Genomic DNA, 72,089 nt, shown 5'->3' on the forward strand with positions numbered 1-72,089 from the left:
CCTCCCTGGCACGCCTCCTCCTGGCCGGCCGCCCCTCCCCCTTGCTCCTTTATATACGGGGGCAGGGGGCACCTCTAGACAGAACAATTGATCTTTGAGATCTATTAGCCATGTGCGGTGCCCTCCTCCACCATAATCCTCGATAATATTGTAGCGGTGCTTAGGCGAAGCCCTGCGACGGCAGAACATCAAGATCGTCACCACGCCGTCGTGCTGACGGAACTCTTCCCCGACATTCTACTGGATCGGAGTCCGGGGATTGTCATCGAGCTGAACGTGTGCTAGAACTCGGAGGTGCCGTAGTTTCGGTGCTTGATCGGTCGGGCCGTGAAGACGTACGACTACATCAACCGCGTTGTGCTAACGCTTCCGCTTCCGGTCTACGAGGGTACGTAGACAACACTCTCCCCTCTCGTTGCTATGCATCACCATGATCTTGCGTGTGCGTAGGAAAATTTTGAATTTACTACGTTCTCCAACAGCCACCACACGGAGGATGAAGCCACCTGGGAGCGAGAGGAAGAATTGCTGAAGGACCACCCTCACCTATTTTTAACCAACCCGAATCTCGAGGGCGAGATTCATCTTAAGGGGGGTAGGTTTGTAACATCCCAAATTTTCAATTTGGAATGTTATACATTAGATCATCATTGCATATCATATTTTATTGCTTTTTTGGTTGATCCTAGAAAATTCTACGCAACTCAAGGACCCTCAGAGAGAGTTGGGGATTTCGTTATTTTCGTATTTGAGTTTTTCTCAAATTTTGAAGATAGGATCATTTGATTTTATTTATTTTATCTTCAATTATTTCTATATTAAAAATATGAGAGAGGGAATAAAATGACTTTCCCAAAATAAAGAAATATTGATGATTTAATAAAAAATCAAATAAGATTTTATTTTGGTTTTACTTGCTATTTTATTCGAATTTAGGAAAAATTGCACGTTTTCAAAAATTGCATTTAGAGCCAAACAAATGTTCATCCTGTTCTAAATATGTTTTGGCATTTTTAGATTTTTATTTATTTTTCTAGAAATTTTTTTACGCGCAGCAAAATTGTTTAAAAAAAACCCGCGCCCGACTGGGCCAATGGCCCAGCCGAGCCAGGCTGGCCCAAGCCGCCGCTGCCTTCCCCGCCAGACTCGGAGAGGAGTCCGAGCCGGAGCCGCGCCGCCCGTCGCCCCCTCCCCCAAGTCAACTCCCCCCTCCCCCTCTTAAATAGCCGCCCCGCCGCCGCCCTCTCCTCACCCCGCCGCCGCCGCACGCCGCCGCCCCGCCGCCCTGCCGGAGCCCCGCCGGAGAGCCGCCGCCGCCGAGGTAGTCGCCGGCCGGTTTTTGGAAAAAAACCGATTTGGTTTTTTTTGAAAACCCTAGTTCCGTTTTTTAAATAAATAGATCGGTTTTTTCCGGTTTATTTATTTTGCGAGCGCCCATTCGTACGTTCATTTTAATGAACGTGTTTTACGTTTAGTTTCTGTTAATGAATGTTTGTTCGTTAACTAGTCATCGTTTTTCTTTTTCTCGGATTAAATCCGCGGTTTTTTTGATCGCGATCTCTGATCCGATGTTCGTTCTAGTTTAACTTTTCGCTCGTTTATCGGAATCAAGCGATTCAAGCGCCTAGAGTTTCGTCTCAAAATCCTCTTTCCGTTTAACCAACTCAAACAAGATTTTGCCACTGTAAAAATTGCCTTAGACCCAGAATAGTAAACGAAGCTTGTTTCTCTTGCCGTTTGTCTTTCGTTGCTTCGTTCGTTTTGATTCTTTTTGCCAACCGGAGTTCTTAAGTTGAACTTTCTGGTTAGTTCTCTTGTTCGAGTTTTACCTGTGCATTAGTTGAGTACTTATTGTATGTTTGTTTGTTTGCGATAGAGTACCCAGAGTGCGCCGCTTGCTACTTCGAATTGCTAGGTTTCCCGGATCATCAGCAAGGCAAGTAACACTTTGATCATACCTCCTACTACCCATTTTTATTGCATTAGATCAATCCTCACACATTGCATCATTAGGATCTAATTAAATTGTGGGTTTGGGGAGTAGTTGAGGTAGAACCTATTACCTGTTTATTATCAAACCTTTGGGAGTTACTCTACGTTTGCTTACTATTGCTATGCTATGATAGTAGACGTGGATTGGGTGAGTGTATCCATGATAGATGTGAGCTTTGTTAATTAATGGTTTATTTAAGGTGGCAACCTAAACACACATCTGGGTGGATTGAGGCACCTGGGTATTCCAGCGATTGCCTGTTTTCTTTTGGACCGCCACGCAGGCTCAAAGGGATCATGAGATTATTCATACTAGAAACTTCCGTTTGCAGCCACAAGCTACTATGGGCTCTAGCATACTTGACTAAGTCGTGCGAACTCTTACAGTGGTAGACTAGCAGATGTAGGGGATGTAGGTTGGTACGGTCTACCCGTTCGTAAGGTGCTAGCGCTTCCGAAAGGCTATGTCTCGGTCATCCGTTTCTCAAACACCATGTAGTGCGAGAAATCCAATGGAGGAGGTCGAGTCTTGTGGGGAAAAGTGCGCAAACCTCTGCAGAGTGTATAAACTAATCATGGTTAGCTGTGTCCCCGGTTATGGACATCCTGAGTATCTAGTACCTGGATTATCATGTGAATCTCATCGTGTTACTCTAAAGTTAATTGTTGGGTTTTAATGATGATGCTTAATTGGGATTGATAATGCTGTCAACCATTCTCAATGTTTAACAACTACCATGATAGTCAAATAAAATTTATTCCTTTGCAGTAGGGAAAATTTGGCTTTACGCAAAACTGTAACCATAGAGCTTTCCACCAACCATATATGCATATAGAATAGCCTATTTTATTCCACCACTCTCTATGTGTTACATTGCCAGCATATTCCATGTGCTGACCCGGTTCGGGCTGCAACGTTAATGTTGCAGACTTTTTAGACGACGATTAAGGTGCCTTTAGGTCGTGGTTCTATACTCAGTGATGCCGCTGGAGTTGATGGACTCACTTATCTTCCAAGCCTTCCGCTGTTATCGTTTTTAGATGGCCTTAAGTCATATTTATTGTAATAAGTTCTCTTTTGAGACACTCGATGTAATAAGTGTCTGATTGCTACTCTGTTATAAATCCTTCAAGTACTGTGTGGTGTCAGTATTATTGATCCAGGGATGATACCGGAGCACATAGATTGGACCGTTTGAGGTCTGGTCGCTACAACATACCCTCAGCCCCGAGGGTGAACTACTCCCTCCTCGTCATGGAGAGCGTCGGGATGATGAAGATGGCCACCGGAGAGGGATTCCCCCCTTCGGCAGGGTGCCGGAACGGATCTAGATTGGTTTTCGGTGGCTCCATAGGCTTGCGGCGACGGAACTCCCGATCTAGGTTTCTTTATGGAAGTTTGGGTATATATAAGAGGTGTTGGAGTCGGGAACAAGTCAGGAGGGTCCCCGAGGCGGCCACAAGGTAGGGGGCACGCCCAGGGGGTAGGGCGCCCCCCCACCCTCGTGGGTGCCTCGGGACTCTTCTGGCCCGTCTCCGGTACTCCGTGGGCTTCTTCTGGTCCAAAAATTATCTCTGTGAATTTTCAGGTCAATTGGACTCCGTTTGGTTTTCCTTTTCTGCAATACTGGCACTGGGCTCTAGGTTAATAGGTTAGTCCCAAAAATCATATAAAATAGCATATAAAACATCCTAGATGGATAATATAATAGCATGGAACAATAAAAAATTATAGATACGTTGGAGACGTATCAATCATTCCCAAGCTTAATTCCTGCTCGTCCTCGAGAGCAGGTAAATGATAAAAACATAATTTTTGATGTGGAATGCTTCCTAACATATTTATCCATATAATTCTCTTTATTGTGGCAAGAATATTCAGAGCCGAAAGATTCAAGACAAAAGTTTAATATTGACATAAAAATAATAATACTTCAAGCATACTAACAAAGTAATCATGTCTTCTCAAAATAACATGGCCAAAGAAAGCTATCCCTATAAAATCATATAGTCTGGCTATGCTCTATCTTCATCACACAAAATATTTAAATCATGCACAACCCCGATGACAAGCCAAGCAATTGTTTCATACTTTTTATGTTCTCAAAAATTTTCAATCTTCACGCAATACATGAGCGTGAGTCATGGACATAGCACTATAGGTGAAATAGAATGGTGGTTGTGGAGAAGACAAAAAGGAGAAGACAATCTCACATCAACTAGGCGTATCAACGGGCTATGGAGATGCCCATCAATAGATATCAATGTGAGTGAGTAGGGATTGCCATGTAACGGATGCACTAGAACTATAAGTGTATGAAAGCTCAAAAAGAAACTAAGTGGGTGTGCATCCAACTCGCTTGCTCACGAAGACCTAGGGCATTTTGAGGAAGCCCATCATTGGAATACACAAGCCAAGTTCTATAATGAAAGATTCCCACTAGTATGTGAAAGTGGCAACATAGGAGACTCTCTATCATGAAGATCATGGTGCTACTTTGAAGCACAAGTGTGATAAAAGGATAGTAGCATTGCCCGTTTTTGACCGAGAGTGATATTCGTTCATTCCCAATGTATTCTTTTTCTTTTCCTTTCTTTCACCGTTGGTTTTGTTCCCCTTTCCTTTGTTCTCGAATGCACATTTTTTGTGTGGGCTTTGCTTCCGTACACCCCATTAAAAGTTTACACGTATCTGAAAATAACTTTTTTGATCCTAAAAAAAACTTTTTAGGGTATTTTCTTACATTCACAATCAACTAATTCTAATCTCTATTCTCCCAATGCATCTAACAAAAGATCAGAACAATCTGATATTTTTTATTGAAGGTGTATCTTCTAATATCCATCTTTTATCTGCATTGATATTTGTAAACTTTTCTAGGTTGGTGTATGTGAACATTTTTTTGTGACCTGAGCTTTCAAAGCATAATATCCAGATATATAAACATATGTTTTTGTACAGTTTCTTAGAAAAATATAAAGGTTTGTAAAAATGCATGAATATGTATTTTCAACCGATGAATGTTTTTAAATGTGTGAACATTTCTTAAAAATAAAAAACTTATTTGAAATTGTAAATATTTTAACAATAAATGAAATTTATTTAAAATTCAGGACCATTTTTAAATTCATAAATTTGTTTTGCAACAATTCATTTTTGAATCTTTCAAAAACCAGTCTTTTTTCTAAGAACATGAGTTTGTCGGTTTTTACTCAGGAGCAAACAGCGTGTTCCCCGAGCCTCAAGACTTTCCCACAGTGCTCTGAACTTTCACACTCACACAACCATTCATATCTGGTCCATTCATACAGCTTTACTGAAAGTGCTACAAGCTAAGTACACGAGGCGTCACGAGCCATATTAGTATGCGTTTAATGTAAGGTTATGACGGCAACTTGAAGGAGACATGCACCGAGCAAGGGCGTCCAATCCCTCAATTGTTCAGGGAGGGGGTCCCCGAGCACGCACGGCAGCACGCAGGATTGTTAGGGTCTAGAGCGCCGTTGGTTGATCCTGGAGAGACAAAACGCAAGCAAGAACAACCATGCATTGTTAATTATTTCGTCAGAGCCACCAAATTCAGAGCTCCGGGCCGAGATCGATGCTACAATAAAAACCACATATGCCTCGAGATGGATGAAAGACAATTTGAAGAGCTTACCGATGACCAGAAAGAGGATGAAACGTACGAACAATCTTGCGAGCACTGAACAACCAACCACTGAGATTGTGAGCTCCATGGCAGACAGAGCCGCTCATGATCGCGCCGTAGACGATGAACGACAGGGCGATCTGGAGGAGCACCAGGAAGCGCGCAGCTCTGGCCAAGGACGCCGTCAGAGCATAGCTCCGTTTTGGCTGGCTTACTACCGTTGGATGAGCTAGTTTGAGCTATGTTTCGTCCTTCTTGTTGGAGGGCCATATTTATGGACATATACACCCGAGGCGGAGAGAAAAATGGACCATACTGGCCTCTCATTCTCCACATGCTTTTCCATACATTACTTTTCGTCTCGGGAGATGAAGCAAGCATGCATTTTCGTGTGGTGCACATGGCTGTAATGTTAGGTAGACGGTAGTATAGATATGGATTAATTGGACCTCAACAAAGATTTATTGAGTTTGGATCAAGAAAAGTAAGAGGAGATCCGAAGGAAATGGGGTTTATGTTCCAGGGAGGGGACAGCGGCGAGGGGCACGCAAGGAGACCCGGCCGCACCCGCACGCAAGGACTCCCGTCACTCCCATGTCATCTAACCAAAGGTGATGTCTGATCAATTTTATTTTCATGATGGATGATGCTAATTGATTTGATCATATGACAATTATTTCTCACGTGGCAATACACGGGCACATTTCCTTATTTTATTATTGCTTTAAGTGTACCGTAAAAGCCGTCCTAGAAATTTTTATATGGTTCTTCGTATCAGTGTGAAATATTCAGAGAGGATAACATCAAGTATAAAGGAAATTAGCCAATTATTGCTTGTACAGGAGCTAGATATACATTTATTTTAAGAGCACCATGTTGCTATCTCCAATAGCTAGTTGCCAAAAATTGATTCTATCGCCAGGAAACGGCTGCGTGGTGGCCATACAATCTAGGAGCTAGAATATTATCAAGAAATCTTGCTCCAACTTTTAGTATTCCATTCTACCTATGGTATTAAACATTAATTTTTATAAAGTAAAAGTTATAGTTATATTCCAATGGAAAGAAAAAACAATTTCCGGTAATGAGAGAAAAGAATCTTCCATACGTGCTGCGGTTGGTTGACTCTAAATTGTCTCTCCTTTTAGGCCATTCCTGAATAAAATTTAAAGGCAACAATTCATTTGATTTTTGGTTCACTAAATAGATAGGGGAAATGAAAAAAAAATGAGAAGAAGTTGTTAGTTTGTATTTTGAACGGAAGTTTATGAAATTAAAAAAAGTTTCAAAATATCCATAAATAATCCCCATGTATTTATAAAGAGATGTGTTGTACATGCATACAATTTTTACAAAACAATATACATTAATTGTAATCATAAAAAAGACAAATTTGTGGCTCCAAAAATCGAAAGGTTAATCTATTTTGATGGATATGTTTCCCCTTTTTATGTACATCACAAATGAAAAGATATATACTGAGAATTTTACGTACATACCACACATCAATATGTACAAATATAGTTTTGTTTTAGATTTTTGGAGATTAAAAAAACTGTCTTTTTTTATTTTCTTAAAAGAGATTACTGTAGCCTGGGCCCTATTCACATTCTATTTTTTTCTTCTTCTCAACCTTTCGTTCATGCCCTTCAAATTTGTACCCATTTTGTCTTAATTTGGGTTGCTGAAAAATGTTCAGCACTAGTGAACATTGTTCTGCTCTATTTACTCTATACTATATATTTCTTTGTGCCCAGTAGCAAAATATATATTTAGAATTTTTATTTTACTATTTTATAAAAAATGTGTATACAAATTGTTATTCGGGTATTTTTTAATTTCATAGTGTATTAGAAATACTACCATTTATTTGATAAAGATGTGAATAATATATTTACAAATGTTCACTGCATATTAAACATAATCAATATGAACTAAAAATATTCATCACGGTATTAACTTTATGTACAGGATAATTTAAAAGGCCGAAAGAATGAATGAAAACGAAAGGAAAATGTAATAAGAAAAGGGGAAAAGGAAAAGAAAAAAGAAAAAAGAACGAAACAGAAAAGAAAAAACAAAAGAAATGAGAAAAAATATTGGGACAAACATCCAGGGCAAGTCACACAAGGAAAAAGGGAAAACCCAACTCCACTTCAGGCGAGAACACGCGGGAAAGAAGGAAAAGAAGAATCGCATGGGCGGCAGCACGTGAGCAGGCCCGTATAGGTGAGTGTGATTACACCAAGTGGTCTGTCCGTTTGCCCGCCGGCTCATTGCATTTGCTACTTAGGAATGCTGCTGCATCCATATTTGTTTCTGGATTTCACATGTTCTAGGCTACCTCTATTTAGAAGTTTGTGTGTTGTAGGCAACGGTAATATATATACATGTATATAAGGAATATTATGATTAGACTTCTAAATGGAAGGGAATACTATGATTTATTACTCAAGGGAGACCTACCGACAGGTATAATCTAAGTACATCTACATTACTATAGCTAGCACTTCTAGGTAATCCATGTACGTACCTAGGCTCATCGGCAACTGGGGGACCATAAATTCGAAAAGCAATAGTAAAAAAAATCTGAATTTTTTGGAATTGAAGATACTCTAGTGCACTAGGTGCGTGGAAACTTTCATGGGTGAATGGACATTCGAGGAGCTCTCAGCAAGAAAGATAAAATCAACACTGAACAGTTCTTTTAAGTTTCTTTTAAATCCAAAACTTAAACCTCATAAACTCTTGTAGTCAATAGAATGGTTAGTCTTCCATGCAAATGACAGTGATAAGCTCGATCCACAATAAACAACTTTTTATTTGTTACATTGTATCATCATATTGAAACCATGAGAAGGAGTGATTTAGTAGGAGGCGGTGCGACCACCGAGCCACCGATCAGTGAAGGGCTTTAGCAAATGTGGCAGATAGGCATTTATGTCCTACATGTCCGATTGGCATTGTTGTAATTGGCCATGGTGGTATATTGATAAAAAAAATCTTATAACACTCGCTACATGCACTACATGGGTTGCCCCATGAACGAATTTTTTGTCTATTTTTTATTTTTTTTCTTCCAATTTTACATCGACCTTCAATTGGTTCTTTGTACACTGAACTTCTTAAGCAAATATATGAATGTTTTTAGTAAATATGACTTGTATAGGTACATAAACATTTTTGGAAAATGCACAAAAACAATTAAGTACATGAACATTTTTAACACAAGACGATTTTTTCCAAACCGACATAATTTTTCTGTAATAAATATATATTTAAGAAAAAATGAACAGGAAAATATCTAACTAGATTAAAAACCTTTTCCATATAAAAAAGTTATGAATCTATTGGCCAAGCCCATATAGCAGTCTTATGCATTATTGGGCCTGTCGTGGAATAGGAGATCCCATACCGACAGACATGTTAGAATATTGGCCCATTATTATATAATGCGACAGTTAAACACTTCTCTTACCCCCTAAAAAAAGCACTCCCACTGTAACAAAAAGTAAGACATTTTTATGCCCTATGCAAAATAAAAAGTGTCTTACATGTTGATACAAATGGTTGTTTGTCTTCTTTCCCTAAAAAAGTACAAGTTTCATTTCTTTCCCTAAAAAAGTAGAGTTTTCTTGCGGGAAGTGTTTACAGAGACTGACGTGGAGGCTTGCTGCAGAATCTTGGAAGAAAAAAAACCCAGAGATGTTAGTTAGTAGAGAACACGAGAAACATTCCATGTAGCATATGTAACTGTTTTTCTTTCCGCGAGAGAAATTTCCAATCTACTCATCGATCATGGCAGTAATGAGAAGACTAGATGTAATAAAAATTACAACCAGGTCCTTGGATCACCCAACAAGGACTACAAGCACTAGAGCGAGCTGAAGGCACGCCGTCGTCATCACCCCTCCCTCGCCGAAGCCGGGCAAACCTTATTGTAATAGACAGTTGGGAAGTCGCCGTGTGTAAGACCCATGTAGCGCCTGTAACTCAATGCATAGGGAAAAGAACGCCTATAGCATTAATGGCTTACTATGGACAATTTCACCTGGTCTATTTCCTTTTCTGATAAATTTTCACATGCTCTAAGTTAGCTCTACTTAGTACCCCTTTCGTTTCAAAATATAGTGCATAGAGATTTTTTTCCCTAGATGTTCTTTGTAAACTTTAATCAAGTTTGTGGAGAAATTTACTATATCAATCTACAATACAAAATAAATATCCTTAGATGCATCATAAAAATATGTTTGTGTAATTTTATTTATTTCATTAATACTTGCTATTTCTTACTTAATTTTGTCAAAGTTTACGAAGTTTGACTTCAGAAAAAATGCACTACGCTTTTCTCGAATGGAGGGAGTACTATACTTTTATTGCAGACAGTATAATGTATATTTACACAAGGAGTACTGCAATTTACACATGGGAGAAGGAGACCGACCGTCCTATATCATTTAATTTGTACTATAATGGCTAATATTGCCATAATAATTAGGTATACATATGAGCAAGCATCGGTCGACTCTTTCTTTTAGGGAGGATAACATCAGCAGACACATTAGTGAGAATAACATCTCTTAATAATATCATGTACTCTGTACTGTAATGGCTAATATTGCCAAATAATAATCAGGTATTCATATGAACATGCATCGGTTGTCTGCGATTTTTTTGTCAAGGCCCCTTTAATAGTATCTCTGTCATCAGTGATGGTTCCACAATTTCAGTGATTCCCCAATAAGGGTCCTTCTGAAGTGTATCTGATCAAGTCCTTTCCCCAAAACATCAGCTATTGAAGCATATATTATATAATCTAGGGCAATTTTGTTGAAGTGATTTGTCTCCCAACCCCCAATCTTCCCAAAATTTAACAATTTTCCCACTCCCCACGGAAAATTTGCATAGTGAGAAAAGGTGGGTTTTGAATTGAAGAAAACCGTTCCAAAATTCAGAATCACCTTGTCTGGATTTTTCAGTAAGGCATCTATTTCTTGGATATGTTTATTAAAATTTCTTGCCAAAGGCCCTCTGAATTGTAGATCTTCCACCACAACAAGATGGATATTTTTTCACATTAACATAATTTTTTTCACGATAAATATATATGTTTAACAAAAAGTAGAACATAAAATAGTTTAGGCAAAACCCCTTTCAATACAAAATTATGATTCTTTTGGGCCAGCCCATTTAGCAGTCTGGTGCTTTATTGGGCCTGTCGTGGAATAGGAGCTCCCCCATAGCGATATACATGTGAGATCAGCCACTCAGCAAATATCGTTGTCTTCCCTAAAAAAAGCAAATATCGTTGTCTCAAAAAAAAACTCAGCAAATATCGGCGCACTATTATACAATGCTACACATAAATACAACTTTCTTGCCTCTAAAAAATTAAATTTTCTTTTTTTCCCTAAAAGAAAGTACAGTTTGCTTAAGGGGAGTGTTTACAGACGTACGTGGAGGCCCCTTGTAGAATCCGAGGAGAAAATTTTAGGAGCAGTTATGGTTAGAAGAGAACGTGAGAAACAGACCATGTATTGTCAGTGCGTATAGTAGGGGGGAAATCCTATAACATTATTGGTTTGCGAGGGACAATTTATCCTGGTCTATTTCTATTTCCGATAGACTTCACGTGGTCTAAGTTAGCATTTAATACCCCTTTCAGTCCAAAATATGGAGCATATAGATTTTTCCATAGATGTCAAGCTTTGTAAAATTTAATCAAACTTCACCTGCAAAAAAAATCAAACTGACGGAGGAATTTACTGCATCTACAATACAAAAATAAATATCCTTAGATGCATCTTAAAAATATGTTTTGTAATTTTATTTATTTGATGTTATTGACGTTTGATAATTTTTATTTAATTCAGTCAAGTTTACGAAGATTGACATCAGAAGAAAAAATGCACTACACTTTTCGCATGGAGGGAGTACTGTATTTTGCTGTAGACGATATAATGTACATTTACATAAGGAATACTGCGAATTACACGCAGGAGCAGACCGTCATATAACATCTAATCTGTACTGTACTAGCTACTATTGTCAAATATAACAATTACGTATACATATGAACATGCATCGTCGACTCTTTCTTCCAGCTAGCAGCCTTGCATATACAGTTGCATGCACGCCATGACTTGCATGCATATCATATCATAGGATATCCCCATCCATGCTGGCCAGCACGCACATGCTTCATATCCATGTATATACCATCTATCTCGCTAGATCTTCAAGTGCTTCAGCCTGCATACATGAATTAGTTAACAACCTGAATTCATTCTCTCAAGAATCAATGTCATCAACAAGCTAGCTATTAATTTGATAAGCTAGCACGCCCAAAGAAGATGTCAAAGGAAGTACAAACCTGTCGGCCTCGTAGCCAACGTTGGGGCTGGGGCAGGGGGGACGGTAGGCGGGGAAGGGCACCTTGCCGGCCTCGATGTTGGCGACGTCGCGGACGAGCAGTTCGTAGTAGCGCCTCACGTCATCAGCCGACTTGCCGCCACCAACGGCGTGGGCAACGTTGTGCCAGCGGTCGGGCGTGTCCCTGTCGTGCACTGCCAGCGCTTGCTCGAACAGCTTGTTCTGTTTCGGTGTCCACCCCGCCCTCCCGGCCGCGCTCATGGACAGCGACGCCATTGATCGGTCGATCGGGAGAGCGCTAGTGTGAGCTATAGTTGGCTGCTGGTGAGATTGTTGAGGAATGAGGTAGAATGGTGTGAGTAGCGGTGCTACTTATAGGCGGTCAAAACTGAGGGAGATGGGAATAATATGCATATGGGAGCATAAGGTCAAAACTGATGGAGCTGGAGTGGAAAAAACAAGAGGAACAAGGGGGGGAATCATCAGCCGGCCACTACGAGAGGAGTGAGGAGGAACAAACATTTCTGTCCCCGGGAAGTGGAGGATCTAACTTTTTTATCTCTTTGGCCCAGTTGCATCGCATCGTGCTCGATCTTCTCCTGCTCGAAGATTCAAAGCATGCGAAATTGTAAATATTTATATGCGCATGTATATGCACCCTCATGATTAAGCATATTTACACCACAAAATGTGTCCAATGATGTCTTCTAAAGTTGTACTAAATCAGCGACAATTAATATATTGGAGGGAGTAACTCTTGTTGGTGTTTTGGTTAAACCAACTCTCCTCGCATGATGATCCTGGGTAAATTGCCGATATATTTGTTCGGCTTGCTATTGCTTTGAGTGTGCCATAAAACTCGTTCCCAAATTAAAGAACTTCGTATTCGTGTGAAATATTCAGAAAGTATAACATCGAGCAATACATAAATTAGCTAATTACTGCTTGTAAAGGAGCTAGTTATAAATTTATTTTAAGAGCATCATGTTGCTATCTTCAAATAGCTAGTTGCAGAGATTGGATTCTATCGTCAGAAAACGGGTGTGTGTTGGCCATACAATCCAGGAGCTAGAATATATATCTTGCTTTTTGGATGAGAGAATATTATTAAGAAATCTAGCTCCAACCTGTTTGTGTGACTCTACCTATGGCAAAATGTCTTTTTATATTCCGATGGAATTTTCCTTTTGTGTGTTGCGCTTGGTTGATTCTAAATTGTCCCACCTTTTAGGTAATTGATGAACGTTAAATAAAAACAAAGTATTCCAGTAGTTTGGGAAACAGTTTGTTCCAAAATAATTTTAGCTTGACCCCACGATAGAAATACTAGAATACAAATGTGACTATATGATACATGTGAGTTCTATTTTTTTAAGTGGAATTGTATACGCAAATTACAAAACAACTGCAACATGCTACTTGTTGTTATAGATGATTGTACAGAATCGAACTAGGTGATTACATATAAGAAATGTATGTAAATGGGGAATCACATTATAATGTGACACTACATATATTTTTTATTATGTAAATCTTTGTCCTTCCCAAAATATACGGCACACTTAAGTTTTGACATTTTTTAGTCTACGAGTTTCATTTATAGTATGTTTATAAAATTAGTATAAAGACACGACTTTTTTAAAGGAGTATGACCCCCCGCCTCTGCATCTGGGCGATGAATGTAGCCATTTTATTAATTATTCACAAAGAACTTACAAAGTAATACATCAGTAATTCTGAAGTCACCATCTTGACAACATTTGTCACTACTCCTATCCACTTGATGAAGGGTGCCGATTGTCCGAGCCGAATACCAAACAGACCTCGCACCAAAGTCTAACATCTAATGTCGGAGGACCCAACCAAACCGCTGCCGGGTTTGGGGCACACACTGGTCCGACGCACTTTCAGAGGCCGTGGCCGCCGTCTTCCACTAAGCCATCTTTCAAAGCAGGCGCATTGACCTTGTCGTCCCTGCCGTCAATGCCACCTCCCTACGCACATCCATCGGCGTACATCTGTCACCGAGGCCCTGCTGCGTCACGCCACCTAGACTCCACATCGTCGATGCGTGACATGAAACGCCGCTCCACTACAAAACCGTCCACTAGTCCCTCTAGCCAATGCACACCTCCTAGAATGACGCCCCCAAGGAGGGAACGACACAAGTGCACCGCCATCATCCGATCAATTGATCAAGGGTTTCCCCCGGAGGTAGCGGGTGAATTTGGGAGCTTCACCACGATGATGCCTTCATGAGGAAACGACACGAAGGGATTTCACCATCACCGGCTCCCGCCATCGGTTGAAGACCAGGTTTTCACCTGGATCTATCCCAAGAACATCCATCCGACAACCTTGCACCATCCAGACCTCCTTCAAAGCCCCAGATCTAGCCGCCCAGATCCGATGACCATCCGCAGCAGCACTGCCACCGTGGGAGCCCTGGCACACCGACCACTGCCTGTGTGTTCCACCACTGGAGCCTGGGAGTAGGGCTGCCACCCCACCTTGTCAAACCGCGAGAGCCACCAAGAGGAGTCCCGCGCGCTCATCACCGTCTCTGATCCGACCCAATCCTGAGCCAAAGCCACCAGATCACTGGCGCAGATCCGCCTTGGACAGTAACGGCGCCACGCCATGCTGCCGCAGGAAACCCGAGCTTCACCTGCCACCACCTTCCAGGGTTGCTGCCCTGGGATCCATGCCGGACGTCGCCGCCGCCACCGAGCATGTCCCGCCGCCGCCGAACTATGCTCGCGCGACGGCGCGAGGACGCAACCATCGTGAGCCTCTGCCTATATGCCTCCAAGGCCCGCGGGGGTGGGGGTTGACGCCGGTGCTCATATGCGATCTCTGTATGATGCTGCGTGCAAGACAAGTCTGGTAGATGCCAAATCCAAAAATGGGAGAGATTTTCACTTCTCGACCTCTGCACCAACTATGGATGCGTACAACCATTTTAGTATGAGTACCAACATAAACATGGTATTTAGATTTTTTTTAAATGAGTGTCAAGATATTTTTTGATGAGTGGTTTCACCACACACCAAGCTTGATCTCCAATAAATGGGGAAAAACCCTTTGCGTCACCTGTCAATTCTAGGAACCGAACTCGGGTCATTAGGCTGCATAACCGCATGTTAATCACTGAGCCAAGGGTCTCAACATAAAAGTATTTTGTAAGATAAATATGATCATACCATTCATATATGCCTAATCCATATATTTATTATATATTTGTGGTCTATGTTTGGCATCAAGAGTCTGAGGAAGTCAAATGCGCCTTACATTTCATAAATGAGGGAGTATTTCTATTTCACAGGGGTTATTTGTACTTTTGCTTCCAGACGGGATTCTTTTGTACTTCTTATAACCCACATGGTCAGATGGATTCAGCTCTTGTAGCTAGATCAATGAACGACAACATATATTTGGGGAAGTAAAGTGAAAATTTTAGCATGTAGTCATATACACATAAATGTTTAGAGATTCCCACTACTTGTTGTGGGTCAAAAGCCTTTATACCTGGAGCAAATGGACAGATGTGAGATCAATATGATTCGGTTCTCTTCCCCCTTTCCCTCTTTAACAGGAGATTATCTTGCAAGTTGCTATATAAATATGAATCCTCACACCCTATAATAAACATGAATATTTCTACCATATTCCATGCATTCAACAATAAACAATGAGCACAAATAATTTGACAATAAACAAGTCAAATAACTCAACAATTCAAATATGACCATCGACAAATTCAACAATTCAAATGTACCCGATAAATCGAATGAATCATAATTTTTTTAGTGCGTGCACTTTGTCATATGTATTGATGAGTCCAATATCGACCAATGTGATCGTTGAATCCTCGGTGATGCTTGTGAGCACAACTTGCTCGGTCTCGGTTATCGCTTTCTTTCCTTCAGCGCCCCCCCCCCCCCCCCCCCCCCGCCCTCTCAATCTCAATGTGCTCCTTTGGCATGATCTTTTTCAAGCTCAATTTTCTCCCACGCCTTTATCTTCTCCATCTCCACCCTCTCCCTCTCAAGTACCAACCTCTCCCTTAGCATATCTTTCTCCAAGTCCATCTCCTCCCTATGGACGTCAAGTAGAGTTTGTATCTTCCATCTTCTACTCCTCCTTAATGCCTTTTTTTTATTTCACGTCTTTGTTGGAGAGGAACCCTCCCCACAAGGCCGACATTGTGCTCACCTCCCCATTACGCACGTCCATACCTTTCTCCCAATTCTCCCTCCTCATCATTCTACTTCTTTTCGGCTAGGACGCTGATGCAGTTCCACCTCCACTTTGTCTCACCCTCTTCATCCAAACCAATAGATTTTTGGTGATCTTGAGCCATCACTATTTGAGAGGGGGGGGGGGGGGGTGGGGGGAGATCATCAAAGAAGTCTTTCCGCTTGGTTTTGCCATTGAACAACATCCGATACTGTGACAACGGAAGTGGTTCTTCTCATTTTGATGGTTCAATAGGGCAGCTAAGCTTAACTTTTAAAAACACATGCCATAATGTTGCAACAAATAAAGCAAGCAAAAAAAGATGATGATCAATGTGGACCTAGCAAAACTTACATGACTCCGGCTCCCACGATACTTTCATTCGTATTGACCACTTGCACATAATTACGCACCACAAAATTGTTTGCCGTTTCTCAGATGATATGTCATCGATGATTGAAAGATCTCGCATTGCGGTCACTTGTGATGGATGTAGTGTGACATAGATCTTGAATTCATGGAGGCACCCATGAATTTTGTCATAATATTTTGAACCCGTTTAGCTTAGTTTCACATATAGGATCCATGCTAGTATACAACCAAGCTTGGCACAACAAAGTATCTTCTTTTGTGGGATGCACTTTCCAGTAAGAGGATTAGAGAGGGAGAGAGGGGTAATGGGCGGAATCGTTGTTGTTGTATTGCCTAGTGTTGTGGGCGAATATATGATGGAGGGTTATATATATATATATATATATATATATATATATATATATATATATAGAGAGAGAGAGAGAGAGAGAGAGAGAGAGCACGGCTTTCCTACCATCACTAGCAGCAGAGGGTGCTATCGGACCCCTCCATTTGCATCAAGATCCGAACTTTTAGTTGGATAAGGTTTTGAATTATTGCATTATTGGAGTTCGCATTTACAGAAGAGGAAAGCATGTGGAGAAGCTTTACTGGGCTATGGACGAAAATGGCAAGCTATAGTCTGAAATGACAGATTTATAAGTGGAATGGGGGCAGTTGCTTTCCAGCATTGTTCAACTAGCATGCCCTATTTAGAGAAGGCCTATGCTGTAGGTTTTGCTGCTTAGCTAGCAGCGAAAGGTTCCATACATCTCGGTCTATTTTTAGTAAGTTTTACTCCCAAATGGCACCTTTTGCATTACATTAACGCATCAATCGTCGGATGTTTGCAAACGTTCCTTCTATTACAGGCAGTAAACTCTGCCATAATCTAGTTGTTCCTGAAAAAATCAAACACCCCAATCAAGTTGCTCGGACGCATACAGAAGGTGTGCTCACAGGGTCGGATGGTGCTGGACTCGGGGGCATCCAGGAGGAAGAGGCTCCCCACACCTTGCTTCTTCATCCGTCGTTGTCGAGGACGGGGATGAGGCATCAGCAGGAGCGAAACCACTGCCGAGTCCAATAGAGGCATGTGGAAGCAACCACCCCCGCGCTAGACCACGGGGAAGCAAGGCGCAACTCGGCGTAGCGTGTAGGTGCTGCATGTCCGACTTGAATCCTGCTCTCCCCGGCTGCCACCTCACAGCTCTCGATGGAGTTGGCAGGCGAGGACCACGTTGGCAAGGCGTGGAGACCACGACCGGGGGAAGATTCAGAGGCCTACACGCTACCCCGCGGATCCATCCCCGGCGTGCCACCTCTGTGATCCGCGGCCAACACCACCACTCGTCCACACCAGACCCTCGCAACCCCTCGCCACCACCGCGGACCAGCGATCCAAGCCCGCACCATGGACGCCGGTGAGCCATTCTCCTCGGACCTGGCTCAACGGCCAGGGCTGCCACCGGGAGCTCGCCTTACAGCCTTAGTGCTCCACCAGCGGGAATTTGCCGCACCCCGCACGAGGCACGAGGGACTGGAGGTTGATGACGATATCGACCGTGCCCCGTCGACCCGGATCTCGCTGGTATTTGTGCAGCAGATGGAGTCATGAGGGAGCCCTTTGGGGAGCACGACGACGCGGGTGGGAGAGGATTGGAGCGGGCTGCTCGCCGGGGAAGGGAAGGGAAGGGCAGAAGGCTGGGGCGGTAGGATCTGGATCGGAATGGAGAGCGACTAGTGATGGAAAACGACTAGCGAGGGGAGAGAGACGGGGTGGAAATAACCAAAGCCCACAACCTGAGCATAGCACAATGCCGGAGAAAAAAAATAGAAACTACAAAAAAGAAAGCACGAACCGTTCCTGGGGTAGGTACTTCATCAGTAGCTCGGAACCGTTCATGGGCCAAGAACCTTAGTCACGTGGGCCGAGGTCTGCGCCGCGCCAGAAATACCAGCCTACCACTGAGCCTACTAGCCTAACAGGGGAGACCGTGGCCCACTTTGCTCTATACGAGGAAATAAAAGTGAAGCACCTAAAATGCAAGAAATATAAAGAGGGAAAGAAGGTGGACCATATCCCAATGCAAACATGTGGCCTTGATTGCAATCTTCCTAAAGAAATACAATAGCTTTGTTTTTTCCTATATATATAGGACCGCTAAAGTGAGCCTGAGCGTAAACTCCTTATTCTACGCGCTGGTCCATCATTCAAGCACGCCCCGCTCCAAGTAAACCGGTTTGCCTAATCAATCCAGCCAGTACTTGGCGTGGTCGTAATGGGCTAACATAACATGGTAATGGGTCTAGTTCGCATCCCCCCGATGGTAACCAAGAGGAAGCTAGTAATGATCCCTCAAAATAAGAGGAAGCTAGTAATGAAGTGGTAATGGAACATGAATACGTTACTACATTTGCTATTCCTTTTTACCCTCCCATGATTAGTGAACTAAGCCACGTGATGGAGGTGGCCTGCATGGCAATGGTAATGGATAGTAAAACAATTACTATATTTTTAATTTTTTTACCCTCACATGATCAGGGAATGAGAGTCACGAGACGAGTGTGAGCGTGGGAGTCGTAACAAAAATTAAATCATTTACTATATTTCCTATATGGTTTTACCCTCACATGATTAGAGCAGAGCCACGGGACGGAGGTTGAGTGCATGGGAGTGGTAATGAAATTAAATCCATTACTATATTTGCTATTCTTTTTTACGTACCCACAGGTGATTAAAGATAGGTGGGAGTGCACAGGGCGACCGACGCGTAGAATTAGAGGTTTGCGCTCTCACTTAGAGCCGCAGTCAGAACCGTCGATGCGTCGCGGATGTTGTGACTGGACACACTACTAGGAAAAACCCTAGTAGCAGCATGGGATAAAGCCCTAGCAGTAGAGCGGGGGCCCACGCTACTGCTAGCGCGCTAGCTATAACTACCTTTTAGTAGTAGCGCGGGGTACAAACCCGCGCTACCGCTACTTAGTAGCACGGGTTTGTACCCCACGCTACTGCTAACTTTGGCTGTAGCGTGGGCCCAGACCCAGTGCTACTACTAAGCTTGTGTAGCAACAACGCAGTCCTGCGCTGCTGCTAGGTCCTTACCCCGTGTTGCTACTAGGGTTTCTGTAGTTTTTCTTTTGGCTTCACATACACAATATTTATACAGGTTTTAACGGTATACACATACGATGAAACTATGTGAGATAGTACTGATCATAGTGCTCCAACATAAGCATAAGCAAGTTGATCCATAGTTTAATTAGTTCTCAATTGAGCGTCTTTTAATGCATTACGTATGATCAACACCATGTGAGATAAGAGATATGTTGTGTACTTTTTGTCAGCTAAGATTTCTTCTGTAGCTTAATTGGTGCTAATTAACATAGAAACTTAAAAAATGTGTTGAATCGTTTGGTACTAATTGTTGTTCTCAATTGGTGCTAATCATCATTCTCATTTTTTGGTAATCGCCATTCTAACTTTCATAATTATACATGACCACCTTATATTTTAGGGCTGCTTCAATCATCAGGTAGGTGGAATTCCAGTGCTTAGGAATATCAATGTATTGAATACCCTTTTTCAGTTATACCTAAATTGGTAGCAAGCACATCGAATGGCTAGATACATGGTGGTGAAAAATCAATGTGCCTTATCATGCAATTTTTTTCCAGTTTATAACCACTAGCTACATATTATAGGCTAGTTCAGTCAAAAAGAGTCAAAATGATTGATGATAACATATTTATACTAGACATTGAATACCATTTTTATGTCTTACAACATTAACCCCATTTTGCAGTATGAGTTAAATTTTAACAATTATACAATTTAGAAGGATATTGATACAAAGTGCTAAAGTGAACTCTACTTCAGTGGAGATTGTGTCTTCTTTTTTACTGAAACATTTTTGGGCTCGAATTTTACGTAAATCTAAGCAAGTAAAAATTACATGAAAAAATCACTTCAATCTATGGAATAAATTACATGACTTAGATTATTTGACATGCTTATAATTATTTATGTTTTTTTGTGTTTAAGAGGTAAATACACTGACAATCTTAGAACTTGCACGCAATGGTCAGTTTGGTGCATAAACTTGTAAAATACGTGTTTCTGGTCCGTGAACTTGTATGAAGGTGCAATACGATCACTTTTTTCGTATGCGGGGTATCCAATGCATACTTGGCATACCAGCATGGTGAGGGCCCACAGTCAGTGGCAGGTAGCAGCAAATGCGCTGGGGCACATCTTTTTTTGCGGAAAACACCTTTGATCTTTATTTATTTACATAAATAATCCCTCATAAATGAAAAATGTTGGGACAAGTGAGATTCGAACCCACAATGACGGCTGCTACGTGCCCCGCATTGATGGCCACCAGACCACATGCGGCTTTTTAAACATTTTTTTACTATTTGGTTTTCCACGGCGGTTCCTTAGGGCATCTCCAGCCGCGCCCCCAAGACGGCCTCCGAAGCCTTTTTTTATCACCGGCGAGTAAAAGTCCTCCCAGCCGCAACCCCAGAGTCACGTTTTTCGCCGGATCAGATGAAAATCACGGCCGGCGCTCGCGATGGAAACTCAGGAAACCGGGATGCAGCTGGGGGCGCCGGCGCTATATTTTAGCCGCGAAAGGCCCACTGACAGTCTCTAATCTCTCTATCTCTCCTTTTTCTGGCTAGCCCCACCACGTGAGGCATGCAAAAAAAGACAACGCGGAGAAGCCGCAAGTGGCCGGCCCCGGCCGCTGGCCCCGCGCCGCGCCTCCCCGGAGCAGCTTCACGCCGCCGGCCCCGCGCCGCGCCTCCCCGGAGAAGCTTCACGCCGCCGGCCCGGTCGCCAGTAGCTAGCCCCCACAGGCCTCCGTGCGCTACCGAGCCCGTCACCGGAGCAGCTCTCTCCTCCACGGGCGGCCCCGGCACCGGGCGCGCTGGCCACAGGCGGCCCCGGCCCCAAGCATGGCGACCACGGCCGGCCCCGAGCGGCCCCGGCCCGGAGCCACGCACCGGCGGGCGCAACCCTGAGCCTCACACGGGCACGGCACGGCTGGCGGCGGCCAGCGGGGAGCCGGGGCGGGCGGGATGGGCGGACGGGGGCGGCGCGGCCATGCGGGGGCACGCCAAGTAGTTGTTGCAGGGCGCGTGCGTCGCGCTGGAGCGCATCCACCATGCGCCATACCACCGTCCAGTAGTTGGAGCACGGAGGCAAAGAAGACGCGGAGACGGTGGCGGGGCCATCCACACGGCCCCGCAGTGCGCCGGCGAGCAGCACCAGCGTCCCCTCTCGAAGGAGCTTGGCGATTCAAGCGCGGGGCGCGCGGCCACGACGCGGCGTAGGCCGAGCCCCGCGCCGCGGCCACGTCCTCCTCCTCCGGCAGGGCCGAGCCAACGCCCATCCGCAGGCTGGCTCTCGTGGTGATCTGCAACGTGGGGCGCCTACTCGGAGGGCCGGGCCTCGCTGATGGACGCGGGCGGTGCGCGAGCTCCTCCTGGCATCGCTGGCCGCGGCGTGGCACTGGGCATCGGTGCTCTTCCTCGCTGCGCGCCACGCGCTCGTGAACCTTCGAGCTGCCGCCACGCGTCCTGCTCGTCGAGGTGCAGAGATGCTTGGGGTGGAGATGGCTGGAAAAATTTGCCACCCAGGCTCAAAAAATCCGCCGGTGCCTCCCCATGAGGCCGAAAAAACACCTCCTGGGGGGCACAACGGCTGGAGATGCTCTTAGCTTTTGGACCCAACAAATTTTTGAAAAAAAAATTGCACAAAAAACGCGTTTTTTTTCTTCCGCGAGAGGCGCGGTTTTGCTTTCATGAGAGGCGCGGTTTTGCTTTCGCGAGAGGCATGGCCATGCCTCTCGAAAATGGAAAAAAGACACGTTTTTTTTTGGTTTTTTTCCTTCCGCGAGGGGCACGGTTTTGCTTCCGCGAGAGGCATGGTTGTGCTTTTCGTGAGAGGCACGACCGTGCCTCTTTCGAAAAGGGGAAAAACATGCTCCCGGTTCGGTTTTTGTGTCCAACTTTTTGTCCGGTTTTTTCGTGAATTTTTTTGTCAAAACCTATCAACATGGGATCTAGTTTTGAAAATCTCGACGCGAGAAATTCAATGATGAAAATAGTTCGAGATTTGAACGCACGGTTTAAGAGATAAAATTTTTTGAATAAAGGGATGAAAAAAAAGAAAAACTTCCAGGTTGCGATAAGTGACGCGCATAAAGTGCGCCACTTGTCGCAAACTAAGAAGATGGGAGTGATCTTTGGATAGAGTACTCCTTAATTAGTTATTTCGCGGGAATGTGCGTGCGTTAAGAAGGGAGCTTGGGTTGGGCTGTGTTGTGTGGGCTTAACTCCAGGCCAATATATAAATGTTGGTGGTTAATAGGAAGAAAGAAAAAATGCCATGCTTGGCCCTGCTTGCCTGGGGCCCAACTCCGCCCCTGCATATTCGTGATCTCCGCCACCTCTGCCGTATCAGATTTGTTTCAAGTGCACTGTATTTGTTCAGATTTGTTTTTAGTAGTATGTGTGTATAACATATCTGCATCATCATCAATTTCTTTTCTCTTTTGATTGGTATGGACATATTGTTACATGTGCAGACGATATAAATATTGTACATTAGAATACATACGAGATAAGTTAAACCCATGCAGCAAGGAGACAGGACGATCCCACCATAGACCACTTGCTACTGAAGTATTATGAACATGCATGCATCTGCATAGCCTTGCATGCGTACGTTGACATGGACACCATGCACGAGACTTATCTCATGCACATGCACATGCTTCCAGTTCCATCGATCTATGTGGTGTGTATCATTCATTGTCCATTGCCGCCTAGATCTTCAAGTGCTTCAACCTATTCATCAAAATTGCAAGATTAACCCCAGCTTTCAAGTCCACACATAATTTGATAGTAAGGAACACGGTAAAGCCGGTCGTACCTGTCGGCCTCGTAGCCGGCGTTGTGGCCGGGGCCTGGGCAGGGGGAACGGTAGGCGGGGAAGGCCACCTTGCCGGCCTCGATGCGGGCGATGTCGTGGACGAGCAGCTCGTAGTAGCGTTTGACATCGTCGGCCGACTTGCCGCCACCAACGGCACGAGCGACGTTGTGCCAGCGGTCGGGCGTGTCCCGGTCGTGCACTGCCAGTGCCTGCTCGAACAGCTTGTTCTGCTGCGGCGTCCATCCAGCTCTCCCGGCCGCGCTCATTGACAGCGACGCCATTGCTCGATCTACCTAGCTACGATTGGGCTTATGATGTTGGTACCGTGAACTCGTTGGTTGCACAGGGCTGCTTCTGAGATGGATGAGGAAGAAGGGTGTGAGAAGGGGTGCTACTTATAGCCGGCCAGACTAGACAATTCAGAGGAAGGATTCAGCTCTGTGGGGGCGGAGAAGATGGAGAATAATGGCCACCGCGAGAGGAGTGAGGAAGGGGGTCAGCTCGAGAAGGAACAAATTTTTCTGTCCCTTGGAAGTGGGGGATCTACCTTTCTATCTCCTCGGTGTAGTCCCGTCGCGAATCGGCTCGGCATCCTTCCTCGACCTCCTCCTGCTCAAAGATTCAAAGTAAAAAATGTAAATATATATATGTGTCTATATACAAGCATATACGTTCTCATAGTTTTAATTTAAGACATGTGCATATTCATATGCAATATGGAGAGGCCGAAACAGGATTCTCTTCTCTCATTTTGAAAAATGCAATCCATGGTTTACAGCTTGCATGTCTTGACTTCTTATCTACACCACAAAATATGGAAAAATGTTTTTTACTAGCATTCTGGTTCAACTAACTCCTTACGTGCGTGATGATCTTGGTTCTACCACCAACATATTTACTGGGGTTGCGTTGGGTTGTTACTCTCTTGAGTGTACCTTAAATGTTTCAGCTCTTTTTTTTCAATCTAAGTTCCCATTCTTTCTAACATTCACAGATAATAACATCGACTAAAAAAAATTAATCAATTATTTCTTTGTCAAGGAGCTAGCTATATAGTTAAGAGCATCTAATCGCTATCTACATATAGCTAGTTGCAAAGATTGGATTCCATCACCAAATTTCAGATGCTGTTGTCCATACGAACCAGGATATATCTTGCTTTTTGGATGGAAGAATCATACTATTTGGAAATCAAGCTCCAACTTCTTTGTGCATGATTCTTCTATGGCATTAAACATTGATTCGAAAAGAATTTTTTATTTTAGAGTCCAATGGAAAGAAAGAAACGCTTTCCGGTATTAAGTGACAAGAATTATCCACCATGTGTCGCGGCTCATCGATGTTAAATTGTCCTCTCCTTTAGACGATTCAGGAACGTTAAAGGGCAACCCTTCCTTGATACTAAGCTCAGTATATAGATAGGGGAAGGTAAATGTTAAGTTGACACCTAAATACATGTGTATTTATTATAAGTTTATAACTAAGACTAAATGGGCATATTTACCATTACAATAGTTACACTCCCTTAGCTTACTATGATAGCATACATTATTACCTTGTGATTTACAGTTGGAGGCTAAACATCAAAAATAGTATAGCCATGTACTTAGTTTCTAACAATATATGTGCATCATCAGGAATTGTACTAGCAAAAAATTCCTACAAATTAAGTCAGACAAACATGCTAAAAGCATCCATTTATGTGTGTTTTCAGTTAATTGTTCAAAATAGCAATATAGAGATTAGTAGTAGAAGAGCTAGTTACAAAATAAATTTAGCTTCGGCATTCACTTAAATATTATGTAACAACGGGCGATTCTACACGTATACATGCATTAACTTTGAGCCACATTTGGGATATTATATGTATAAATATGTAACCGCCAGTTGATTCAATTTATTGCAATTTTCTGCTATATTTCTCACATATTTATATTTCTTTCGCGCTAGAGTTGAATCAAACATATTTCTGAAAAACTATAGCAACAACTCGCAATAGATTGCCAAAGATGGTTAGCCGCAGGGAGCAGTGTAGTAGAGACCAAGGTGGACCTTTACCTGCCCAATGTTGTAGTTCTCTTGGTTGGAACTAACTTTGTAAGAAATATCTTCCTGCTTAAAGAAACATAAGGTTCTGTAAACCATTCATGTTTTTGTCCAACATATATATTGTATGCAGTCACATTATGGGCAGGTCAATCGTCGTTTAACCTATTAATATATTTATGTCCAAGTTACAACGCATGCAAAGACAACTATCTAGTGTAGAAAATATACGTAAGTGCGAGGATGTATAATTTGGCACTCTCTTCTGTCTTCTTTTGTACCTAACTTCAATATAATTTCAGATGGACCCTTTAGTATTGTGCTTATATTACTTTTGATTTGCAGGGTCTCGCCGGGTACCTGGCAAGATTTCGAACGATGGAATTTGCTATAGTTGATTATCCTGTATCTATATGCACAAATAATTTCGGAACTGAACCCAAATGTTAGCACGTATAGAGAAATTTATAGGGATTCCAATCTGCAACTGTTGTGGATCGAAAGCCTCGATCCCCGGAGCAAATAGACCTAATGTGATCGATGAGCCTGATTCGATTTACTTTTTTCTTTTATTTCTTTAGAGGAGATTCTCGCGCAAGTAGCAAGTAAATGTGAATCTTTAAAGGCAAGTTGGCGATCGATCCATGCGCGAGAAAAGTAAACAGTCGATGTATATTCCCGCAAAAAAAAAAACAATCGATGTATATACAAGTAACCCTCAATGTGTTTTGTACACACGCATAGTATACACATGCATCTCGTGAAGTGATTTATAACTAGCATTACACATGTGCATCCATATACATGTAGCTGTAGCAACAATATTAATTGATAGGCGCTAAACATCACACGCTTCAAGCTTTCAACGCAGTGATTCTACAACTAGCTTGCAGTGCTGGTCGATGGATCGACATGCAGCTACCACTACTGAAATTTTCACGTACGCCAGGTGTAATGCTCTTTGCCGAGTGCTAAAACACGGACACTCGGCAAAGCAAACTTTGCCCAGTGTCACTTTCGGTAATGACTATGAAACTGGAGCAGAATGCACCCTTTGTCTAGAGACCTCTTGGTAAATGTGTACCAACCAGTAGAACCTGACACCTTTACCGAGAGGTCTCTCGGTAAACGATAATAATTTGTGGTGCCCCTGACAATTTTACCGAGAGCCCTCTCGGTAAAGGGAAAAGAATTGCCGAGGGTGGCTCTCGGCAAAGTTGGCCCTCGGCCTGCTCTCGTGGTCTCACATGTCAGGAGGTGACATGTGTCAGCCTCCTACTGGTTCCCTTTGCCGAGAGTTGCTCTCGGCAAAGTTGGCCCTCGGCCTGTTGTCGTGGTCCCACATGTCAGGAGGTGACACATGCCAGCCTCCTACTGGTTCCCTTTGCCGAGAGTGGTTGTCGGCAAAGTTGGCCCTCGGCCTGTTGTCGTGGTCCCACATGTCAGGAGATGACACGTGTCAGCCTCCTACTGGTTCCCTTTGCCGAGAGTGGCTCTCGGCAAAGTTGGCCATCGGCCTGTTGTCGTGGTCCCACATGTCAGGAGGCGACACATGTCAGCCTCCTACTGGTTATCTTTGCCGAGAGTGGCTCTCGGCAAAGTTGGCCCTCGGCCTGTTGTTGTGGGCCCACATGTCAGGAGGCGACACGTGTCAGCCTCGTACTAGTTCTCTTTGCCGAGAGTGGCTCTCGGCAAAGTTGGCCCTCGGCCTATTGTCATGGGCCCACATGTCAGGAGGCAACATGTGTCAGCCTCGTACCGGTTCTCTTTGCCGAGAGTGGCTCTCGGCAAAGTTGGCCCTCGGCCTGTTGTCGTGGGCCCACATGTCAGAAGGTGACACGTGTCAGCCTCCTAATGGGTCTTTTTGCCGAGTGTTGCCCTCGGCAAAGTCGGACCTCGGGCTGTTGTCGTGGGCCCACATGTCAGGAGGCAACACGTGTCAGCCTCCTAGTCTTTCTCTTTGCCGAGAGTGGCTCTCGGCAAAGTTTACGTGGTCCCACATGTCTGAAGCTAACGGACTTATCCGTTAGCTGCTTTATTTTGCCGAGACGGGTTGTTTAGCTCTCGGCAAAGGCTTTGCCGAGTGCCCGTGTTCTGGCTCTCGGCAAATTCCTGTTTGCCGAAGAGGTGTACGCCGGGTGGCTTTTGCCGAAGGTGACACTCGGCAAAGGCATTGCCGGCGGTTTTTAGGCCTTTGCCGAGTGTCCGTTGCACTCGGCGTATAGGACGATTCCAGTAGTGTACATATGTAGTTTACTTAGGGCTTCTTTGATTCAAAGGAATTTTATAGGATTTCTGGAGGATTGAAATCCTTAGGATTTTTTCCTATATTGGTCCTTAGATTCATAGGATTGGATCCCATAGGAATTTTTCCTATGAAATCTTTTGTACTGCATTTCATAGAAAATTTAACATCCACTCCAACCTCTTTTTATAATTCCTTTGTTTTTCTCGTGGCATCAAACAATCATTACTAATTCTATAGGATTCAAATGGGTATGCCACTCCAACCCTACACTTTTCCTATTTCTACGTTTTCAAAATCCTACGAATCAAAGAGGCCCTAGTCTTGTACGTAGAATTCATCAGGAAGCTTTAGAATGTACTAGATCGATATGCAGACAGACAGAAACAGGGGCCCGGTGTCAGTGTCATTTCAGTAATCAATGTATAGGTAGCATATGCACTCATGCATGCACGTCAACAGCCATACACATGATAATGGCACACACCGCTTAACCCTAGCTCGATCGATCAGAGGAGCCGGTTGTGTACGTTTCGAACGGCTAATATTAAAGTTTATCACTATCTGTCTGACCCATGTGTGCATATCAATCAGGAATTCAGGATTAGATCTCATGTGGCACAGTGACATGCATGCACGCACCGGCAAGCCAAGCCGGCCGGCCGGCCACCGACGCAGCATGCATGTCCAATTGTCCATGCAACATGCACGCACGCACGCCGGCACGTCGGACCACGTGCATCCATACACTCACACTCACGTAAGCATGTCCCCATATCATTCGTAACCTCGCGTCGACGGCGTCCAAGGCAGCGGCGGAAGGGCGAAGATGGCGAGCTAGCCGGCGTAGCGCCCGGATGACTCGATCTGCACGACGTCGTGGACGAGGCGTTCGAAGTGGCGGCGCCCATGTAGCGGGCCACGTCGTGCCACCGGTGCGGCGTATCCCGGTCGTACACGGCCAGCGCGCACTCAAACTGCTTGTGCTGCCGCTGCGTCCACGCCGTCGTCGCTGAACCCTTGGAGCCGGCCACCGACGACATTGATGTATGGCAAGCTAGCTAGGTCTCGATGGTTATTATGGAATGGTTTCAGTGAACTGGGTCGACCTTGTATTTATAGGACACGATCGCCTGCTTCGTGCATGCATGCGGGGAACACTCTGATTAGCAAGTACGGTCGGAAGTCGCGACCAATCAGAAAGGTACTGATAGCCATGATATTGGCGGTTCTTCGATCGGGTTGGATTGCAGGGGTCTCGTTTGGAAGCTTGGCAAAAATCACATCTACCCCAAAAAATTCAAAACTCAACTCTCACTAGGCCAAAAAAAAAAAACATATGCCAACAGGCCTAAAACCGACACCTAATGGACAGCAGAAACGTAGAAAGCCGATGGCCTCCGGGAAGCAGCACTGCTGCCAAGGGGGCCTGAGAGATCGAGCTCCGGGAAGCGGAGGTACAATTGTGAGTGTGTGTGTGTGGGGAGGGGAACGTGGAGGGTCGACAGTATAACAAGTTGGATCCCCCGCGGCCCCATTGGAGATGACAGGATGGCGATGATGGTGGAGAAGGAATGGTGACGAAAGAGAGAAGAGAGGGACCAGCAACGATAGAGTAAGGTGATGAGATGGAGCCGTTGAAGGATGGGGTGGCCGTATTGGGTGAGGAAGAATCAGGAAAAGCAACATAGGCCGGATTGACGTATCTTTTAAGCTTGAAAACAAGAAGAATATGCCAATAACTAACCGGAAATGCCAACGGTGACTGAGCACCAGGGAGCTCATTTTCAAAATACAATTTTCTAAAGCATTAATTTTTTGATTTCTTTTTTGTGAACACTCATACACATGTATATTACGTGTGAACACTACACATTGTTTTGATTTTTTTTGCTTGTTTAAGAAAGTTTGGGATTTGAAAAAAAATAGAATTTCAAAAAATGTTCACTGATGCAAAAACTGTTCATAAATTCAAAAAATATTCACAATTTAAAAACATTTTTTGCATTTCAATGAACATTTTTGTATTTGAGGAACTAATTTTGAATTTAAAGAACATTATTCAGAAATTGGTGATCAAATTCTAAATTCAATGATTGTTTTTGAAATTTATGAAAAAAATGAATTCTATAACATGCTTTGAATTCGACAATTTTTTGTATATTACGAACAAATTTAAAAAATTCATGCACATTTTTTGGATTTGATGAAAAATTATTTTGATGATTTTTTTAATTCGATGAAGAAAGATTGGTTTTTTTAAAAAAATACCGATTTGTAAATTGTTCTAATTTCAAATAATGTTCACAAATTTGAAAAATATGTTCCCAGATTTCATAAAATGTTTGTGAATTTGAAAAAAGGAATATAAACAAAAAATTAAAGAGAAAGGAAAAGAAAAAGAGATAAAAACGAAAAGAAAAACAAGAAAAAAGAAAAGAAAATTATCTAGAACCTTCCCAAAACCGGAAACGGCTAGCTGGGCTGGCCCGAACCTACGCAGCGTGAAGGTGTGTGTGTGTGGGGGTGGGGGTGGGGGTGGGGGTGGGATGGGGGGTCGCTACGCAGCGTGCCGCGCACCAAATAGCAGCCGCGGTGATGATGGCAATTATCGGATTGCTTATGGGTCTGCCCACCTAGAGTGTATATATTTTTTTGCTTGTGTAGTTGAAATTATCTCTATATTGCAACCACTTTTATAAAACAAGTGAACCGAGGACATGTGTGCTAAAATACTCTATGCAGTGTGGAAGTCTAAGATCCACTCAAAGAGAACTAAGTATGGTTCTTAAAAAGGAATGATATGTTTCAGTCTTAAATCAAAATTATCACCCAACTTGGCCCTATCTCTGGTCCTCCTGCATGGTTGCCCCCCTCCAATCTCCTCGCCACTAGATTCTGACAGACACAACCAAGAACATATGCAAAAGCTATCCTATAGGATTGACAGATTCTGAATTTGGATTGGCAGCTCCAGTGCTCGATGGAATCATTATCACTTATGAGCACCAACGATCATTTCACGGTCGACACTCGACAACGGTATATCATATCAGTGCTACCTGAACTGAATTAATTTGCAACTAACCATATAAGCTAGGCTAATTTTACAAAGTCCACGCCCGCTGTTTCAAAAAAAAAACGGCCAAGCTAGCAGAAGTATTGCACACGTATGTTAGATCTTTAGACGGGAAGAGAAGCTGGTCAAAAGGCTCCACAATAATTGCATGCAGATGATTCTGTTGGCCGGCTCGGTCGGGCCACTGTACTAGACACTGGAACTTCTGAAGAGAACATCTTCTCACAAACGAACTTCTGAAGAATCCGTTGCCGAAAAGTAGCTCAACTTTTTGGTTCTCAGCAACTAGATAGATAAAGCTAGTGGATTTGGCGGTACGTGCTGTAGTAGTAGATGCTTGAAGAATGTAGCTTTTTTTAGCATAAATTCTATGGTGAAATCTGTGCGAGGATCGAGATGCTAGTGGGTGGCCGGCTACACGCCGTGCAACCTGGATGCTGGCTTTGCGAGGGGGTGCGATGAGCATCTCCTGCCGTGGCGGGAGATCTTTTGTATCCATCGGACGACCTTTTGGAGATAACAGATGCTGAAAACAATATGGAGATATTACTGTGTCATGGAAACAATAACTTAGGCTAGAGAAAATTATATTCCATGTGTCCACTGTTTAGCTTTCTTATCTTTTTATTATTTAGTATAAATAATAGAGAATATCTAGAGGAAATTTTCATATATATGCATATCAGATTTCGGAAACATAACACCCTGTAATAATTCTTTTCTCTTATTTTTAAGAAGGCCAACATGACGAGCTTTATAAACAAAATCGAGTAAGCCGGAGCCCAATCAGGTAAAACTCAATGTTTCTTTTCTTACACACTGTTTAGCTTTCTTATATTTTCTAAAAAAAAAGGTAAAACTCAATGTATATGGGGCTTTCTCATCCTAGCTTCCTTCTTTCACATGCTGTGTGCTGCGATGATGGCCAAGGCAACGATGTTGAAGTGTTTAAACAAGGAAGAGTGATTGTCATTAGTTGGTGATCTACGCCATAATAGTCCTCTGTGAATGGGCCGTAGGTGATACTACCTCCGTCCTGGTTTATTGGTTCCCCTAGAATTTAGTGTCAAATTTTGACCATCGATTTAACTAAGAAAATAATAATGCATGTCACTAAAAAATATATTGTTATATTCGTATTTGAACATAGTTTTCAATGACATTATTTTTGGTTACGTGCATTAACATCTATTAGTTAAATTTAAGATCAAATTTTGACACAAAATGCGAGGGGGACCAATAAATCAGGATGGAGGTAGTACTACCGACGGGTTTTCTGGGCTTGGAAGTGGTGATCTATCAGCAGACGTGTCCTATGGTGTAGTGATTATTAAAAGTATCAAAAAGCGTATGGTGCTCTTACTAGTTTCATCAGGGGTTAATCCGATTTAGTAAGAAAGTATACATGTTCAGGCCCAGGTTAATATGAAACACCGTGATGGCTATTTTTCGGCTTGCTTGGGACAACATGCACAATTGCGAAGAAGGTTAACTATACTCATTGTCCACGAACGGAACGGCTTGTGAGATATCTATTTTTTGTCTCAACATAATATCATTCAAAGCATGGATTAAAGAATCGTCAGTGCTGAGGGCACATCTGAAACTTCACAAACATAGGACCAACCCAGTTCACCGAGCTAAAACGATCTTAGTTAGGATAAGTTTGGTTGCTCAGATTTTAGCTCATTGGGTCGAACGACTCATACAACTCTTTTAGAAAAATACAATTGTATTTTTATATCGGTGAGCTCAGTTGACCGTGTACGTCTTAGTTTTGTTGATATGTTTCCTATTTAAGTTTTTAAGATAGGTCTGTTGTGAAAAGGGAAAAAAAACACTCAAATGTTTGTTCTTTTCTAAGAAATGCATGTGCTTGATAATTTTTCCACCACCCGAATTTTCATTTAACAAGGTCACACGCGCATACCGAAATACATAAACAGTTCTTTGATACCATGGGGTGTGGAAGTCTAAGATCCACTCAAAGAGCATAAATGGAATATTAAGTTGGTTCATTAAAATAAGTGATAAGCTTCCTTCTCAAATTAAATTACCGAATTACATAAATAGTTTTTTGTTATCATGGGGCGGGGAAGTCCAAGGTCCATTTCAAAAGCATAGATGGATTAATAAGTTTGTTTATAAAAAAGAAATGATACTCTTCTCGGGAAATACCAATGAAAAAAATAGCGTGCTATAGAAAATAGCGTCGTCCCTGAAAATATGCTATTAGCGTGCTATAATGCGCTATAGCGTGCTATTAGCGAGGCATTGTACAATGATTTATTTAGCGAGGCAATTCTCTACATGCTATAGTGTGCTATTAGCGGCGCTATAGCGTGCTATTTTTTTCCGTGGAAAATACCCTTTGATTCCTGGGTGTATATACACCTGATTTGGGAAAAAAATGGAAAAAGTCAAAAAAAAAGTTTAGAAGATTTTTTAGAATAAATTTGACGTTCTTTTGCATTAGTATAGAAATTTTTATGAATAAAAAACCTGCACTGACTTCAGGGCAAAAACAAGACTTATTGCTATCATATGTCACTATTCACACTAATTTGGCCAACAAAATTTGCTTAAAAAGAAGTCAACGGGGGTTTTTCTTTTTGAGGAATATTTTTCACAAGTAGGATCAAAGGACAAGTTTATTACAATTTTTTTGACTTTTTACTTAATTTTTTTCATATAGGGTGTATATACACCCATAGACCAATAGTTCCAGTCTACTCTTCCCTCAAATCTAATTACGAAAGCACATAAATAGTTCGCCAATACCATAAGCCAATATCAAGTTGAAGAGCATAAATGGAAACAATAACTTTTGAGCTGTTTTATGGTGATTGGGTTAGTACTCGGAGTACTTAGCAGTACTTACATGTCTGATCACGTCTGATTTTTATTAGCCGTCAGATCTTGCGGGGAATTTTAGTTGATTAAATTTAATATGTTAATTGTGATAAGGGCATAATGGTCAGGGGGAAATATCTTTTCTTGAACCGATCACCTGAGGACCAGATCCATGTCTACTCGATCCAGTTCAGAATCCTCCTCCGATCTATTCGTCGCCGCTCGCCGCTCCTAACCTTCTCCGTCCTCCACCTGCCCGGCGAGAGGAATAAATCCATCGTCCTCATCCTCCACCCAACCAACCCCAGCCCCCCACGCCGTCACCGAAAAAGAAGAAGGCCGGATCTGCGCCGGCTGAATCGGCGGCGACCGCGGCGGGCGATCCCATCTCTTCGCGCGTACCATCCTTAAGGTATGAATTCGGCTTGGCGTTCTGCTCGTTCTCTTGGCCGTTGCGCCCCTCCACCGTGCATGCAGTACAACCTCAACCCCACAAGATCCGGGTACGGACTAGAACAACGAATGGAAAGCTTCATCGTGGCATAGTTTCTCTTGAGCTAATTGTATCATGTTTGTTTAAGTAAGATGTTGAGGGCATTGCTTACTTCCTTTGGTACCGCAGAAAAAAAGTGACTTACTTGACGTTTGAGATGAGATATACTAAAGGAAGATGAGATACTGGTTCCATAGTTCACTTAATTTAGTTTATTAAAGTTATCATCACTTTATGTTTGCATAGTTCATGAAATATAGTTTAAAGGAAGATGAGATACTACTTGTTGGACGTTGATGATTGGTTTCCCTCACATGTCAAACGAGCAAAGTCTTTTCCATGCACTTATCTTTGCCTATGAGCTATTTTACACCTGCAACATTGATAAACAGAAAGATGTTGATGATTGGTTTCCCTCACATGTCATATGCAGGAAGACATGGCGTATGCAAGTGATGAGAGTATGTTCGAGTATGTAAATGTTGTCAGCAAGATGTTTGATAGTGAGGCTGAAGGCTATGAATTCTACAACAAATATGCTCTTGAAAAAGGTTTTAGTGTGAGGAAAAGCTACGTTGAGTGGGATGGATCCAACAAATACATAATTTTAAGGAAAATTGTGTGTAGTCGTCAAGGGTTTCGCGAAGAGAAGCACATGAAAAGAAAGATGGAAGATAGAAAGAGGAGGCCACGAAGTATAACTCGTGTTGGGTGTAATGCTAAATTGGTCAATACGATACAAGAGGAAACCGGTCGGTGGTTTGTCAAGGATTTCATCGATGAGCACAACCATCCTCTAGCCCCACGGGATCTTTCTTGTTTGCTGTGTTCGCATAGACGAATTAGCGATGAGCAGAAAGCGGACATTGCGGACATGGAAAAATGTGGGATCCGCAAATACCGTATTATGGATATTTTGTGCTTTCAATACGGTAGATTTGATAAGGTTGGATGCATAAAGAGGGACGTTTATAATTTCTACCATGCTAATAAGAAGGAGACAATCAGTGCCGGTGATGCTAATATAGTGATCATGCACATGATGGCGAGGCGAGAGCGAGATGTGGATTTTTTCTTCAAGTACTTGGTAGACGAGCATGGCCATATGAAGGGACTGTTCTGGGCTGATAGTCAGTCGCGACTTGACTACGAGGCTTTCGGAGACTTCATTGTTTTCGATAGCACATACAGAACAAACAAATACAATCTGCCATTCGTGCCGTTTGTCGGGTTGAATCACCACCGCAGCACTGTTATTTTTGGCTGTGGTATAATTTCTCATGAAACAAGCCAGGCATACGAGTGGATGTTGTGGACCTTTTCTGATTGCATGGCACAGAAGCATCCGATATCTGTGATCACAGATGGGGACCTTGCAATGCAGAGAGCAATAAGGGTGGTCTGGCCAGACTCAAACCATAGACTATGTATATGACACATTCAGCAGAACATTGTACGCCATCTGCATGATGACGACGTAAAGGAGGAATTCAGATCTTTCATTTATGATACTTCTTCCATTGAAGAGCATGAGATAAAATGGATACAATTCTTACAACGGAATAAAGTAACTAGTGAGGAGTCTTGGCTACATCAGATGTATCACATGAGAAAGTTGTGGTGTGCTCCATATCTTGAGGGGCGTTGTTTCCTAGGATTGAGCAGCAATCAGAGGAGTGAGAGCTTGAACTCTGTGCTACATACGCATCTTGAGGGTAAGATGTTGTTGTTTGAAACGCTAGAACACTATGAGCGTTGCCTTGCGTCGCGACGGATTAACGAAGCTCTCCATGATGTCGAAGCCTTGCAGTCCGTTCCATTTACAGAGGAAAATGCTTTGCCGCTTGAGAAACACGCCGCAACAGTTTTCAAACCTAGTGTCTTTAAGATGGTCTTATGGAGCATAGATGCTGTCAGCAAATGTCAGATTAGAGAGATACTAGATGGATCAGAAGATTCCACTTATGTTGTGTCCAAGCAGGAAGGAATGGATAAAAAGTTTGGAGTGCGCATTGAAGAGCAAGGAGGTCTTTTGCACAGGGTGAGTTGTTCTTGCCGTAAGCTGGAATGCGCAGGCACACCATGCTCCCACATTTTTTACATATTGGGGATTTTAAAACAAACAATTCTGCCAGGTTGTTGCGTTCCCACTAGGTGGACTATGAATGCAAAATGTGCATACGCACCTACCAGAAAAAACCAGATGTATGACTATTCGGTAAGCCTACAGAGGTACCGCGAGTTGCGGAATTGTAGTCACGCCGCAAGTTTCAAGGCATGCCACTCTGATGAGGACTATCACCGTCTAAAGATGCTTTTGCAAGCACAACATCATGGCAAGCAATCAAGTTTTGAACAAGCTGACAGCAAGGAGTCAACTAATGCTCAGCATAACAGCATTAGGTTCGGCCCGTTGATGCCGCACTCGGAGAAAGTTGATAAGGTTCTGGATCCCGTGCATGTGCCAGGACGAGGTGCACCGAAGAAAAGGCTGCAGGCAAAGACAAAGAAGTCAAGATCACAGAATATCTATGGCTATTGCAAGAAACCAGGTCACAATCGACGTAAATGCGCTAAATTGCTACAGGTACGAAATATGTTCATATTTATTTTTTGCATGTGTTTTACTCATAATTGATGTCCATGTGATTTATTGTATTCTTCTGTGTAGGATCTCGAGGCTGAACTGTGATATCTACATACATCATGAACCGACGATGAGCCAGAGAACGTCGTGTGCCATTCAGCTTTGTGTGACGTGGTCTTTACATTCTATTTCATCGTGACAGTAATTTAGTGAAGTGCGGTTGTACTGCCATGTTACTGTATTAGTTCGACATCTTTCGTTTCCATTTTCTGTGTGTATCATTTGATGTCCAACTTTAAGAATGATGATGTATTTCGAACAGGAATAAGGGCTAGCATGGAGCACTTGTTATTGTCGAGTAGAATAATTATTGTGATGTATTTCTGCATGCACACACGGCCGCCAGACGGATCTCCCGCGCGATCCCACGGTCTGCATGGCTGGCTCGGTGCGTGTCCATCTTTTAGGCGAGACTACCGACGCCATGCATGCATGGCAGGCCGTTTTCCTACGTCGACCCAAACACCGGCCCATCCGAGGTTGCAGCTCCGGACGGCCCACATCGCGTACGATCTCGCACGTTGTTCTCGTCTAACTAAAAATAGTCCCACCTCGCCCTTCGAGCAGCTCCTTTACCTGCTTAAATACCTTCATCGAGGTGATTTTAGCAAGCGTTGGTCCTCATTGTAGGGTGAATATAATTCTTCACCCTTACTATGGTTGTCATGCATATTCTTCATTTACAGAGCAATAATGACTGACGTATTTTTTAAATAAGCGGGGCCCACTGGGGTGTGCTTGGAAATCTTTGAGAAACCTCCATGCACGTTCATCTTCGCTGCATGCAAATCGGGCGGTAGCCGCTGTGCCAGTAGCTGCCAAGGCCTTGATGAATCACTATTCACATGCAGGTCCCCGACTCTTGCATGCAGGTCCCAAATTATCTTGTACATGGTAACCCACATGTGCCAAACATGTCTATGAAAGAAAATTTTGAAAAAAAATTATTTTACAATGCCCCCTTGAGGCATAGACCGATGTTTTCAGCAGTCAGTCTAGAGGGCATTATAAATTCAAAAAAATTCAAAAAAATACAAAAACTTGGAAACCTAGTTTTGTTTGTGGAAGAGATCATGTGTGCCTAAATTGAGGTGATTTGGAGGTGGTCGAAAAAATGCCGGCATTCCGGAGGGACCATTTTGTCTAACTTAAGCCAGTTTTTGAAAAAAGGTGATTTTTTCTACCACCTCCAAATCACCCAAATTTTCTTGTACATGGTGACCCACATGTGCCAAACATGTCTATGAAAGAAAATTTTGAAAAAATTAATTTTACAATGCCCCCTTGAGGCATAGACCGATGTTTTCAGCAGTCAGTCTAGAGGGCATTATAAATTCAAAAAAAATTCAAAAAAATAAAAAAAACTTGGAAACCTAGTTTTGTTTGTGGAAGAGATCATCTGTGCCAAAATTGAGGTGATTTGGAGGTGGTCGAAAAATGCCCGCATTCCGGAGGGACCATTTGGTCTATAACTTAAGCCAGATTTTGAAAAAAGGTGAATTTTTCCACCACCTCCAAATCACCCAAAATTTCTTGTACATGGTGACCCACATGTTCCAAACATGTCTATGAAAGAAAATTTTGAAAAAATTAATTTTACAATGCCCCCTTGAGGCATAGACCGATGTTTTCAGCAGTCAGTCTAGAGGGCATTATAAATTAAAAAAAATCAAAAAAATTCAAAAACTTGGAAAATACAGCATTAAATCAGGTTGTGTACAACTCTAGCTTGTTCTTGCCAACACTACTAGGAAAAGGCATGCTAGTGGCGCACCGATTTTGCCTTCTAATGGCGCACTACTGGTGTGCCACTGGATGTTGTTTTGGCTGATGTTGTTTTGGTGCTGTTTTGGTGCCATTTTGGATGGCTGCAGTGACTGTTTTGGTGCCATTTTTGATCTCCTAATATGGTTGTAGTGATCATTAATTTTAGAGCAAAATATGGCTGTTATTTTTTTGTTTTGTTTCAGAAACAGGAGAAACCAAAGGGCCCACGTCTCCCCTCCAGAGTTTTCAAGGGCCAAAGAGCAGGACATTTGAGTTTTGGAGGCAACTCCCCACGTCTCCCCTCCACTGGAAACTCCCCACGTCTCCCCTCCACTGGCAACTCCCCACGACCACGATGCAGGTAACTCCCCTCCTATTCCATTGCCGCTCCATCTTCCTCCCTCTGCCTCCCTCCTCATTCCATTGCCGCTCCATCTTCCTCCCTCTGCCTCCCTCTGCCTCCACCATCAAGCAACTCCCCTCTGCCTCCACCATCGCTGGCCAGGAGGGCAATGGCGGAGGAATCGTGGAGCAACTCCCCTCCGTCTGCCAAGAGAATGGCGGAGGCATCGTGGAGCAACTCCCCTCCGTCTGCCAAGCATCACCGTGGTGAGGCGTCTGGCAAGGAGCCGTTGGTGGTCGACGACGACTTTCCGGTCCCCGGGCAGAAGCAGGACTACACCGTGCCGCTCATGGTTGATATCCACCTGAAGGAGAAGCTGGATGTCGTATGCACCAGCAATCCAGACAAAGCCGACAAGAGGATCCGCGACATGAGGAGGAGGCTCGGCGGCATGGTTTCTCGGTCGATCGGCGTTGATGTCAAGTATACCAGGGAAGATGAACCTCCGCAAATGGCTGCAGTTCTGCAGTTATGCGTGGAGGATCTCGTCCTGGTATACCACATCACCGCGGCAACCAAATGGTAAAAACATCCAGTTCTGAAGTTTCTGTCTAATTAGTAGTTTCTGAAGTTTCTGAAGTAGATGCAATAGTTCTGAAGTTCTGAAGTAGATGCAATACTAGTTCTGAAGTTCTGAAGTTTCTGAAGTTTCTGTCTAATTAGTAGTTTCTGAAGTTTCTGAAGTAGATGCAATAGTTCTAAAGTTCTAAAGTAGATGCAATACTAGTTCTGAAGTTCTGAAGTTTCTGTCTAATTAGTAGTTTTTGAAGTAGATGCAATAGTTCTGAAGTTCTGAAGTAGATGCAATACTAGTTCTGAAGTTCTGAAGTTTCTGTCTAATTAGTAGTTTCTGAAGTTTCTAAAGTAGATGCAATAGTTCTAAAGTTCTGAAGTTGATGCAATACTAGTTCTGAAGTTCTGAAGTTTCTATCTAATTAGTAGTTTCTGAAGTTTCTGAAGTAGATGAAATAGTTCTGAAGTTCTGAAGTAGATGCAATACTAGTTCTAAAGTTCTGAAGTAGATGCAATACTAGTTCTGAAGTTTCTGTCTAATTAGTAGTTTCTGAAGTTTTTGAAGTAGATGAATTTGATGCACCAGATTAATTTGATGCAGGCCCAAGGAACTCCGCCCGCTCCTGGAGGAGAAGAAGCTGTACACCTTTGTTGGCTTCTCCATTGGAGGTGACAAGGAGAAGCTGAAGTTGTCTGGTTTGGAGATCAACCCCGACAAGTACGTCGACATGCAACGCAAATGGAGAGTTCCAAACAATGGAAAGAAGTGGCAGTCTTTGGATGAGTTTGCAGCCAGCCTCATCCACCCATCCTACAAGGAAATGAAGGGGAAGATCAACAAGAAATTGGACCACAAACGATGGGGGGACAGCCCACTGCCAAACAACCTCATCGAGTACGCAGCGAAAGATGCGTACGTCACCTACGAGGCATGGAAGAAAATCAAAACCGTCAAAGAAGGTTTGGAGCAATGGCAAGAGGCGGAGAATCATTGGGATGACCCCTACTACTGGGGATATTGAGTTGTTTGTTGTATTATGTATCTCAGTTTGTAGTTATGTGGTTGAACAAGTTTGCTTTTGTTATGTTGAACAACTTTGCTTTTGTAATGATGAACAAGTTTGCTTTTGTTAAGTTGAACAAGTTTGCTTTTGTAATGATGAACAAGTTTGCTTTTGTTATGTAGTTATGTGATTGTTATGATGCTGGTGCAGAACACTTAAGGTTGTGATGTGATGCTACTGCTATATAGTAGTGGCGCACCACATGACAGGTGCGCCATTAGTGTCCATTCCATCTATAGCCTTTTTCCTAGTAGTGCAAAATGCAGCATGATGGACTGGCTGCAATGGAAATAATGGTGACAAATGCAAAAAATGAAATATGACAAAAAAGCCCGCCTACTTGCCGCTTAAAGTTCACAATTCAACGGCCTGCATATGACTAGTAACCCAATCATTTATTGGGCCAGGATGCAGAGGCCCGTCAGATTGTGATAACAGGTAGCAAGTAGGCCCACAGGACAGGGACGGAGACGGTTAGGCAATGTGCTGCCCGCTTTAGAAAGGAACTTGAGAGGGAAAGCTCAGCCCGCTATATAAACCGGTGCTAGCTCCGCTCGCTCGGCGAGGTGGGACTAAACTCCCTGCACCCCTGGGATGTGCCCGGCGCGATGCTCGCTTGGGCCTAATTCGGATGGGCCGTCCCACGCCAGCCTCACCCGCTGGGTCGCTGGATGGACCGTTGGACCATCTCGTTGTCTGCGCCTGAGGCATGCATGCATGGGAATGGCGGTGACGTGGGTTTGCATGCGCGGGTGGCGGACGTGAACTTTATCTATCCGAACTATGTTATGATTTCTACCTGAAAACAAGCTCGCGTGCGACGCGCTCCCGTGCGACGCACGCCTCTCGCGTGATACGCGATTCTGATGCGACTGCGTGCCAAGTTTTATAGATGGAAACTTCTTTAGATGCAATGTCATCTCAAAAACAACTCAGAAACAACTGTATGATTGATCATAAAACACATGCATTGTTGTTCAAAGAACCGTCTCATGAATAAATTGTACCATAATTGCGAACATAGTGTGAAACAGAAAAAATGTTTGTTTGCAACAAAATAATCCTGGTTTGAAGCTTAAACTGGTTGAAAAACAATTGAGCCTACTCCATATTGTCTTTTGCACTGCCAAAATCCAGTGACCTCTTGCGTTGCGTCATTGGAGATTGCGTCGGGCTTGGCGACGACCCATGTGCTTCAATCTTTTTCTCTTTAACATCAATGTAACCATACAACTTAAGTTGTTCTTGGTCTTTCTCTGCCAACTATCTAGCAAAACCCTCCATTTCTTGGATTCTCACTTCCTGTAGAAAACCATAGGAATTATATTAGGAAGAACTCAAAAAAGACGTAGCCATAAACTAGATGCATGTAACATGTAAAATTTGAACCTCTGAATCAATGTCATCCTCGGGAAAACAACCCGTAGTTCTATTGTACACAATGTACAGGTGACATGTCTTGCTGCCATTCAGATCAGAAAGCATTTTTTGTACATCATCTGGTCCTGCAATCAAGAACATTCCTTCTGGCAGCTTCCACGCAGACCCGGGTAAGAAGTAGTACAGGTCTGCTCCCAGTTTGCAACCAAAAGTATCTCTCATTTCACTCATAATGAGATCGTAGGTCACTTTGGCGGTTCAAAAATTCTGACTTCTGCCGGGTGTTCATCAAAGTATGCTCTCGGGACATGTGACATCTCATCATCCCTACTAACAAAAAATTCCATGACCAGCACCTAGTATCTCACATCAGAGTTAATACATTCAATGAGTAAAGGGGGCACACATAATTTTTTATGTGCATAGCAACATTACGGCGTTGTTACCTGCTTTTGTGGAATGTATCCTTCATGTGGAGTCACTCGGGATTGTGCCATCTCAAACCTTCTCACCTTGTTATGTGGAATGTATCCTTCATGTGGTGTGACTGGGGACTCTGCCATCACAGGTTTCTTATCCTGCGTATGAAACGTCGACAGTGGGTTTACACACAAGTTTTGAAAGGTCATACCATATCTTGGGTATGCATCGTTGCGAGGTACTTACAAGGGGAGAATTGACGATATGTTGTTGGGGTGGACTGATGTGGCATTGAACAGGTGACTCTATCGCAATGTCTCGAGTGAATGGCGACTGTGCTGTCTCATGATGCTTAGCCTACATACAATCGCCGACATAAGGTTGACACAAATTGAAGATGTTTGTATCATAGAATACGTAGGTCCTTAATATATAGAATCGGTGCGAGATACTTACAGGGGGAGAATAATTGAAGACATGTTGTTGGGGTGGCCATGAGATCGCACGGTCTTCTAACATATGTCCTTCCAAGCGGACCTTCTTCAGCATGGCCTTATAATCCATGTCTGACCGCTCTTGTAGCAACTTACTGTCCATATCCGCACGTGCTTGCAACACATACGCATCCATCCTGACTCGCTCTGTCTATATAATACTGTCCACAAGCTTCCAGTCCTTCTGCAACGTTTGATGCATTTCATTGTAGCCAAGGACAAACTTTTTTTCCATGTACTCACAGTCCCGCTTATACTTTTCTTCAATCACAAGACGCATATTCGCCATCTTACGGGAAAACTCCTCACCCTCCTCCTTTATCATCCTGTCCACGTATGAACGTTCTTTTTTCAGTTTCTTATCTACCTCATCGCGATCCTTTTGCACCTTCAAGTCGATCTCCCGGCGCGCTTCATGCAAAGACTTGTCATACTACGCACGGTTGTTATGCGCCTCTGAGACCATGGTCCCTACAGCAACACATATACCCATAGTATGAAAACTGTATCCACAACCTCATCCAACTAATTCGAAACAATACGACCGTGAAAAAATATTCAGAACCAGTTCGTACGATCAACTACTACAAACTATCAATCAAAAAGCTCTTGCATGACATCATGTACTCGAATTACACGAGAACTACTCAACTATGGCAAAACCTGGATTTTCTAATCTCTTCGGAAATGACTTCTTGGTTGAATCAATGGAAAAAATAATCAGCACTGCAATCGAAGATGGGAGGAGCCGTGGAGGAGACCTTTTTAATCCGGCGTCGGCGTGGTCGCTTGAGAAGCGATGGCGCGATCCCAGCGATGGCTATGTGAGGAGAAACAAGGTAGATGGGGGTGGTTAGGATAGGGTAGATATGCGGTATAATGGGAAGGTATATATCCGTGATTGTAGGGTTAATTAGTTATTTTGAAGTAATGCGCTTCGATGCAAGTTTTTTTTAACGAGCGCGATCTTTTCTGGGCTTCCAAAACATGTGCACTGACCGCGGGTCCAACCGCATATCACAGAAGCCCGAGCCATCGCCGTGCCCATGCCAAGCCGCTGCCCACCATTGCCTCCCTTTCCCTTGCCCCACCAAATTGTTATTCTTCTTCGGTGAGAAGCCTGCCATCGCCGGCGGACGGTGAGAGACGAGAGATGTCCATGTCCAGTTCGGCCTCTCCGTCATCATGGCCGCGGTATGGTTCACTGCCGATGACCAGATGCCTCGACTGCCCACGCATCGCGCCACTGAAGCGTTTGACAACCATATCGGAGAAGAATGGAAACCATGGGCGGGAATTTGTGAAATGCGAGAGCAAACCAGAAGCGGGGAAGGTTAAATCTATGTTCTGTTGTGTCTTTTTGCTATGAATTCTGGCCCCAGATTTATATTTATTTCCTCGGAATTGGGATTTAGGGTTTCCCTTCCCTATTTCAGAAGCTGAAAACATGCAAGCATTTTGAGTGGCTGGATGAATACGTTGAGAGGCTTCAAACGGATGGCTTAATTGATTTGCCCATTGATTTGAGGCACGGGGCAACCCTAGAGGCAGATCTGCCATCGGCGGTGGATAATAAGGGCTATGCCAATGTTCCTCTGATGGTGGCGGATGCGGAACTCAAGGTGGAATTGAAGAAGATGAACAATAACTTAAGGCAGTTGATCGATCTGAATAAGCACGCAAATCTGATGGCCGCGGGATTTTATTTTTCAATAATTGTTGTGGGATTTGTTTACTTGTTGATCATCACTCATTAGAAGTTGTTAACAAATTATTTCAGTCAGCTTCTGTATAAGCAATGTCATTTGTGCTTAATGCCTTGTATGACCAGACCAAGGAAAAGCTCATTTGTAATCTATTGGAAAGGACAAATAAAATTGAAAACTGTTTTCTTGTTTCCAAAATAAAATTTAGCAAAGAGAAAATAGCTCGAACATAACATAGTAGCCCGAACATAACATAGTACCATGAACATCAATATAGTTGATCTAACACAAATAGTACGATAATGATGATTTGTAAAGTAGCACATTACATCAAGGATTTATAAAGAACGCAAATTATTTTACTACGTTGTGATGTAACAACTCCAGAGGCACATGTGGAACATGGGAAACAAATAGATAAATCCCTTGATTTCCTAGGTACAGCAACATCATCAAAAGTTAGGATGAAAAACAATGGTTATGGCACCATATTCTGCCATGTCTTGGGGCACAACACGATGAGGCAGTTTCTGTTTGAACAACAAATTTGTTATGTTAGCAAATTTGTAACTTATTCTTCTCTAAAAAAGGAAAAGCAATAAATTCATTCCAAGAATTTGCAGAAATAATTGTCAACCCATTTTCGTTGGTAATTACGAGATATGTTTGGCGCAATTAGTGGCTAACTGGGTTTTTTTGAGGAATAGTGCCTACTTGGTTTGATACATGCCAAACGTTATGTTCAGATTAGTTGCATTATTTCGTTCATCTTTTACCCAAAAAATCTATACAAAGTGTTAATTGGACAATGTGAACAATGTGGCACGAAGGTTGTCGGATGGTACCGGATGGAATCCATTGTAAACCAACCCTAAACCCAAAAAACCAAAAAACCCTGAACCCTAAACCCTGATAACCCTAACCCCCCCACCCACACACACACACACGAAACCGTAAAAACATTCAAAATTTTGCCCCACGTGGAAACCATTATGCATGAATTCTCTATGGGGTCATGGGATGCCATGAAGAAAGTTAGGGATCATTAGTACATGTACACGCAAGTACGATCTCTGACACGCGCATTTCTGGTCCCTGTACATGTATATGTAAACCAACCCAACATCGATCCGGTTCAGTGGATGGATGCATGCTCTATGTGGCACGAAGTATGTCGGCCGAGCCAGTCGACGGACCAGATCGATGCTACCGGAGGGATTCCATTGTAGACCAACGCTCGACCTATGTCCGGTGTGTGTGATAGGTACACTGTAAGACAAACATAGTTCCGTCAACCCTAAAACCCTAAACAGTGATAACCCTAACCCCCCCACTAAACCGTAAAAACATTCAAAATTTTGCCCCACATGGAAACCATTATGCATGCATTCTCTATGGGGTCATGGGATGCCATGAAGAAAGTTTGGGATTATAAACGCAAGTACGATCTCTGACACGCGCATTTCCGGCCTAGCATGTCAACACCCCAAAAGCACTAGCTGGGTTCCTCACCTGTATGAAACCAACCCAACATCGGTACGGTCCAGTGGATGGATGCATGCTCTATGTGGCACAAAGTTTGTCGGCCGAGCCAGTCAACGGACCGGATCCAGGCCCGTATCAGACACATGTGCAAAGTGTTCAACTGCACAGGGCCCCCGGATGAGCAGGGGCCCCAATATTTTTATGTGATCCTAATACTAATGACTACTTCTATGACTAATCAAGGCATTTGACCAATATGAAGTACTCGTTGGAAACCTGAACCGTATTAACTCCACATAAATCTCATGCACCCCTCCTCCTAATCTCTTTCTTTTTCTCGTTATCTTCCAGCGACCAGCACAAGCGCAAAAGGCCAAATCTCTTCCTGTTCTAATATTACAATCATGCCCATGGATTAATTCTTTCGTAGTTTCTCCAAATTAAATACGTTGTTGCAATGAGTAGGTACTCCATACTCAATCCACCATCTATTTATTTGGTGTTTTCTTCTGGATCCATCATGTCTCCTCTGATTTTTCAAATTCCATTGCTTCTTGCTGCCTATGCTACTTCGATGCATCCGCTGGAGTTGGAGGCTAGACCGAATAGCTTGGCCGCCGATTCATCAACATGAGCAAGCGGAACAGACCCTGAACCAGACTACCAGAGAGACACACCTTGTCATCGGTCACCCCATTGTCTTCTGTTCTCTAATAAATCAAAGGTTGTTTCATCCCTTTTGTTTATAATTTGTTTGCAATGCATGGTAAATTTCTAGCGAATGAACCACTTGCTCTCAAGAAGGTGTTGTTGATAAGTTCTTAGTGAAAGAATCAAATAATATTTGGTAGAAGATTGGTTATGAATAAATAATGAAAGACCACCATGTCGCAAATGTGGTAAGCAACCCAAACTTGATGAAAACCAATGGAAGATTATGTATAAAAGAATGCTAGAAGGATGGCATGTTTCGATGACTCTTTCTGATAAATCTAGTTCTTCAAACAATTTCACTACCAACATGACATATATCTTCTACTCCGTAGCATTTTATTTTTGTAACTGACAATTGTTATATTAAGGGCCTAATTTTTTATTTTGCACCAGGCCTCCATTTTCTCGGGTACGGCCCTGACCGGATCGATGCTACCGGAGGGAATCCATTGTAGACCAACGCTCCATCAATGTCCGGTGTGTGTGCTACGTCCACCGTAAGACAAACATAGCTCCGTCAACCCAAAAACCCTTAAACCCTAAACCCTGATAACCCTAAACCCCCCCACTAAACCGTAAAAACATTCAAAATTTTGCCCCACATGGAAACCATTATGCATGCATTCTCTATGGGGTCATGGGATGCCATGAAAAAAGTTTGGGATTATACACGCAAGTATGATCTCTGACACGCGCATTTCCGGCCTAGCATGTCAACACCCCGAAAGCACTAGCTGGGTTCCTCACCTGTATGAAACCAACCCAACATTGATCCGGTCTAGTGGATGGATGCATGCTCTATGTGGCACGAAGTTTGTCGGCCGAGCCATTCAACGGACTGGATCGACGCTACCGGAGGGAATCCATTGTAGACCAACGCTCCACCAATGTCCGGTGTCTATGCTACGTCCACCGTAAGACAAACATAGTTCCGTCAACCCTAAAACCCTTAAACCCTAAACCCTGATAACCCTAACCCCCCCACTAAACCGTAAAAACATTCAAAATTTTGCCCCACATGGAAACCATTATGCATGCATTCTCTATGTGGTCATAGGATGCCATTAAGAAAGTTTGGGATCATTAGTACATATACATGCAAGTACGATCTCTGACACGCGCATTACCGGGCTTGCATGTCAACACTCAACCCTAAACCCTGATAACCCTAACCCCCCCACTAAACCCTAAACCCTGAACCTTGATAACCCTAACCCCCCCCCACTATACCCTAAACACCGAACCCCTAAACCCTAATAACCCTATACCCCTAAACCCCAATAACCCTAAACCCCTAAACCCCTAAACGAGTTGACAAGATTTTCTTATTTCTTTATATCATTTATCCAAATCTCACATAACTCACGCGGCCCACCCCTCCCTAAATCCCGCGATTACAGCTCCGCATTCTAATCACCCGGGCCATCCGCACCTACTACGACCGCTGCAACATCAGATCGGAGACGCCGGTCACCCACGGAATACAGGAGTCGGCGGCCACCACTCGCCGCCCACCGCCAACGTGATCTGAGGGCTCGGACGTCAGTGTTCTTCTCGCCGCCTCCTCCTCGCGTGAACGTGCCGTTTTTCCTTTGCGCCGTCGACCGCGCTATACCGACACTTATAGTTTCCCACGCACTAACCACCGCCATCTACTCGGTGGCACCGTCTCCGAGATAAGGTATTACCTGATCGTAACTCTTTATAATCGTTGTCCGCCGCTCCTTTAGTAGTTGAACCCTCATAGGTTTTGCACCCAAATAGGTTCTGTGCTTAAACCCATAAGTGGATCATATGTTAAATGACCCAGTTAATTTTGTGAAAATTAATTCTCTGCTAATTTTTTATACATTTTCCAATTTTGTTCAGATTAATTGAGCCGGATTTTATCATTGCATACGAGCCAGCAATGTTAGTTTCAGATACGAACCTTCATAATGAAGAAAAGCCCATCTCCGAAATTACCGATGCGGTAAGTAATTGACTGTTTGTGTACAATCGTTTCGTACACATAATTCATGTGTACTCAATATAATTTAATGGCATGTAACAGGAACTCGCCGAAAAGCATGGTCATATGAAGTTAGTATGCTCACAGACAAGGTTCGGAAAAACCATGAAACTGTTGTCACAAGACCACAAAAAGTACATCATATCAGAAACCAGTCTTGGCGGTCTAACCCAGATGCATGAAGTGACTCTATGGCGCATAATGTTGGTTAGACTAGCCAAGAGCATAGATATGGACACGCAATCCATTACCATCGGTAAAACGCCAATTCCTATAACAAAAGAGGACGTGCAAGGTATATTTGGCATTCCGATAGAAGGGGAGGATATAGAGCCACATCTGGAAATGCAAACCGACACAGGATTGTTTACCGCCTATGCAAACAATGGGAAAATTTTGATTTTTGACCTTGAAACGGCGATCCGAGCTTCCAAAGCCCCAGACGGCGATTTCCTGAGACGGTTCATTCTGTACGCAATTGGTACTGTTCTAGCACCAATAGCACAACATTATGTGGACTCGAAATTTCTCAACCTTGTTACAGATCTTGAAAACCTTCGGAAATTTAACTGGGGATGTTTCACACTTAATCACTTCTTCAAGTCCGTTCACAAGTTTAGAAATCGAGATCACGTAAATCTACAAGGAAATCTAATTCTGCTCCAGGTTAGTGATAGATCACTACTTAATGTCCTTTAATTATTGTTCTGTTGCATATCTGTATGGTGATGAACTAATTTATTGTGTAGTATTGGTACTGGGAGCACGTGCGTAGTGGCCGATTAATGTATGCTTCTAGACCCCCTCCATTGATCGCATGATGGGACGAAATGATGGCTACTTTAAGAAGCGATGCTTACGAGAAAGGAGGTCTTCATAACGGGCTGGTACCTATCTACAATTGAACTTTCTATATCTGATTTTTTTTATTTGGTACAAATGGTTCATTATATTTTATAAAAATAGGCTGTCATGGAAATTTGTGCTCCTCAACGACCGTCCGAGAATTCTAATAATTTTCCAAGAAAAAAAGATGAACATGTGCATCAACATGATTTGTATCGAGCACCATCACAAGGACAACAATTTAGTAGCCAGCAAGTATGTACTCCAAGGAATATTTGTTTTTGCAATATCACAAATAGGTGTCATGGAACCTCATTCATTTAGCTATTGTTATCAACGGGGTTTTATTTTGTTTACACGGATTGAAATGGTAGTTGAAGTCATGAATGCACGCATTGCTGATCATGAAAGGAAGGTAGGCAGGAAGTTAATGGAAATTGAGCACAGATTTGATGTCAAATACCAGACTCTAGGTGAAGACTTGATCGACATGAAGACTAAAACTGGCACTAATCCTAGGTTGTCGAAGGCCGAGGACGAAATTAAAGACTTAAGGAGGGAACTCCATGTATGTCATACTGTGCATTTTGTATTTTTTATGAATATGTTCCTTCATGTTCATTATTGTTTGCATTGTTACAGGAATTAAAATACGAATTTACAAGCAACCGACAATCAGTGTCACAGAAAGGAGGCGTGCAGGTGATCAATATGGCCCAGCACGTCAATATCTAAAAGTAACAAACTAATGATGAACTACCTTTGTTCATTGTAGGATCAAGTCAATGTGTGCAATTCATCCCTGACAGGAACTCCTAGGGCTAGCCAATTCACGACAGGGACTTCGAGTACACCAAGTGCAAGACATGTGACGGAAAACAATGAGGAACCACAATTAACTCCGACAGGAACTCTTTGGTAATGATTACAAGTTCACGGATGAGGACATAGAGACAGCCGTTTACATCCGCGGAACATACGACCCTGTTGAAATAGCTAGAATCGGAGACATTTCCCTCACAGCAGAAAATCTGAAGCGAAATTTGGACGACAAATACATTTATGGTGATGTAAGCCCATTATACTCTATTCTACATCATTACTGCAACAACTGTCTTATTATTGTATGATTGAAAATTTGGCAGGTTATTATGGCATATGCTCGAATTAGCCAAATTGAGAATGATACTACCTCAATCATATCCCCTCAAGAAACCGAAAAGCTGTTACAAATGAAGGGGGTGGTTCCTGTTGGACGTGCAGCCTCATGGTTAGCTCATGTAGCAGGAAAATTTGTAGGGCGCCGAAAGGTACACGTTTTCCACACTTTCATAGTTTACGTACACACTATACACGACAAATTTCGGTTCTCAACCCAACCCAAATTTTACTGCAGGTGCATGTCCCACTCAATGTACACCAAAACCATTAGATGCTAATGATGTTTAATTTTGACAAAAAATAAATTCAGACTCTGAACTCCATGAATTATCATTGCGACAAGACCAAGGAAGATTCTCTTGTAAGTGTTCTCTTGCTGCCTCTTTTGATCTGCATGGAACATGAGCTCCCAAAGTACTGTAACCCTATGTATAACTCGTCGTACCCTAGGAGGACTCGATTCAGTTCTGCATTGACGAAGCTGTCAAGAAAGGGTTGATATCACCAGCTAAGAACATCAATTTTGCCGAATGGACCAAAAAACGCTATGAGAACATACCACAACAGACCGATGGGTACGCATGGCCTCATAAATTATTATTTGCGTACACGAATAAGATTACTGATCTTTAACTAAACATCGCAGGACTTCCTGTGCGGTTTGGACACTGCAGTACATGTTGTCATGGAACGGGGATGAAATGACCGATATTTTGAACCAGGTAATTGAATGCCTAATTTAAATTTGTACTTTGTTTAGCTTGAAAGCTATGCTGACGTCAGTGTCGGTTATCCAATATAAGGATAGATATTTTCAGGTGGAAAATATGTACAACCTTACTGCATTCAAATTGCAATGCGCTTCGTCTCGAATCATATAAGTTCCCCATAACGGTTAGCGCTACATGAAGAATATATCATTTATTTCATAAGTCTCATGATTAGAACTAACGCAGCACTCTCTCTTATACAGAAGGAGGTGTACAATGTCCAGCAAGCAGTTCTACCTGATGCTTCAGAAGAGGACGTAGAATTAGTCAACAATCCTAATGGTTCCAACGAACCTGACACATCCAACTCCCAGAAGGATACCGGTGCACCCAACTCCCCCAAAAATGGTGCACCCAACTCCCCCAAAAGGAAGAGAGCATGTGGACGCCCGAGAAAGCTAGTCGATCCCGAGCAAGCAGCAAAAACAAAGAGTCTTAAAGAACTAAAACTTAAATTTGACAGCAAGACCATAGCCAACCAAGTGTCTTCGTTACCATCACGGTCACGCAGAGAGCATAAACCAGCACCAGCTTTATTGAGCCCATTCAAACACAAATAGGTAGCATCAATTGATCATTAATTGATACATGCTCATGCTCATGCTCTACTTCTAGCATCATTTGATGCACATTTAGTTCTTATCAGAAAGTGGAAATAGGCACTTTTGGCAATCATGAGCATCCTCTACTTATTGCAATATCTAATGCATTGATACATTCTCATGCTCATGCTCTACTTTTAGCATCATTTGATACATGTTTAGTTCTTATCAGAAAGTGGAAATAGGTACTTTTGGCAATCATGAGCATCCTCTACTTATTGCAATATCTAATGCATTGATACATTCTCATGCTCATGCTCTACTTTTAGCATCATTTGATACACGTTTAGTTCTTATCAGAAAGTGGAAATAGGTACTTTTGGCAATCATGAGCATCCTCTACTTACTGCAATATCTAATGCATCATCAGTACAAAGCTTGATTTGGCAATAGGTGGAATCGGTAATCATTTGCATGCTTTAATTTTGTCAAAAATTAATGCATAGTTCAGTTGTAACTGCTCATAGATATGGCAGGAACATGCTGAGTTATACACTAAACATAGTCATGCCAAGCTATAACTACCATAGTCATATTATTAGAGTTCCTAGCATGCATCACCGTACGGCAGAATAACACATCAACCATAACATAGACCACCGTACGATACTTGAGTAGCTAAGGCCTTGTACAATGCAAGGTGCTTAGGGGAGTTGCTTATAGAAATAAACCAGGCTTTTCTTAAGCACATGTGCTTATTTGTACAGGGTAGACGCATAACTAGGCGTCTCTCCTGTAGAAATAGGCACCGGTGCTTCAGAAAAACCCTGTTTATTTTTCTAAGCACCACCCTAAGCATCTAGCATTGTACAAGGCTTAAACATGCATCACCAAAATAGTATTAACAACTAGGAACACTAAACCAGAGTAGCAGCAAACTCTTAACATAAACGGCAGATCAACCACCGCTCAGCATAGGTTCAGACACACCATAGGACATCAGTTTTAGACTCCAACAACAAACAAACATAGATAACATAACAGGACACGGCGGTCCTGGGGCAGAAGCAGCACTCTAGAAGCACATCACTTCTCTCCCTTCTTCAATGCATGTTGTAGGGCTCATTGACTTTGACAATCTCGAGGAAGCATGCGTAGGCAGCATGTTTAGCCAGAGTACTAGCTTTATGCTTCTTACCATGTCCATTGCCAGTGCTGAAGGCATGCTGGATCATGCCATCTATGCCGCCACCGATCACCTTGCAACAGAAAGGGCACCCAATCTTGCCAAAGAAATGGTACTTGATCTTCCCAGCAATCAGATGCCTCAGGGTGTACCGGCTCTTGCTGTGCCTGCTGTCCTTGTTGTAGTCCACGTCGTCGTCATCCTCCTGTGAATTAGTGAATTAGTACACATAGAAGAACTCAGCTAATCTATTATGGTACATTGACTTTAATTACAAGGTTTTGAAAGTACACATGTGTAACATGGCAACTATCTATTTGCTAGAAATAAGGTGTATGTGCACATACATAATTGAGCCAAAGAAATTGACATGCATAAATATGGACGGTGGAATAGTTGCATTTACAGATTAGTGCACAAGTAGTACATAATTAACACATGAAAGACTTCATGAAGTGGCTTGGTTTAATGATATTTGATACTTGTTACAGGTGTAATTATTATTGGAATCAGAAAAATGGCTTCATTATACTCCTCCATGTTTCACACAAGGGGGGTTTGTTCTATCTACTGGAATGAAGAAACCATTATTCTTTCTGACAGCGGCAATACTGCTTCTCCAACATTGTTAGACCCTGATAAGTTTCAGAAGGAAATTGGTAAAGGAGCTATGGGGTGTCTCACTGCTCATATTGATGAGAGATGTGGCTGTGATCATCTAGATAACATACTGTGGAAAATTGTCTAGATGAAATGTTTTGATTTTTTGGTATCCAGTGGATATGTACTGTCAGCCCATAATTATTAAGGGAGCGATCACTTCCTTTGCAAAATGGAAATCTGTATAGAATTTGCAAATGGATCATCTATGAACATGTGTGCAAACTAATCATCTATGAACATGTGTGCAAATTAATTCATCTACATAAACTAAAATGAATCAGGAACTGCAGCATTTTGTCACTGTCCTTGGGAAGCCAATGGAGAATCCTGCCATATATCCATTGTTTAACCCACTTTTTTCATTAATGTATCTCTGCCATGAACATTTTCTTGTATTTGGGTTCATTACCTCACTTCTTTCATTAATGTATCCCTTGTGAAACTTATGCTCATCTAGTTAACAAGACAAGCCCCAATGCCATGAAAAAAAACAGAGTATCTGCTGGAATCAGAATGTGAATCAGATTTAAAAATCCACATCGAACATGAAGATCTATGCTAGATCCCTACAATCCTACATACGTAGAACTAGCATGCCCAAGTGAAATTGATGCTCATCTAGTTAACAAGAAAACCCCCAATGTCATGAAAAAACGGAGCAAAAAACAAAGTACTACCTCAGATAGCTCGTCGATGGCATCCTCGTCGAAGTCGCTGCCCTTCCTGCAATCTACGTCGAACTCCTTTATGGCGTTCTCCTCGAAGAGCTCTTCGATTTCGTCATGCACCTTGCGCTTACGCCTTCTCATCCCCTCCTCCTCCAGATCTTCCCCGACCTTGTGCTTGCCGACGGGTGCCTCGACGGCTGCGATGGCAGCGGAAGCAGGCACAACGGTGGCTGCACCGGTAGCTTCCGCCGCTACGGCGGACTCTACCGCTCCACCTACGGCTGCAGCCACGGCAGCAGACTGCTCTGCTCCGATGGTTGCCTCCGGCTCGTCCGCCGCATCTTCACATCCGCGCTTCATCGTCGGTCGAAGACATGAGGAGGGGGGCATAGGAAGGGAGGAGGGTGGTGAGGAAGGAGGAGAGGGTAGTGAGGTGGTGAGGAAGGAAGAGAGGGTAGGGAGAGGACGAGGGTTTTCTACCCGATTTGGGGAAGAAATGCACTACTCCTGCCTCTTGGAGTTACCGAAAAGCCGCGGGTGCCGATTTGACTTGACACACCCACCCGGTCGTCCCCATTCCATGTGGGGACATGGCGGTCATGCACCTCCTGCAGTTTGCCATCAATTGCTATCGGTCTCACAAGTGGGTCCCCTTGTCATCCACACAACCGAGCCACCACATGTACCACATTTTTCTTTCTTCCTGTCTCGACCACTCCACATCTTTCTTTCTCCCCTTCTCGACCAGCGCCGCCGCCGCCATCTCCCGACGACCCCTCTCTTCGCTGCCGGAGCGCGGCCGCCGCCAACTCCGGCAAGTACGTGAGATCTCCCCTCTTCTCCCCTTCCCCAACTGCGTCTCCCTACGGAGGCGGATCTGAGCCAATTGGTTTGGACTGAAACTTAGTTTTTGGATTGGATCTTGATTTGGTTTCTATGGTTTGAGACCAAATCAATCAATTAGTTTGAGCCGCCACTACCACCTACTACTGCTTCAAATCCAAGAGCCGCTGTTGCCGGCCGGAGCTCGTCGGCTCTCTCAAGCTTTGACGCCATGTCTGATCTAGATTCATGACGTGCCCTCGCATATGGCTTTGTCCACGGTTTGAACCTTTGGATTCAATCCAAAAGTTGAAAACGGTTTGGACTGGGTTGGATGACGAGCATGTATAGTTCGGTTTGGTCTAGATTCTAAATGAAAATATCTGGATTGGTTTGGTTTTGATGTGTGCCATGGATTAGACTGGTTTTAGTTTGGATGCCGAACTATTCCCGGGTTTAGATGAGAAGGGCATTGCCATTGTCATTGGCATTGCTTTATTACGTAGATGATAGAAAATAGATTGATTGGCCATTGCCAGTATAGGTTATCACTATGATTTATTATATGTATGATCTTTGTATTGTATTATGTACAATTCAACTTAGAGTTCAACATGTTCTGTGTAGAATGGAGGAAGCACAATGTGGACGCTGCAACTCACGGTGCCGGACCAGCCTTTCTACTGCCACGCTGTTCGGCATCTACTTCCAGCCTTCTTTTGTTTTTGCAGCGGTAACAATTTATATGAACCTTCTGACAGTAAATTCTTTTTGTTTTTTTTTGCTATTTCCACTAATGTATTGTGTCTGTTATTTGTTTTTATCTTACACAGATTGTACCATGCAATGTGAGATTGGCATTCAATGAGCTCGTCGCAGACACCGTGACCTTCGACGCTCTTGGGGGCCCATACACTATGCAGGTCGAGAAGGGGCGAAAGATAACCCAGATAGGAGGAGATGATTGGGATCGTTTCATCGCCCGCATGCGTCTTAGTGGGGGTGAATTGATCAGCTTCTCCTTCAGAAGAGATAGGCCCATGATTTCTGTTATCTATCTAAATTTGATTCCGGATAGTGAGGATGAAGTTCATGAGGAGGAAGATGGTGCTGATTCAGATGATGACGATTCAGATGATGATGAGAACCCACTTTTTGAATACCTGTATGCCCAAGGACTCAGACTGGGCGACGAGGAAATCGGCAACCTCTGGGACATGCTTCCGCTACGTGAAGACTACCTAGGGAAGCCATTTGTGACCCGCCTCACAAGGACGAATGTTAAACGGCATATCATGGTATGTTACTTAGTGTGGTAATTACATGATATGCATGCTTAGTTAGTGTAGTAGTTCATATGATATGCATGTTGTAGTACTGTGATGAGAGGCCTAGTTTAGAATTCATTTAGTGAAGAATTTTATGACATGCATGTAGTGTAGTAATATGCGATGATATGCTTAGTGTACGCAGTAATCTAATGATATGCCTAATTACTGTAGTAATTTGATGCTTGGCGTATAGTGTAGTGATGTGATGATATATATGCTCAGTGTTGAATCCAATGATATATGTGTCTTGAAGTGTATGCTTTGTTGATAATTGCACGTGACATGATCATATATCATGTCAACTGTTTTCAGAAATTACCTAAGAGGTTACTTGATAGCTGTGGCATCGACCCAGCCGAAGAAGGCATGGCTACTGGACTACGCCTTACCAGAACGGGCTCCATCACCAACTGTGCCTATGCAGTGGACACGGACGGTCGCACTGTCTTGAGCAGGGCAGGGTGGAAGAAGTTCCTTTGTGCCAAGAATCTTCGGGTAGGACAGGCCATCCTACTCACTGTTGCGAACACCCGTCGCCATGACTTGAGGATGATGATCACCATCCACCTCATTTAGAACTGGGGTGGGCCATGTATCAATGTGAAATGAACTTGTTATGTTAGCTCTTGTTTGCGAGTACTTGTCGTGTATTACCGTACCTATATCTACTCATATCTAGGTACTATTGCTTGTGATGGATTGCAACTATTATTAACTGGTAACTAATGCTCTACTAGCTATGATTATTCCACTGTGTGATGTTTTATAGGCTGTAGTGTGACATGGTAACTGTTATATATGGTAGAGGCTTGTCTCTAAAACCTTGTACAATGCAAGGTGCTTAGGGATGTGTGATGTTCCACTGTGTGATGTTTTGTACGTGCCAGGTTGTAGTATGAAATGCTAACTGTTCTATATGGTAGTGGCTGGTCTCTAATTGGACCGACATGTTGAACTAGTATCAATGGTAGAGGCGTTTCGTTATGCGCCACATCCAACAGTTCACATAATTAATTATCCAAAGATTAAGGTATGAAACCCTTGGTCATACATAGCAATATTTTGTTCCTAAAAATTAAGGTACTTCCACATTCAAACTAACTAATACTACAAATTCGAAGGAACTACTTAATACATTAACAGCACATAGGGAAGTAGCCCTGGTCCAACGGCTAGAGAAATGACGAACAAAAACTGAAAGAAGAAGGATCAGCCAGTAGCAGCACCATCAGCCTCCCAGCCTCACAACTTCAGCCAGCCTGGTGAACTCTAGGTTTTTTCCTGCAAAACACACATGTGATGTTGGAGGCAAGAAAATAAATATGCCAGGGGTCTTGTCATGGCATCTAATCGCACGGAATGCTAGTACAAATGATGGAGAACAAAACATCCAACATGAGCAAATTCATAGGAGTTCTAGATCCATGGATAGCATCAAGAAAAAATGCTCAGTTTTAATTCAGACACAAGACTTGGTGAAAACATGCATATTCATATCAGCAACATGGATATGGCATCTTTGCAAGCTTGGGTCAGTGACTTGTCTTGTGTTTCATGGCATGACAATAATTTTAATAATAAATAGACATGAAATTGACCCAAACTCATGTACAAAGTTAGGCCATATGATGCATGGATTAATTCAACATAAATGACAAAATGCCAACTTTGTATAGAATTTGCAGTACTGAAATATTTCAGTGTGTACCGGTGTGTACTGAAACTGCAGTAGTGAAATAATTCAGTGTGCATCGGTGTGTACTGAAATTGTAGTAACGAAATATTTCAGTGCCTACCGGTGTGTACCGAAATATTTCAGTGTCTACCACTACAACATTACAAATTTTGCCTAGGGCAGTACCGAAATATTTCAGTGCCTACCGGTGTGTACCGAAATATTTCAGTGTCCACCACTACAACATTACAAATTTTGCCTAGGGCAATTCCGAAATATTTCAGTGCCTACCGTGTGTACCGAAATATTTCAATGTCTACCACTAGAACATTACTAATTTTTCCTAGGGTTCATATGATGCCTAGGGTTCACATACATCATAATCCATCCTCCAAATCCATGTACTCAAATGTTCATGCAATTCATTGAGATTAAAATGCCATCTAGCATTCCCTCTCTGAGCTATTACGATCAGTATCACCATGATGTAAGCACGAGCAGTAGGAAGATGAGGAGTGGGGAAGCTTACTCTAAACATAGCTACCGCCGCCGTTCAGACGAGGAGAGCGGCGAGGGAAGCGTGGAGAACGGCGGGGAAGCGAGGTCGCGACCACTGTCCTCCTCATCTTGCGCTTCGGAGTCTCCGGTGACTCGGTTGGAGGCTGCACAATCTGCAATGGCACCTCGTGCATGGTGGGTTCCTGATCCAGTGGATGCTCTACCCTGGATCTGAACGCCCACCACCTCCGCCTGGTCCACTCGCTGGACGAATTGGCCTGCTCCATCGCCCAGAGGAGAATCTCGATCTTCTGAATCGGTTGCGCGGGCGGGGGGGGGGGAAGCTTTGCCCTCTCCTTCTTCGTCAAATTCTTGAGAGTGGCCATTGCCGTCCAGCTCATCTTCCTTGTGTTGTCAAACCAAGAACGGATCTCCCTCAACCTGGCCAACTTGACCTGGTCGCCGCCGGCGATCTGCACGAAGTCGGTGTTCTCGCCGCTGACCGTCAGCTCGATCTGGCATGGAAGAGGGGGTGGGGGTGGTGGGGGGGTTGCCTGAGTGGAGCGAAGTTGCAGCGGCAGGAAGGAGGAGATGACTGCGGTGGACTTGGAGGAGAGGGAGGAGATGGCCGCCGATGAGTAATTGTGGAATGTGTAGCACCATGGCGGCGGTTATGCATTCGACGAGAGGGGCGGCGGTTATGCATTCGACGAGAGGGGCGGCGCGTGCAAATTTTCCTAGGACTAAACTGTCCCTAGATTAAAACGCGTCCCCACCTTGTCACGAGTACCGGCCCCACTCGTTTTAGTATTTTCGCGTACTTTCATCGGAGTACTACCCAATACTTCGTATTTGTCTGCCGTTAGATCGACATCAACGAACGGTTCTAAAAAAGCCCAACCACTCTAAAACTTGTAATAACTTTTTTAGGTGGTTTTTGAAAGTAACCGATATGATTCCCTCTAGAACCGAAATTATCACCCAACTTGGGCCTATGTCCTGCTCTCCTCCGGTGTCAAGGGCGCAACCTAGATTCTGTCAGCCACGGGCATGAACATATCCCACGTCTATGCGCGGAAAGCTGATAGGATTGGCTGATTCCCAATTTTGGCACGCAGCTGCGATAGGAACGGAATCGTTATCATCACCGGTGATCAGGTATTCAAGTCGCTGTCAACGGCGACACATCGTCGTGCTGAATCGTGTTCATGTAACTAGGCAAAAGCCCTTGTTGGCTCTGTCGGCTAGCCAAGCCAAAACGTTGCAAGGAGGAATGGCCGGCCACTAGCTAGCTGCATATGCATGTGTACGCAACTTGCACACGTTAGAACCTTGGGCAGATGCAACAGCCAAGCTGGTCAAAGGCTGGCTCCAGAACTATTGCAGCCTGGCGATTCTGCTAGCTTGCTAGCGCCACTGGTTGAGACAAGGGTGAGCATCTCTTGCCTGCCATGGCCGATGAGATCTGGCTGGGTACAGGGATAAGATATCGGCATATCGCAGCCTTTTGCAGATATATACCAGATGATGCTCACCCTCGTCAGATGAGTGAGAAGAACTCCTTGGGTTGAAACTAAATCTCCCTCCCAGAGCTCTAGCCACCCCCCTTGAGTTACTCAAGTGAGAGTGAATGAGTTACTCAAGTGAAATTGAGTGAGTTACATGCCGCCCATGGGGACTTTATATGGTAGAGGTCCTTATAAATTACCAAGGCTACTCATGAGAGTGATATGTGGGGAAGGATATATAGGTCAAGTTTGGTAAGGGAAACTCCAACGCGGATCATCAAAATGGGCCTCACCAAATGTGTGAAGGCCATCCAACTGTAGGCACCAAATGTCCGCTCCTAGTTTCTTTTCCATACCCGGAGTACTCAAAATAATCAAATATAAACAACACAATTCGTAAGCAACTGAAAGAGGAATATTCCAATGCAACAATATTTCAAATAAAAATACTCTCTCCGATCCATATTAATTGTCGTTGATTTAGTAGTTGTACTAAATCAGAGAAAATTAATACTACTAAATCAACGACAATTAATATGGATACGAGGAAGTATTACAATCCAAACATAAAGTTTTGAAATAAAAAAAGTTAAAATTTGAATTCAACTTTGTTAGATACGTGTTCTAATTGTCCATGCAAAAACCGCAAAGATGCTCAATCAGATCATTCTCAAGCTTCACATGAGTTCCTTGATTGCGAATTTGATGATGCATTTGGAGAAAATCCTCAAACATCGTCGGATTCTATTCTGTAAGCTGAATAGGATCACCCAAATTTTAAAAATCCAGACCATGGAGAACTCCATAACTCGTATCCTCCACGATCATGTTGTGCATGATCACACCAGCTATCATCACCTCCGAGAATGTTTCTATATCTCATTGTTTAGCGGGTCCACTAACACTGCAAAATTGTTTGAACCGGTCACAATGTTGTCGGTTTGTAGGATTTCGAACATCAGGACTGGTCCAAACAATTTTGGTGATTGCCGTTGAATGGAAGAAAATGTCCTCCCGTCCAAACAGTTGCGGGCGATTTAGTGACCCCGTTGGAGTTGCCCTAATCTATGAGGACTAGTAAATATTGGAGGGTTTATAGTCCATGGTGGGCCATCCCTCTAGCTACCCTGATGCGCTTTGGCTGTCTAGGGCAACTCTTCAGTTGGGCCCTTTTGCTCTTCTTTTATTTCAGTCACCCTTGTCTTTTACTTTGTATTTTCCTCTGACTTGTTGAACATGAAGGGCATGTTTTTGAATTTTGTTGACTTGTGGACCATGAAGGGCTTGTTTTTGAATTTTGTTGACTTATTTTCTCTTGACCATTTTGCCACATACAACTGGGTGGGACTCAGGTAAATTAGTTATTCCTACAATAGTTCTCAACTAGGGGGGAGCTTACCTCTGGAAACCCTTGCACTTGAGGAGCAACAAACAGTTGCCTAGCGTGATCCAAGCACAACAACCTGAAGCGGCTCCACCATCATCAAAGGGGATGTTGTAGCGGTTCCACCGAGTGGAAGAGGAACCATTGACTTCAACGGGCAGAAGGGGAGGAGGCGGCCCATGGCTCGGACCTGGTGCCCCAATATCTGCGGGAGCTCCACTATCAACAACAACGATGAACCCATGCGAGGAGAGATAGCAACCCTAGCATGATATGGTTGCTTTGTAGTAGTGTGATTTGTTCTCAGTTCTGCTCTGCCATTTGATCAATGGGTGCGTGTTCTCCGTCCTTGCTCACATAATACTATTTTAACATATATACTCATGATCCCCACTGCCTCTATTGTGGCACCTCAACGAGATGCTAAGCTGTAAGTGCTCCCTCAAAAAATATGTGATTAAAGCGTGAAACACACCGCAGTTGTTTTGTCTTTGTATTAGTAGTATGTGTGTGTGTAACATATTTGGCATTAACATATTTGTCTCTCCATTGATATGGACATTAATATTGTACATTAGAATACATACGAGATAAGTTAAACCCATGTGAGTAAGGAGACAAGTCGATCTCACGTACATACTTATAGACCACTAGTATTATGAACATGCATGCATCTGCATAATCGGCCGACTTTTCTGCCCACTAGTCGTGCATGTATACATTGACATGGAGTCATGGACACCATGCACACGCTTATGAGTATTACTGTACAAGGTACCCCCATGCACGCACATGCTTCTTCGTTCAGTCCATCTGTGTAGTGTGTATCATCCCTTGCCCATTACCCGATTACCTCCTAGCTAGATCTTCAAGTGCTTCAACCTGATCACACAAGTTACCTGCTTAACTCCAGCTTAAGCCCATGCATAACTATAAGAAACACAGCGATGGAGGTCGTACCTGTCAGCCTCGTAGCTGGCGTTGTGGCCGGGGCCAGGACATGGGGGACGGTAGGCGGGGAAGGGCACCTTGCCGGCCTCGATACGGGCGATGTCGTGGACGAGCAGCTCGTAGTAGCGCCTGGCGTCGTCCGCCGACTTGCCGCCGCCGACAGCGCGGGCGATGTTGTGCCAGCGGTCGGGCGTGTCCCTATCGTGCACTGCCAACGCCTGCTCGAACAGCTTGTTCTGCATCGGCGTCCATACTGCGCTCATTGACAGGGAAGCCATTGATGTCCCTCAACGATTGGTTCCTCGAACGATAATTAAGCTGCTATATACCTTAACTTATGACCTGAACTACGCTTGGATATTGGCTGCTGGTGAGATGGATGAGGAAGGTGTGAGAAGAGGTTCTACTTATAGCACTCGAGGAGGATTCAGCTTTGTGTGGGGGGGCGGCGAAGATGGATGATAATGTGCATACGAGTGGAGGGGAAAACTAGAGGAATTTTGAAGCAGCAGGCCAGCACGAGAAGGGTGAGGAGGGGGGACGATTGGAGAAAGGAACAAAAATTTTTGTCCCCTGGAAGTGGAGGATCTACCTTTCTATCTTTTCGGACCTTTTGCGTCACGAATCGCCTCGGCATCCTTCCTCACCTTCTCCCTCTCAAAGATTCAAACAAAAAAAATATGTATGCATCCATACATGCATATACATGTGTGCTCTCATAGTCTCATACTTAAAGTTGAGACATATGCATCTTCATATGCAGATAACGTTGATACTCATTTTGCAATTCGCCCCGCGTCCCCCGCGTCGTCCCCAGGGCGGCTCGGGGGAACCCTAGGTACGCCGCCGACGCTCCCCTCTACAACACGTCTCCCCTCCCGCCGCCGCCGAATGAGTCCGCCGGGCGAAGCCCGCGCCGGAGGACGGGGACGGCGGGGATCCTCGCGCGCTCGGCGGCCTAGGTTGCCAGCGTGAGCCCGTGGTGGTGGGAGTCTCATCCTCGGCGTCTCCGGCCGGCGTGGCGGCTGCCCGGCGCGGCGTCTTCGTCCTCTCACAGGTGATGGGCTGCCGGCTGCTCGTTGCTGCTTCGACGCCATGGTGTCCCGAGGTTTCAGATCTGGCCGTGGCGGGCTCGGTCGATCTGGCCGTTAGCTTCGGCCGGCGGTGAGGTTGGTGGTCGTGCGTGGTGATGGCGCCGCCGCCGCGCAAGAGGTGCTTGGGCCAGTGGGTTCGCATGCTGGCGGCGATGGGGTTCCCCCATCCTCGTCCGGCAGCGTGAGGGTGCGGAGGTAGGGTTGCTCCGGGCGAAAGCCGACGGGGCGGTGTCTGTGGATGTCGCTCTCCTCCCGGGGGCCGTTGTGGAGTTCTCCGACCACCTCCGCTCTCGGGTCACTTTCTTCGGGTGAAAGCCCAGGACCTGCGGTGCAGGACCAGACGATGGCGTGATACGTCGCTTCCCCTCATGAGGGCATCATCTTGAAGATCGTGATTCTTGCGTTCTTTCCCAGAGCTTGACTTGCATGACATCGTGGCAGGTGGCCAGCGATGCGCCCAGAGGTGGAGCGGTGTTTCCTCCTCCGCATCGAAGACGGCGGATCTCAGCGGCGTGGCGTAGCGGAGACTCAGCGCCCGATGCGTGTAGATGGACTCGCGCAGGAGGTGGTGGCTATCTGGCGTCATGGTGGCGTCGATGGCGGAGTGGCCTGACAAGGTAGAAGCCTCAATATCTGCTCTGAAGACGGACCTGTGGAAGATGGCGGCGGCGACACATGTGAGTGCGTCAGACCGGTTTGTGCCCCAGACCCGGTATGTGGCTCGGCTGGGGCTTCCGGCTTTTGATGATAGGTTTAGGTGAGTGGTCTGGGTATCTGGCCCAGCTAGCATCCATTCATCATATGGATAGGAGTAGTGGCATATGTTGCCAAGATGACGGATTCAGGCATATTGGTGTAATATTTTGTAAGGTCCTCGAGAATAATCAATAAAGTGTCCGCATGCATCTCCCAAATGCAGAGGCCGGATGTCATCCTCCTTTTTCTAAAAAAATATGCAGATAACGAAAGAGGTTTCCCTATCTAACTGTGGAGACCGATTAACAAAGTATCTTTTTCGAGTAGTGTCTTCTGTAAAAAGAAATGATGAAACAAATCATCCATATGTAGACAACGGGAAAAATCATACGGGTGCACACCAAATGATGCTCAACCTTCTAACATGCAACAAGATGTTCGTCTAATAGAAAAAATGAAAGAAATAGTGAGCCCCTAAGCCAAGCCCGGGGGAGGGGGGGGGGGGGGGGGGGGGATGATTTTATCTATCGGTTTCCTCATATCCGACAGCATATTTCCACGATGTAGGGACACCTCGTGTCATGCGTAAAGTAAATCTTTGAGATGTTAGGTCTATGTGTGTTTGGTCCCCCTAAACGACTTTGGATCCAGTGGATTGTCGTTTTGCTCTTTAGCTAGGCGTGGCCGTGGTGGGGAGCTCCTATACAGCGACCAGCGTGATGGGAAAGAATGCAGCGCGTGCCCGCCTCGCTCCCACGCGCGGCCTTGGGACGGCTCAGGTGTGGGACGGGGCTACCCCTGTTTTATTTTTTTCTTTTCTGCTTTTTTATATTTTTCTTGTTAAAGAAAGTTTGGGATTTAGAAAAGTTTTAAATTTCAAAAAATGTCCAAAATTTCCAAAAAAAATCAAAGATCTGAAACAATATTCAAAAAAATAGAAATGAAACTTTTTTGCATTTTGATGGACATTTTTCAAATTTTGATAGACATTTTTTGTACTTTGATGAACAAATTTGAATTTTGATGTACAAAATTTGAATTTTGTATGAACATTTTTGAATTACGAATAATATTTTTCATTTGAGGAACAAATTTTAAATTCAATGAACAGTTTTTAAAATTGGTGGTCAAATTTTAAATTCAATGTTTTTTGGAATTGTATGAACCAATTTGAATTCTATAACGTGCTTTGAATTCGACAAACATTTTTGAATATGCTGATTTTAAAAAAATTCATGAACACCTTTTGGATTTGATGAAAATAATAATATTTTGATGAATTGTTTTTTAATTCAGTGAACAAAAATTGATTTTTAAAAAATCACCGATTTGAAAATTGTTCAAATTTCGAATGATGTTCACCAATTTGAAAAAATGTTCCCATATTTCATAAAATGTTTGTGAATTTGAAAAGAAAAAAGGAAAAGGAAAAATTAAAAGCGAAAGGAAAAAGGAAAAGAAAAGGAGATACAAACGAAAGGAAAAACAAGAAAATGAGAAGAAAATGATCTAGAACCTTCCCAAAACTGGAAACAGCTAGCTAGGTTGGCCCAAACCTACGCAGCGTGAGGGGGGCGGTCGCTAGGCAGCAAGCCGCGCGCCAAATAGCATCTGCCGCGGTGGTGATGGCAATGATGGCAATTATCCGATTGCTTATGGGTCTACCCACCTAGAGTTTTTTTTTTCTGCTTGTGTAGTTGAAATTATCTCTATACTGCAAGCACTTTTATAGAACAAGTGAACCAAGTACATGTGTACTAAAATACTCCATGCAGTGTGGAAGTCTAAAATCCACTCAAAGAGAACTAAGTATGGTTCTTAAAAAGGAATGATATGATTCAGTCCTAAATCAAAATTATCACCCAACTCGGCCCTATCTCTGGTCCTCCTGCATGCTTACTCCCCTCCAATCTCCTTGGCACTAGATTCTGACAGACACAAGCAAGAACATATGCAAAAGCTATCCTATAGGATTGACAAATTCTGAATTTGCGTTGGCAGCTCCAGCATGCGTGGAATCATTATCACTTATGAGCACCAACGATCATGTCACGGTCGACACTCGACAACGATACGCCTTATCAGTGCTACCTGAATTAATTTTCATTGTCACTCGTCAACTAACCATATAAGCTAGGCTAATTTTATCGGCCGAGCTAGCAGAAGTATATCTCCTGCGTGCAACTTGCAGATGTATGTTAGATCTTTAGACGGGCAGAGAAGCTGGTCAAAAGGCTCCACAATAATTGCATGCAGATGATTCTGCTGGCTGGCTTGATCACGTCACTGTACTAGACACTGAAACTTATGAACTTCTGAAGAATCCTTGGGCAAAAAATAGCTCAAATTTTTGGTTCTCAGCAACTAGATAGATAAAGCTAGTGGATTTGGCGGTACGTGCTGTAGTAGTAGATGCTTGAAGAATGTAGCTTTTTTTAGCGTAAATTCTATGGTGAAATCTGTGTGTCGACCGAGATGCTGGGTGGCCGGCCACACGCCATGCAAGCTGGGTGCTGGCTTTGCGAGGGGGTGCGATGAGCATCTCCTGCCATGGCGGGAGATCTTTTGTATCCATCGGACGACCTTTTGGAGATACAGATGCTGAAAACAATACGGAGATATTACTACGTCATGGGAACAATTACTTAGGCTAGAGAAATTCTATTCCATGTCCACTGTTTAGCTTTCTTATCTTTTTATTATTTAGTAAATAGAGAATACCTAGAGGAAATTTTCATATATAGGCATATCAGCTTTCGGAAACATAACGCTCTGCAATAATGTTATTTTTTTCTTCTTTTTGAGAAGGCCAACATGACGAGCTTTACAAACAAAATCGAGTAAGCCGGAGCCCAACAAGGTAAAACTCAATGTATATGCGGCTTTCTCATCCTGGTTTCCTTCTTTCACATGCTGTGTGCTGCGATGATGGCCAAGGCAACGATGTTGAAGCGTTTAAACAAGGAAGAGTGATTGTCATTAGTTGGTTCTACGACATAATAGTCCTCTATGAATGGGCTGTAACCCATAAGTGGTACTACCGACGGGTTTTCTGGGCTTGGAAGTAGTGATCGATCAGCAGAGGTGTGCTATGGCGTAGTGGTTATTAAAAGCATCGAAAAGTGTATGGCCTAGCTCTTACTAGTTTCATCAGGGGTCAATATGAAACACCGTGATGGCTATTTTTTCGGCATGCTCGGGCCAACATGCACAATGGCAAAAAAAAAAAAAAACTTTACTCATTGTCCACGAACGGAACGGCTTGTGGCATATCTAAATTTTGTTTCCAACATTAAATTAATAAACTACCGAAACACATAAATAGTTTTTTGTTACCATGGGGTGGGGAAGTCTAAGGTCCACTGGAAAAACATAATGGAATGATAAGTTCGTTCATAAAAAGAGGCGACACTCTTCCCTCTCAAATTAAATTACGAAAACACATTAAATAGTTCATGGATACCATGACCTAAAGATCCAGTTGAAGAGCATAGATTGAAACAATAAGTTGATTCTTGAAAGTAAACGATATGTTTTCCCTCTCAAACCAAAATTATCACCCAACTTGGGCCTATGTCCTGCTCTCCTCCGGTGTCAAGGGCACAACCTAGATTCTGTCAGCCACGAGCACGAACATATACCACGTCTACGCGCGGCAAGCCGATAGGATTGGCTGATTCCCAATTTTGGCACGCAGCTGCGATAGGAACGGAATCGTTATCATCACCGGTGATCAGGTATTCAAGTCGCTGTCAACGGCGACACATCATCGTGCTGAACCCGCATTCAACTTGTAACTAGGCAAAAGCCCTTGTTGGCTCTGTCGGCTGGCCAAGCCAAAAAGTTGCAGGGAGGAATGGCCGGCCACTAGCTAGCTGCATATGCATGTGTACGCAACTTGCACACGTTAGAACCTTGGGCAGATGCAACAGCCAAGCTGGTCAAAGGCTGGCTCCAGAACTATTGCAGCCTGGCGATTCTGCTAGCTTGCTAGCGCCACTGGTTGAGACGAGGGTGAGCATCTCCTGCCTGCCGTGGCCGATGAGATCTGGCTGGGTATAGGGATAAGATATCGGCATATCGCAGCCTTTTCACTAGTAGAAAACAGAGCTTTGGTCCAGGCCGGGTCAGCCCATTAGTCCCGGTTCAGTCCAGAACCGGGATTAATGTGGGCATTGGTCCCGGTTCGTGAGCCTAGGGGGCCGGCCGGGCCACGTGGGCCATTGGTTCCGGTTCATCTGAACCTTTTGGTCTCGATTGGTGGGATGAACCGGGGCCAATGGGCCTCGCTCCTGGCCCACCACCATTGATCCCGGTTCGTGACTTGAACCGGGACCAAAGGCTCCCCTTTAATCCTGACTCATGTCACCAACCGAGACCAATGAGGTGCCTATATATATCCCTCGTGTTGGGGAACGTTGCAGAAAACAAAAAATTTCCTACGGTTTCACCAAGATCCATCTATGAGTTCATCTAGCAACGAGTGATCGGATTGCATCTACATACCTTTGTAGATCACGCGCGGAAGCATTCAAAGAACGGGGATGAGGAAGTCGTACTCGACGTAATCCAAATCACCGGAGATCCTAGCGCCGAACGGACGGCACCTCCGTGTTCAATACACGTACGGTTAGCGTGACGTCTCCTCCTTCTTGATCCAGCAAGGGGGAAGGAGAGGTTGATGAAGATCCAGCAACACGACGGCGTGGTGGTGGATGCAGTAGTCACCGCAGCAGGGCTTCGCCGTTCTCTACGGAGGAGGAGGAGGTCTTGGAGGGGAGAGGGAGGTGCCAGGGGCATGGGTGCGGCTACCCTCCCTCCCCCCCTCTATATATAGGGTCCCCGGGGGGGCGCCGGCCCTGGAGATCCAATCTCCCAAGGGGGCGGCGGCCAAGGGGGGTGGAGTGCCCCCCAAGGCAAGTGGGGCGCCCCCCCCCCACCCTAGGGTTCCCAACCCTAGGCGCAGGGGGAAGGCCCAAAGGGGGGCGCACCAGCCCACTAGGGGCTGGTTCCCCTCCCACTTCAGCCCATGGGGCCCTCCGGGATAGGTGGCCCCACCCGGTGGACCCCCGGGACCCTTCCGGTGGTCCCGGTACAATACCGGTGACCCCGAAACTTGTCCCGATGGCCGAAATAGCACTTCCTATATATAATTCTTTACCTCCGGACCATTCCGGAACTCCTCATGACGTCCAGGATCTCATCCGGGACTCCGAACAACTTTCGGGTTACTGCATATACATATCTCTACAACCCTAGCGTCACCGAACCTTAAGTGTGTAGACCCTACGGGTTCGGGAGACATGTAGACATGACCGAGATGGCTCTCCGGTCAATAACCAACATCAGGATCTGGATACCCATGTTGGCTGCCACATGCTCCTCGATGATCTCATCGGATGAATCACGATGTTGAGGATTCAAGCAACCCCGTATACAATTCCCTTTGTCAATCGGTACGTTACTTGCCCGAGATTCGATCGTCGGTATCCCAATACCTCGTTCAATCTCGTTACCGGCAAGTCACTTTACTCGTACCGTAATGCATGATCCCGTGACCAGACACTTGGTCACTTTGAGCTCATTGTGATGATGCATTACCGAGTGGGCCCAGAGATACCTCTCCGTCATACGGAGTGACAAATCCCAGTCTCGATCCGTGTCAACCCAACAGACACTTTCGGAGATACCCGTAGTATACCTTTATAGTCACCCAGTTACGTTGTGACGTTTGGTACACCCAGAGCACTCCTACGGTATCCGGGAGTTACACGATCTCATGGTCTAAGGAAAAGATACTTGACATTGGAAAAACTCTAGCAAACGAACTATATGATCTTGTGCTATGTTTAGGATTGGGTCTTGTCCATCACATCATTCTCCTAATGATGTGACCTCGTTATCAATGACATCCAATGTCCATAGTCAGGAAACCATGACTATCTGTTGATCAATGAGCTAGTCAACTAGAGGCTTACTAGGGACATGTTGGTGTCTATGTATTCACACATGTGTTACGATTTCCGGATAACACAATTATAGCATGAATAAAAGACAATTATCATGAACAAGGAAATATAATAATAATCCTTTTATTATTGCCTCTAGGGCATATTTCCAACAGTCTCCCACTTGCACTAGAGTCAATAATCTAGTTACATTGTGATGAATCGAACACCCATGGAATTCTAGTGTTGATCATGTTTTGCTCTAGGGAGAGGTTTAGTCAACGGATCTGCTACATTCAGGTCCGTATGTACTATATAAATCTCTATGTCTCCATTTTGAACACTTTCACGAATGGAGTTGAAGCGACGCTTGATATGCCTGGTCTTCCTGTGAAACCTGGGCTCCTTGGCAAGGGCAATAGCTCCAGTGTTGTCACAGAAGAGAGTCATCGGGCCCGACGCATTGGGTATGACTCCTAGGTCGGTAATGAACTCCTTCACCCAGACTGCTTCATGTGCTACCTCTGAGGCTTCCATGTACTCCGCTTCACATGTAGATCCCGCCACAACGCTTTGCTTGCAACTGCACCAGCTTACTGCCCCACCATTCAAAATATACACGTATCCGGTTTGTGACTTAGAGTCATCCAGATCTGTGTCGAAGCTAGCGTCGATGTAACCCTTTACGACGAGCTCTTCGTCACCTCCATAAACGAGAAACATTTCCTTAGTCCTTTTTAGGTACTTCAGGATATTCTTGACCGCTGTCCAGTGTTCCTTGCCGGGATTACTTTGGTACCTACCTACCAAACTTACGGCAAGGTTTACATCAGGTCTGGTACACAGCATGGCATACATAATAGAACCTATGGCTGAGGCATAGGGGATGACACTCATCTCTTCTATATCTTCTGCCGTGGTCGGACATTGAGCTGAGCTCAATTTCACACCTTGCAACACAGGCAAGAACCCCTTCTTAGACTGATCCATATTGAACTTCTTCAATATCTTATCAAGGTATGTGCTTTGCGAAAGACCTATGAGGCGTCTTGATCTATCTCTATAGATCTTGATGCCTAATATATAAGCAGCTTCTCCAAGGTCCTTCATTGAAAAACTCTTATTCAAGTAGGCCTTAATGCTGTCCAAAAGTTCTATATCATTTCCCATCAAAAGTATGTCATCTATATATAATATGAGAAATGCTACAGAGCTCCCACTCACTTTCTTGTAAACGCAGGCTTCTCCATAAGTCTGCATAAACCCAAACGCTTTGATCATCTCATCAAAGCGAATGTTCCAACTCCGAGATGCTTGCACCAGCCCATAAATGGATCGCTGGAGCTTTCATACCTTGTTAGCATTCTTAGGGTCGACAAAACCTTCCGGCTGCATCATATACAGTTCTTCCTTAAGATAACCGTTAAGGAATGCCGTTTTGACGTCCATTTGCCATATCTCATAATCATA

At 43.9% G+C, this 72,089-nt stretch overlaps 5 protein-coding genes across 5 annotated transcripts; 2 read left to right on the forward strand and 3 right to left on the reverse strand.

Moving 5' to 3' along the window:
- Nucleotides 1-11,570: 11,570 nt before the first annotated feature.
- Nucleotides 11,571-12,364, reverse strand: LOC125539546 (protein RADIALIS-like 3). The gene is made up of 2 exons (XM_048703033.2): nt 12,019-12,364; nt 11,571-11,897 (listed from the first exon to the last, which is right to left on the reverse strand). Exons 1-2 carry the CDS (start codon nt 12,291-12,293, stop codon nt 11,876-11,878), a joined length of 297 nt encoding a protein of 98 aa, XP_048558990.2. The 5' UTR covers nt 12,294-12,364; the 3' UTR covers nt 11,571-11,875.
- Nucleotides 12,365-23,153: 10,789 nt separating this feature from the next.
- On the reverse strand, nt 23,154-23,938 carry LOC125530594 (protein RADIALIS-like 3). Its single transcript, XM_048694984.2, has 2 exons — nt 23,557-23,938; nt 23,154-23,471 (listed from the first exon to the last, which is right to left on the reverse strand). Exons 1-2 carry the CDS (start codon nt 23,835-23,837, stop codon nt 23,450-23,452), a joined length of 303 nt encoding a protein of 100 aa, XP_048550941.1. The 5' UTR covers nt 23,838-23,938; the 3' UTR covers nt 23,154-23,449.
- Nucleotides 23,939-39,198: 15,260 nt separating this feature from the next.
- LOC147992888 (uncharacterized) lies at nt 39,199-40,624 on the forward strand. The gene is made up of 2 exons (XM_087539170.1): nt 39,199-39,611; nt 40,204-40,624. The coding sequence occupies exons 1-2, from the start codon at nt 39,199-39,201 to the stop codon at nt 40,622-40,624; spliced, it is 834 nt and encodes a 277-aa protein (XP_087395296.1).
- Nucleotides 40,625-56,162: 15,538 nt separating this feature from the next.
- On the forward strand, nt 56,163-57,559 carry LOC147992889 (uncharacterized). Its single transcript, XM_087541743.1, has 3 exons — nt 56,163-56,267; nt 56,368-56,832; nt 57,178-57,559. The coding sequence occupies exons 1-3, from the start codon at nt 56,163-56,165 to the stop codon at nt 57,439-57,441; spliced, it is 834 nt and encodes a 277-aa protein (XP_087397869.1). The 3' UTR covers nt 57,442-57,559.
- A 4,893-nt stretch (nt 57,560-62,452) lies between these two features.
- On the reverse strand, nt 62,453-63,304 carry LOC125539557 (protein RADIALIS-like 3). The gene is made up of 2 exons (XM_048703045.2): nt 62,891-63,304; nt 62,453-62,812 (listed from the first exon to the last, which is right to left on the reverse strand). Exons 1-2 carry the CDS (start codon nt 63,157-63,159, stop codon nt 62,791-62,793), a joined length of 291 nt encoding a protein of 96 aa, XP_048559002.1. The 5' UTR covers nt 63,160-63,304; the 3' UTR covers nt 62,453-62,790.
- Nucleotides 63,305-72,089: the final 8,785 nt, after the last annotated feature.

Source organism: Triticum urartu, chromosome 1A (genome assembly GCF_056163025.1).
Source record: "Triticum urartu cultivar PI428250 chromosome 1A, HENAU_Tu73, whole genome shotgun sequence".
NCBI lineage: Eukaryota > Viridiplantae > Streptophyta > Magnoliopsida > Poales > Poaceae > Triticum > Triticum urartu.

Coding starts and splice junctions, on each gene's coding strand:
- LOC125539546 (XM_048703033.2), bottom strand. CDS start 12,293: ATGGCGTCGCTGTCCATGAGCGCGGCCGGGAGGGCGGGGTGGACACCG. Junction 11,898..12,018: donor GTTGGCTACGAGGCCGACAG/GTTTGTACTTCC, acceptor TCATGTATGCAG/GCTGAAGCACTTGAAGATCT.
- LOC125530594 (XM_048694984.2), bottom strand. CDS start 23,837: ATGGCGTCGCTGTCAATGAGCGCGGCCGGGAGAGCTGGATGGACGCCG. Junction 23,472..23,556: donor GCCGGCTACGAGGCCGACAG/GTACGACCGGCT, acceptor TTTGATGAATAG/GTTGAAGCACTTGAAGATCT.
- LOC147992888 (XM_087539170.1), top strand. CDS start 39,199: ATGGCGGAGGAATCGTGGAGCAACTCCCCTCCGTCTGCCAAGAGAATG. Junction 39,612..40,203: donor ATCACCGCGGCAACCAAATG/GTAAAAACATCC, acceptor AATTTGATGCAG/GCCCAAGGAACTCCGCCCGC.
- LOC147992889 (XM_087541743.1), top strand. CDS start 56,163: ATGGAGGAAGCACAATGTGGACGCTGCAACTCACGGTGCCGGACCAGC. Junction 56,268..56,367: donor CTTCTTTTGTTTTTGCAGCG/GTAACAATTTAT, acceptor TATCTTACACAG/ATTGTACCATGCAATGTGAG. Junction 56,833..57,177: donor ATGTTAAACGGCATATCATG/GTATGTTACTTA, acceptor AACTGTTTTCAG/AAATTACCTAAGAGGTTACT.
- LOC125539557 (XM_048703045.2), bottom strand. CDS start 63,159: ATGGCTTCCCTGTCAATGAGCGCAGTATGGACGCCGATGCAGAACAAG. Junction 62,813..62,890: donor GCCAGCTACGAGGCTGACAG/GTACGACCTCCA, acceptor TTGTGTGATCAG/GTTGAAGCACTTGAAGATCT.